Below are 72,089 nucleotides of genomic sequence, written 5' to 3' on the forward strand. Positions count from 1 at the left end.
CAAAATATCCCAAACTGCCACATAACTGACATGCAAACGAGGCATGACCCAGTCAGTCATTTTTCCTTGCTCACCAACAGCTGCCAGCAAAGAGTTTCCTACCCTATGAAGCCCCTGTCTATCTGGAGTTCTCAAGCTGTTTTGGGCTGCTCTTCTCTCTGTTCACCAACAGGTGTCTATAGTGATCTCCCTTCTCTCTGGGGTTTCAGGCCAGGGGCCTTACATGTCTATTTCTTGTAATTATAATCTAGGATATGTGGTGAGATTGTTTGGAAGAGAGAATAAACTAAAGGGTCCAGTACTGCTCCCATTTAATGATACTTTTGCCACTGGCTTCTGTGTGAGCAGGATTTGGCCCTGATCTTGCAAACACTAAGTATGTGCATAACTTTGCTCACACAAATAAAGCCATGCATGTGCTTAAGTGTTTGCAGGATCAGGGACAAAGATAAGAGTTTGAGTAGCTCAATTCATAATTGGAAACAATGGCCCTGATGTTCAGGTGTACAAGGGCTACTTTGCATTATTCCAACAGTCCAAAGCCATCCTAGAGCTGCTGCCTAACTGACAGCAGCAGCATCACCCTAAGGGAGAATTATCCTCTGTTGGCGTGGAATCAGTGTGACAGTTTCTACCCCAACCCAACCCATGCTGGGCTAAGGGCATGGCTAAGAAGAGGGCATGGATGGATCTTCCTTTCTTCAGTGCACGTTACAGTGACAATGAATCACCTATTTTGACAGCCACAAGAGGCAAAGTTTTCAGTCTGAGAAGCAGCTGTTGAGTCAGAGGTTCCCAGACTCTATCCACAGACCATTCACTGGTGGGCCATGGAGAAGCTCCCTATTCACCTGATGCTGTCTTCTCCTCCTCAATCCCAGCTGCAAATCTGCATTAAAATGTAGATAAAAATACCTCCAATCCTTTCCTTAACATTGGTTAGGAAAGTGAAAAAGTCTGGTGACCACTTGACTTGATTACACGTTTTCATGTGTAGGCGCCCTAAGGAAAACATTAACTCTTATTCAGACTTCAAAGACCTCTGTAGCCCTTTTAGGCTATAATACAGTCAAGAGACAGAGATAACTCCCCACTAGCAGGCAGCTAGCAGACACATTGTCCTTTAGATTCTGAGATAGGATAAAGTAGCATAGACTGTTAGCAGAGAGCCTGGACTTACTTACCGGAAAGTCAGTGGCAAAATTCCTGTTGAAATCATTGGGACAGAGTGAATCAGAGTCTGAAAAATATTGGTGTGAAGTGCCTGAATAATAGGAATATCAGCAGAAATCCCCCAGTTGTGTGCAACCAAGATGTTATGAATATAGCTGATCGCTTCTGGTGGCAGAGATTGGTTTCCCCAAGCTGGCATATGGTTTGTTCTGCATCCATATGCAATTAGTTTGCAGAATGGGCCCTCGGGGCCTGTCAGCTGTTATTACAAACTAATGCTCAATTAGCATCTTTATTCAGTTCTAAGAATTAGGGAAAAAATCAAGCTAAAATAACCACTAAATGGAAAAACAAGTTCATTTTAATTCAAATTTCATGGCATTTGGGGAGGACCTTAAACTGAGGGTGAAATTCAATAGCAATTTATTTTATTTGGAAACATCTGAAAGGCAATTAAATGCTCTGATTTCTATTGTGTCCTCACCGAAACATACTGAAGTCAAGGCCTGGTGTATATGATACCTGATGGATCAGAAAGCCAAGTTCATTTAATTGTACTTCTATTTTGCAAAAATGTAAAATTATTATTAGTAGTAGTAATGTGCTCTCATTATTAATAATGTGGATTTTTAATGCTCTGATAGTTAAAGCACGGTTAAATTTTCGGAGGAATACTTTATTTGCTAAAAATGCAATTTCAGTTAATCTGAAAATATTTGAAAATTTGACATGAATTCACTGAATAGATTTAGCCTTTTTTTAAAAAAAATAAATAAATTCAGATTAAATCTCCTGTCCCTGCTTTTTCTGACTCTAGCCCTTTAAAAATACCCAGAAAGAAAATGTTTCAGATCAAACTAAATATTTTACTTGACCCAAAATGGATTCCATTGAATCGCTGAAATTTTCAGCACTTTTTGGTTTGGACCAAACTTTTTTTGTCATTTTTTTGGAACTGCCAGTGAACCAAAGACTGCCCAGCTGTACCAATAATAGCTCAAACTGAGCTGTAGCTTGTGACAGAGCTATCTGCATTTCTAGCCCTATATTTTAGTCCTATATTTCACAATATTGGTGTTTTCTCAGAATATTTGCATCTGTTAGATGTTGTATGTACGCTGCCTGAAAGTGTGAGGGAAATTTGAGATTTCCTTGCTAGCCTGAAGAAATTTGGGGTTGATTCTGCTTTTTTTGTTCTCTCTCCAAATGAACCTGGACATACCTGTGTCTAGAGACTTGAAGAAGTTTGTTGTGATGTATTAGGAGTAGATACTGGGTGAGGAAATAAGGAACAGGAAGCAATTGACTCTTGACTGGTCCTTCACCATCTTGCCTGGCCTCACACTTACTCAGGCTGGTGCAGAGTTCCTGATAAGGGATTAAGAGACGTCACAAGAATGAGATTTAGCCTCTCTGTGTCTCAGTTTCCCATCTGTAAAACAGGGATAATAATACTTCTTTTGTCCTTTTGTCAGCCTTGTATATTTAGACTGTAGCTCTTTGAGGTCTGATCCTCACTGTCTGTATGCACAATGCCTAATGCAATGAATGGATCTTCTAGATACTACAGTAAAAATAACAAATAATAATCAGAACAGTACTTAGCAATTATATCTTGGTGACGATTTTATAGTTTGTCTCTAAGAGGGAGATGGGTCTCCATTCTGTGAGATTATTTAACTCTTTGACAACGTGGGTGTTTAGCAGCTTGGATATAGCTGGTTTGAAATTAACATTTCTGTAAATGCTCCCTGAAGGAGATTCTAATAGGGTCTGTATGCTTTTGTAAATCACAGGTGTTTTAATAACTGAACTGCACCACAGATGCAGCAGCAGTACAGAGCGGAAGGACAGTCTTCTGGATAAGATAGCATCTTGAGGCAGGCAATCAAGTCAGAGCTCTGCCACAGATTTCCTTCATAGCAAGTCACTTTAGCCTATTACATTTTAAAGGAATTGTCTACATTCCTCACTCAGGTGTCGATGAAACAAGTGCAATGTTATTGAAGCCAATAGAGGTTCACCTTTTTATGCCAGTGGGGAATTTGTCTCAGGAGTCTTTAGATCAGTCGTGAAGTCTGCCATGTTTTTCAGCCCGTCCCTTGAAGGGATGGGGCCAACTCAACTACCGCCTATTTCAATACATTGATTTTCATATCTTTATCTCTTTGGGAGTTATATACAGCAGAGAAGACATTTATGATAAGCAATAAACTCCTAAAAAAGGTTTCCCACAATTCAATAGACTTCTACATAAAAATGGTATAAATTAGAATAAACAACCCTTCAGTTCTATAGCTGTATAATATGATTTATGAACATAACCATATGTGTTGAAATCTTTCATTACAAGCACCAACTCCTGATGTGAGAGCTCTGGCATGTTGCTATAGAGTAGTGATGCAGGCTGCCGTTTGCTGATCTTTTCAATAATTAGTTTTTGAAGGTTAATACCATTAGGCATTTCCAACATTTAGTGTGGCGCCTAATGAATTTTCGACTTCAGAACATTACATGGTGGATACAATAGACGGAGATAATATATTCTAAAAAGTTTGAACACCCTTTATTTCCCCTTGTTTTTTCCTCCCCCCCCCCCCGACGTTCTGGTTAAACTTGGATTTATGCTGGAAGTGGCCCACCTTGATTGTCATGCACATTGTGGGGAGAGTGGTCAGTTTGGATGAGCTATTGCCAGCAGGAGAGTGAGTTTGTGTGTGTGTGGGGGGGGGGGGGGGGGAGAAAACCTGGATTTGTGCTGGAAATGGCCCACCTTGATTTTCATGCACGTTGTAAGGAGAGTCGTCACTTTGGATAGGCTATTACCAGCAGGAGAGTGAGTTTGTGTGTGTATGGGGGTGGGGGGGTGAGAAAACCTGTATTTGTGCTGGAAATGGCCCACCTTGATTTTCATGCACGTTGTAAGGAAAGTTTGCGTGTGTGGTTTTTGGAGGGGGGTGAGGGGGTGAGAGAACCTGGATTCCTGCAGGAAATGGCCCACCTTGATTATCATACACATTGTGAAGAGAGTGGTCACTTTGGATGGGCTGTTACCAGCAAGAGAGTGAGTTTGTCTGTGGGGGGGCAGAGGGTGAGAAAACCTGGAATTGTGCTGGAAATGGCCCATCTTGATGATCACTTTAGATAAGCTATTACCAGCAGGAGAGTGGGGTGGGAGGAGGTATTGTTTCATCGTGTCTGTGTATATAATAATGTATTCTGCAATTTCCACAGTATGCATCCGATGAAGTGAGCTGTAGCTCACGAAAGCTCATGCTCAAATAAATTGGTTAGTCTCTAAGGTGCCACAAGTCCTCCTTTTCTTTATTGTTATGATTTGTGTTGCTATGGCACCTACAAGCCCCAGTCAGGGAGCAGAGCCCTATTGTTCTAGGCACTGTACATATACATAATGAAAAGAGCACACAAGCTAAGTAAACTGAACTTCAGTTTAAAACAATGGGTGAGGAGAGTGCTTAGCACCTTGAAGGATGACAATTTTGGTGCCTATGGGAATTGTGGCCTAATGGCTCATGCATTTACACAGGACTTAGGAGACTCAGGTTCTAGTCTCAGCTATACCACTCACCTGTTTTGTGAACTAGGGTAAGTTATGCTTCCTCTCTGTGCCTTCATTTCTCCATCTATAAAATGGGGATAATGTTACTGACCTTCATTAAGTACTTTGGGGTCTACTAATGTAAAGCTCTAGCTTAGAGAGACAAGATGGGTAAGGTAATATCTTTTATTGGACCCACTTCTGCTGGTGAGAGAGACAAGCTGAAGAAGAGCTCTGTGTCAGCTTGGAAGCTTGTCTCTCCCACCAACAGAAGTGGGTCCAATAAAAGATATTACCTCACCCACCATGTCTCTCTAATATCCTGGGACTGACACGGCTTCAGCTGCAACAACACTGCATGCATAGAAAAGAGCTTGGCATTATTATAAATACAAAAGCATCCCTTGGAGAGAGGGTGTATGTATTGTGCATAGTGTTTTAAATGTAGGAGAAAACTTCATTGTGCAGTGAAAGGTCTGGTTTAAGCATGGTGCTTAGTCATAGAATCATAGAACTGGAAGGGACCTCGAGAGGTCATCTAGTCCAGTCCCCTGCATTCGTGGCAGGACTAAGTATTATTTAGACCATTCCTGACAGGTGTTTGTCTAACCTGCTCTTAAAAATCTCCAGTGATGGAAATTTTGCAACCTCCCTAGGCATTTTATTCCAATGATTAACACCCTGACAGTTAGGAAGCTTTTCCTAATATCAAACCTAAACCTCCCTTGCTGCAATTTAAGCCCATTGCTTCTTATCCTGTTCTCAGAGGTTAAGAAGAACAATTCTTCTCCCTCCTCCTTGTAACAACTTTTTATGTACTTGAAAACTGTTCTCATGTCCCCTCTCAGTCTTCCTTTCTCCAGACTAAACAAACCCAATTTTTTTCAATCTTCCCTCATAGGTCATGTTTTCTAGACCTTTAATCATTTTTGTTGCTCTTCTCTGGACTTTCTCCAATTTGTCAACATCCTTCCTGAAATGGGGCACCCAGAACTGGACACAATACTCCATCTGAGGCCTAATCAGTGCAGAGTAGAGCAGAACAATTACTTCTCGTGTCTTGCTTACAATGCTCCTGCTAATACATCCCAGAATGATGTTTGCTTTTTTTGCAACAGTGTTACACTGTTGACTCATATTTAGCTTGTGGTCCACTATGACCCCCAGATCCCTTTCCACAGTACTACTTCCTAGGCAGTCATTTCCCATTTTGTATGTGTGCAACTGATTGTTTCTTCCTAAATGGAGTACTTTGCATTTGTCCTAATTTAATTTCATCCTATTTACTTCAGACAATTTCTCTAGTTTTTCCAGATCATTTTGAATTTTTATCCTATCCTCCAAAGCACTTGCAACCCCTCTCACCTTGGTATCGTCCATAAACTTTATAAGTGTACACTCTACACCATTAATTAAATCATTGATGATCACGTACCTAACTGTAAGCAGATGCATCGTCCCAGTGACATCAGCGTGGTTAAAGTTAGGCATGTGCTTCTGTATCTCAATGAATTGGAACCTATATTTACAAATTTCCAAGAAAATTTGCAAGAACATCCATTTCCACACACAAGCACCTGCTCAGTGAAAGCTGACATGGCTTTTCTGGGGCTCAGAGGCATGCGATTAGTGCTAATGACACAGCCTGTGGAGAAAATACCTGGGATGCCAAGGGTCTAGAGTCACAGAGTTTGTGTATTTATTTGTTCCCCTCTGCGTATTTTTGTACAGGTGGAGAGCACATGGGTCACTACTTTTCAGAAAGGGCTGTCCCAGGAGCCAGTACAAATTAATTTTTTTTTTAAAGGAATAAGAAAAGAAGCCTGAAAGAGATTTGCTAAAAGCTTAGGTGAAAAGTATACAGGCCTCAGTTCAGTAGGATTTTACCATTTGAAATGTGTTTCTGGATTTACATTAACATTTAACCATTTACTACTGAAGTCAGTGTAGCTACACTGATTTACACTGACTGAGGATCCGGCCCAAGTTCTCTCTTCTCTACCCAATTTAAGTGTCAAGTTTCAGCCCCAGATCCAGTCATCTCATTAAATTAGAAGTTTCTTGTAAGCAGCCTGTGGCAGTCAATTCTACCATAAGAGAGGACTAGTCAGTCAAGTACCCTCAGCCTGGCAAGATCAGACACACAAATCCAGAGAGACTATCAGGGCTGTAGCTCTCAAGTGTGAGAAAATTAAAGCTATATTCCCTGTGCTGAACTTCAGCATGGCTGTGTGAAGTAAAAATTACAAAGTCTCTGGGGAATACTGTGAAAGCTATGTATCTCTGGGGTCTTCCCTGTGAGGAGGACATGTTGGGAATATTACAGCACCTGCTCTGCTTGGCCTGCCTCACACTGGGCTGGATTCTGCAAGGTGTTGAGCCATCTGAATTCCCACTATCAGGGGGTGTTGAGGGTACTTAGCACCTCATAGAAACATACCGAAGATATAAGGAGATTAAAATGACAAATTAATTTGAGCCTAAGCAGACAGAAAATGTGCAAATAACTGATTTTTTTTGGTTCACTGGCTAATTTAAAAAATCAGGTCAATTTTAAATAAAAAATTTCAGTGAATTGAAAAGGGGGGGGGTGGGAAACGTGTTTCAGGTCTATATTAATTTTCTGGAAAATAGACTTACTGGTCTTTGCACAGCGGTAATTTTATCCCCCAAAATATTGTGAACCTGAGTCCAGTTTCAGGCAAATATAAGGTGACCTTCTGCTACTGTCATATCCACATCTTCCATACAGCGCACCATGTTTGTGAATTTGTGCCTGTCCTAGTCTGCCATGACCTCTCTCTTTCTTCCTTCAAATCCCTCATTAAAATTCTCCCTTTTTTTTCGGCCTATAAAATCAAGACCTCCCCTCTAGAAAAGGTTAATTAAATTAGATAGGTTTCAGAGTAACAGCCGTGTTAGTCTGTATTCGTAAAAAGAAAAAAGAAAAGGAGTACTTGTGGCACCTTAGAGACTAACCAGTTTATTTGAGCATGAGCTTTCGTGAGCTACAGCTCACTTCATCGGATGCATAGCATATTGTGGAAACTGCAGAAGACATTATATACACACAGAGACCATGAAACAAAACTTCCTTCCACCCCACTGTCCTGCTCGTAACAGCTTATCTAAAGTGATCATCAAGGAGGGCCATTTCCAGCACAAATCCAGGTTTTCTCACCCTTCTTCCCCCCCCCCCCCACACAGACACACATACAAACTCACTCTCCTGCTGGTAATAGCCCATCCCTCTTTGAAACCTCTCTTTATAATGCGCATGATAATCAAGGTGGGTCATTTCCAGCACTAATCCAGGTTTTCTCACCACCACCCGCCCCCCCCCACACACCCCCCTCCAAAAACCACACACACAAACTCACTCTCCTGCTGGCAATAGCTCATCTTACAATGTGCACAGCAATAATCCAAGTTTAACCAGAACGTCTTGGGGGGGGGGGGTTGTAGGAAAAAAACAAGGGGAGATAGGCTACCTTGCATAATGACTTAGCCACTCCCAGTCTCTATTCAAGCCCAAATTAATAGTATCCAATTTGCAAATGAATTCCAATTCAGCAGTTTCTCGCTGGAGTCTGGATTTGAAGTTTTTTTGCTTTAAGATAGCGACCCTCATGTCTGTGATTGCGTGACCAGAGAGATTGAAGTGTTCTCCGACTGGTTTATGAATGTTATAATTCTTAACATCTGATTTGTGTCCATTTATTCTTTTACGTAGAGACTGTCCAGTTTGACCAATGTACATGGCAGAGGGGCATTGCTGGCACATGATGGCATATATCACATTGGTGGATGTGCAGGTGAACGAGCCTCTGATAGTGTGGCTGATGTTGTTAGGCCCTGTGATGGTGTTCCCTGAATAGATATGTGGGCACAGTTGGCAACGGGCTTTGTTGCAAGGATAGGTTCCTGGGTCAGTGGTTCTGTTGTGTGGTATGTGGTTGTTGGTGAGTATTCGCTTCAGGTTGGGGGGCTGTCTGTAGGCAAGGACTGGCCTTTCTCCCAAGATTTGTGAGAGTGTTGGGTCATCCTTCAGGATAGGTTGTAGATCCTTAATAATGCGTTGGAGGGGTTTTAGTTGGGGGCTGAAGGTGACGGCTAGTGGCGTTCTGTTATTTTCTTTGTTAGGCCTGTCCTGTAGTAGGTGACTTCTGGGAACTCTTCTGGCTCTATCAATCTGTTTCTTCACTTCCGCAGGTGGGTATTGTAGTTGTAAGAATGCTTGATAGAGATCTTGTAGGTGTTTGTCTCTGTCTGAGGGGTTGGAGCAAATGCGGTTGTATCGCAGAGCTTGGCTGTAGACGATGGATCGTGTGGTGTGGTCAGGGTGAAAGCTGGAGGCATGTAGGTAGGAATAGCGGTCAGTAGGTTTCCGGTATAGGGTGGTGTTGATGTGACCATCGTTTATTAGCACTGTAGTGTCCAGGAAGTGGATCTCTTGTGTGGACTGGACCAGGCTGAGGTTGATGGTGGGATGGAAATTGTTGAAATCATGGTGGAATTCCTCAAGGGCTTCTTTTCCATGGGTCCAGATGATGAAGATGTCATCAATATAGCGCAAGTAAAGTAGGGGCGTTAGGGGACGAGAGCTGAGGAAGCGTTGTTCTAAATCAGCCATAAAAATGTTGGCATACTGTGGGGCCATGCGGGTACCCATAGCAGTGCCGCTGATCTGAAGGGATACATTGTCCCCAAATGTAAAATAGTTATGGGTAAGGACAAAGTCACAAAGTTCAGCCACCAGGTTAGCCATGACATTATCGGGGATAGTGTTCTTGATGGCTTGTAGTCCATCTTTGTGTGGAATGTTGGTGTAGAGGGCTTCTACATCCATAGTGGCCAGGATGGTGTTATCAGGAAGATCACCAATGGATTGTAGTTTCCTCAGGAAGTCAGTGGTGTCTCGAAGGTAGCTGGGAGTGCTGGTAGCATAGGGCCTGAGGAGTGAGTCTACATAGCCGGACAATCCTGCTGTCAGGGTGCCAATGCCTGAGATGATGGGGCGCCCAGGATTTCCAGGTTTATGGATCTTGGGTAGTAGATAGAATATCCCAGGTCGGGGTTCCAGGGGTGTGTCTGTGCGGATTTGATCTTGTGCTTTTTCAGGAAGTTTCTTGAGCAAATGCTGTAGATGCTTTTGGTAACTCTCAGTGGGATCAGAATAAATGGACACAAATCAGATGTTAAGAATTATAACATTCATAAACCAGTCGGAGAACACTTCAATCTCTCTGGTCACGCAATCACAGACATGAGGGTCGCTATCTTAAAGCAAAAAAACTTCAAATCCAGACTCCAGCGAGAAACTGCTGAATTGGAATTCATTTGCAAATTGGATACTATTAATTTGGGCTTGAATAGAGACTGGGAGTGGCTAAGTCATTATGCAAGGTAGCCTATCTCCCCTTGTTTTTTTCCTACAAACCCCCCCCCCCCCCCAAGACGTTCTGGTTAAACTTGGATTATTGCTGTGCACATTGTAAGATGAGCTATTGCCAGCAGGAGAGTGAGTTTGTGTGTGTGGTTTTTGGAGGGGGGTGTGTGGGGGGGGGGTGGTGGTGGTGAGAAAACCTGGATTAGTGCTGGAAATGACCCACCTTGATTATCATGCGCATTATAAAGAGAGGTTTCAAAGAGGGATGGGCTATTACCAGCAGGAGAGTGAGTTTGTATGTGTGTCTGTGGGGGGGGTGGGGGGGTGGGGGGGGGGAAGAAGGGTGAGAAAACCTGGATTTGTGCTGGAAATGGCCCTCCTTGATGATCACTTTAGATAAGCTGTTACGAGCAGGACAGTGGGGTGGAAGGAAGTTTTGTTTCATGGTCTCTGTGTGTATATAATGTCTTCTGCAGTTTCCACAATATGCTATGCATCCGATGAAGTGAGCTGTAGCTCACGAAAGCTCATGCTCAAATAAACTGGTTAGTCTCTAAGGTGCCACAAGTACTCCTTTTCTTTTTTCTTTTTAAATTAGATAATGACCATTTAGAAAAAGAAACACTGCACTGTCACATACTTCCTATGCATCCCAACCACCCCCAGGCTTTCTTTTAAAATTGCAGGTTTTTCAGGGCAGGGATATTGTCCTCACATTTGTAAACTGCCAAGCACACATTGGGTGCCATATTAATAGAGCTGGTTGAAACTAGGAATTTCCATTCTGTGGGAAATTCTGACATTTCAAAATTTGTTTTTGTTCCAGATCAGAATGAAAATGAAAAACATTGACATTTCCTGTGAAACGAAATTTTTGAAAATTGTTCATTTGGGGCTAGTCAATCTGTTCTCCATTGATCAAATCAAAACAATTTTGTTCCAACTTTGACTCTCTTTTTTATATCATATTCTAGTTTATAATACAATGTAAAAAAAATAAATATCAAACGGAAAAGTCCTTTTGAAGTGAAACAATCAGAAGGTTTCATTCTGGGAAGACTTTACTGAAACACTTCAAAAAAACTCTTGAAACAAAATGTCATTGAAAGCAACACATTTCCACGGATAGTTTCAGTTTTTATGAAACAGCATTTTCCATTGGGAAAATGTTCTGCCGGGAAGTTTTTGACCAGCTCTCCTTGTAAATAACTTTAATTCAACCTAGATCAAAGTTCTCTGTTCATGGGTTTGGGTAAAAATCAAGCAAAATTGGACATTTCTCTTGAGACTGAAGTGAAAGTAGAAGAGACTGGGGCGGAAATCCTGGCCCCACAGACATGCCCCAAGGGGAGCTTTGCTCTTGATTTCACTGGAGTCAGGATTTCACCCGAGGGAGGTTTTCTGTGAGTTTTGCTCTGAGATTTGGGCTTCATTTGAACCTGAAACACAAAGCAAAACTCAGGTCTGAATCCAAGAAGAAGAAAACCAAAGACAATGTTTGTGTGAGTCCCCATGCAGGCTAACTGCCAGCTTTTCCACAGTTCTAGTCCTGACACATATTTAAAATTCAACATGCTTAATACATCTTTATGCTTCACAGTTTTTTTAGAGGTATGAAAAGTGCACGGCAATTAAAACCAGTAAATCTTATTATAAATTACAGTATATAATACTTCTGCACTGTAGCTGCATTATTTTTATGAAGCTACATCATATTTTGAATGATTTTTTTTCTTGAATTTACTTTGAGGTGAAGGAGTCTAAAAAGAATAGGCCATGGTGTCTCTCATTTTGTTCGCTTTTAAAAAAAAAAAAATCTTAAATGAATTTAAAAGGTTTGATTCTTGAGCCAGTTACGTCTTGCAAGTGAAATTCTTGAGAGTTTTGCTCTTTAAACATTTCTTCAGTAAAGGAAATAAAGAAACAAAAAATTGTTCAAGTAATATCATGTAAGGACACTTGAAAACTCCCATCATTTAAGTCTATCTTTCACCCATAAGGTCTAAAGCAAAATTACCATCATAAAACCTTTAAGATACAATAGTGGAAATTCTCATATAACTGAGAATATGCTTTTATTGCTTGTTTAACAATCTTGTGTGTTCAGAATTAAAGACTAAGGTTAATATTTTCCTAAGCATCTATGTGATTTAGGAGCATAAGGGACTTTTACTGTGTTGTAGCAGTGTCCACATGGTAAGTTAGTGCACAATAAACTGGTGTTGTTAGATTCACACCCTGGCTTGCTCTGCAGTAACTCGCCATATAGATGAGCCCTAAATATCATTTTAAATGTGACTTAGGCATCAAAGCAGTGGTGAGCTGGAGCCAGTTCCCACCGGTTCGCTAGAACCGGTTGTTAAATTTAGAAGCCCTTTTAGAACCGGTTGTTCCGCAAGGGACAACTGGTTCTAAAAGGGCTTCTAAATTTAAGGTTTCAGAGTAACAGCCGTGTTAGTCTGTATTCGCAAAAAGAAAAGGAGTACTTGTGGCACCTTAGAGACTAACCAATTTATTTGAGCGTAAGCTTTCGAGAGCTACAGCTCACTTCATCGGATGCATACTGTGGAAAGTGTAGAAGATCTTTTTATACACACAAAGCATGAAAAAATACCTCCCCCCACCCCACTCTCCTGCTGGTAATAGCTTATCTAAAGTGATCACTCTCCTTACAATATGTATGATAATCAAGTTGGGCCATTTCCAGCACAAATCCAGGTTTTCTCCCCCCCCCACAAACCCAGCAGCAGGAGAGTGGGTTGGGGTGGGGGGGAAGAAAACCTGGATTTGTGCTGGAAATGGCCCAACTTGATTATCATACATATTGTAAGGAGAGTGATCACTTTAGATAAGCTATTACCAGCAGGAGAGTGGGGTGGGGGGAGGTATTTTTTCATGCTTTGTGTGTATAAAAAGATCTTTTACACTTTCCACAGTATGCATCCGATGAAGTGAGCTGTAGCTCACGAAAGCTTACGCTCAAATAAATTGGTTAGTCTCTAAGGTGCCGCAAGTACTCCTTTTCTTTTTTCTAAATTTAACCGGCCAAAAGTGGCACGTTAGGTGCCGACTCGATGGGTGCTCCAGGGCTGAAGCACCCAAGGGGAAAATTTGGTGGGTGCAGAGCACCCACAGGCAGCTCCCCTCCCCAACCCACCCCCGGCCCCGGCCCCAGCTCACCTCTGCTCCGCCTCCTCCCCTGAACGCGCCGGCCCCTTCTGCTTCTCCGCCCCCCAACCCAGGCGTCCCATGAATCAGCTGTTCGCGCGGGAAGCTGGGGTGGGCTGAGAAGCAAGTGGCGGCTTCCCGCTCAGGCACAGGGAGGCGGAGGTGAGCTTGGGTGAGGGGGGTGCGAGGAGGGCCACCCGCTCCGCAGCAGGTAACCCGGGGGCGGGGCGCAGGGGAACCGCTCCCCGCCCCAGCTCACCTCCGCCACCCTCAGCCTGAGTGTGAAGCCGTGGCCTGCTTCTCAGTCCTCGCCGGCTTCCCACCAAACAGCTGATTCACGGGAAGCCGGGGGAGAGGGCAGAGAAGCAGAGCAGGGCGGTGCATTCAGGGGAGGAGGCGTAGCGGAGGTGAGCTGGGGCTGGGTGTGGGGCGGGGAGCTGCCTGTGGGTGCTCTGCACCCACCAAATTCTCCCCATGGGTGCTCCAGCCCCGGAGCACCCAGGGAGTTGGCGCCTAAGGCGCCACTTTTGATGTGATCAGTGGGGGAGCAGCCGCTCTCCCTGTCCCCCCCAGCTATGCTCTCCCGCCCCTAGGAGCCAGAGGGACCTGCCAGATGCTTCCTGGGAGCTGCCCCAGGTAAGCACCTCCGGGACTCCCCACCTCATCCCCTGGCAGGTGCCTCTGGCTCTTAGGGGTGGGGTGGGCACCCACTATGGTGGCCCACGAGACCATCCTGCCCGGTTCTGGGGGCAGTCAGAGGACAGGGGAGGGGGGTGGATGGAGCTGGGGGGGGATAGCGTCAAGGAACGCGGGGGAGCTGGATGGGGCAGGAGTCCCGGGGGCCGGGGGTGGGCAACAACCCCCTTGTGGGGTGAGAAGGGAACCCACTGTTAAGATTTTGGCAGCTCATCACTGCATCTAGGGCTTACTGAAAGTCAGTGGGCCTTAGGCACTAATAAAAATATCTAGCTCTTTTCATCAGTAGATTTCAAAGCACTTTCGAAAGGAGGTAAGTATCTTTATCCCCATTTTACAGATGGAGAAACTGAGGCAAAAAGAGATGAAATGACTTGCTCAAGGACAGTGGCAGAGCTAGGAATACAATCGTCTCTTAAGTCCCAGTCCAATTCTCTATCAACAAAACAGGATGTAGGCTTCTAAGTCACCTAGGCACTTATGAAAATTTTACCCCAGGTGTTCGATTCTCCTTTACAACAGAGTCTCTTTACACCACTCATTGTACAGAGGCCTTAAAGTGGGAGCAATACATTTACATTTATAAATGGACATACATTTACACTATATCCATTTCAAGGCCCCTTTATGCTGTCAGAACAGTGTAAAGCAGCATTAGGGTAACTGTGAATCAGGCCCTAAATATTAATTATGTGCCCATTTGTCATACAACCCAAAGCCACAGGGTAAATATGTCTTGTTTTATGTGTTGGCTCTCAAGTGGCTGAATTAAATAAATAAAATGCCTCTTTTATTTGCAGATGTATATAAATGCAGTTTATTAGCAGATGCGGACCTATAGAAGCTTAGACTATCAAAGCAAATCATCTTCCTATCAAACAAAACTCATCTTTATTGAAATGAGACTCCAGCTCTTGGCAGGGAGCCAGGACTAGCTCAAGCACTTCTGCCCTATGAAGACTAAGCCTTGCTATAGCCCGAAATGCATCTTGAAAATGAAAACAAGTGTTTTGAGCTGGCAGCTGCAGCTTTCAAAGAATAGCAGTAACAGAAGAGAAAGCACTTGAGCCTGCTTGGTGGTAGAGAAAGGCTATAGGCATGTCTGCTTAAGACTGAATATCACAGCAACACCCCTTTTGCTGTCAAATCGCTCTTTAGACCCTTGATTCTGATTTAAACTTAGACCACTTTGCACCATTCCAGCCATGTCAAGTGGCCTTAAAGTGAGTATAAATGTAAGATACTCCCACTTCAAGATGCTTTCACTTGATTACAGTGCGGAGGTGTAGTGGACAGAGACAGGCCTGAGTCTCAGGATAGATGGGCTCTATTCCTAGCTTTGAATTGGTCTGCTGGGTGACCTTGGGCAATTGACTTCCACTCTCTGTGCCTCCGCTTCCCCATCTGTAAAATGGGAATCATGATACTGACTCTCCTTTGTAAAAGGGTTTCAAATCTACAGAAGAAAAACATGATATAAGAGCTGGGTATTTTTACTGAAGTACCCTTAGTGTAACTGAGGGCCTATATTTATAGACAACAGCATGACTTGATCTCTATCATAGAATCGTAGAACTGAAAGGGACCTCGAGAGGTCATCTAGTCCCATCCCCTGCACTCAAGGCAGGACTAAGTATTATCTAGACCATCCCTGACAGGTGTTTGTCCAACCTGCTCTTAAAAATCCCCAATGATGGAGATTCCACAACCTCCCTAAGCAATTTATTCCAGTGCTTAACCACCCTGACAGTTAGGAAGTTTTTCCTAATGTCCAACTTAAACCTCCCTTGCTGCCCATTGCTTCTTGTCCTGTCCTTATAGGTTAAGAAGAACAATTTTTCTCCCTCCTCCTTGTAACAACCTCTTATGTACTTGAAAGCTGTTCTCATGTCCCCTCTCAGTCTTCCCTTCTTCAGACTAAACAAATCCAATTTTTTTCAATCTTCCCTCATAGGTCATGTTTTCTAGACCTTTAATCATTTTTGTTGCTCTTTTCTGGATTTTCTCCAATTTGTCCTGAAATGTGGCACCCAGAACTGAACACAATACTCCAGCTGAAGCCTAATCAGTATGGAGTAGAGCAGAAGAATTATTTCTCCTGTCTTGCTTATAATACTCCTGCTAACACATCCCAGAATGATGTTTGCTTTTTTTGCAACAGCGTTTAGGGTGACCAGACAGTAAATGTGAACAATCAGGACAGGGGGTGGGAGGTAATAGGAGTCTATTCCAGAAAAAGACCCCAAAATTGGGTCATAAATATAAAGGGAAGGGTAACAACCTTCCTGTATACAGTACTATAAAATCTCTCCTGGCCAGAGGCACAAAATCCTTTTACCTGTAAAGGGTTAAGAAGCTCAGGTAACCTGGCTGGCACCTGACCAAAAGGACCAATAAGGGGACAAGATACTTTCAAATCTGGTGGGGGGGAAGGTTTTGGTCTGTCTGCTCTGTGTGCTTGCTGGATACAGATCAGAAGGAAGCAAGCAATCCAACTCCATTAAAATTAGTAAGTACTAGCAAGGGAATGCATTAATTTATTTTTGTTTTGGCTTGTGATGTTCTCTGTGCTGAGAGGAAGGTGTATTCCTGGTTTTCTTTTTGTAACTTTAAGGTTTGGCCCAGAGGGAAATCCTTTGTGTTTTTGAATCTGATTGCCCTGTAAGATTATCTTCCATTCTAATTTTACAGAGGTGCTTCTTTTACCTTTTTTCTTTCTAATAAAGTTCTGTTTCTTTTAGAATTGGATTGGTTTTTTTTTGTTAGTGTCCTAAAAAAACCCAAGACTGGTCTGTGCTCATCTTGTTTATTCTCAAGCCTCCCCAGGAAAGGGGATGAGGGGGTCTGGGGGGATATTAGGGGGGATGAACTCCAAGTGGTCCTTTCCCTGAGTTTGTCTAAATCACTTGGTAGTGGCAGTATTACCTAATCCAAGGTACAAGGGAGAATTTGTGCCTTGGGGAGTTTTTAACCTAAGCTGGTAGAAATAAGCTTAGGGGGTCTTTCATGCGGGTCCCCACGTCTGTACCCTAGAGGTCAGAGTGGGGAGGGAACCCTGACAGGAGCCTATATAAGAAAAAGACCCCAAAATTGGGACTGTCCTTATAAAATCAGGACATCTGGTCACCCTAACAGCTTTACACTGTTCTCTGTGTTATAAGGAAACCTCTTCCCCTTTCACTAGCTCTCACAGGAAGACAAATCAGGTATGATCCTGAGCGAAAAGGGTATTGTGATATTGTTAGCCTCACCAGGCTTTGCCTTCTGTTTCCGGGACTCCAACATCACAGTTGAGTGTCTTAACCACCAGGTTAGTAGTTATTTCAGAGTGCTCTGTCTTGCGCTCTGTCTCCAGAAATTCCATGCAAAACCTGAGAAACCTTCTCGACGAATTGGCATTTTCCAACCAAAAATGTTTTGTTGTAAAGTTCCCAACCAGCTCTACTCATGAGCACCTCAGACTATATACCAGGTGCGATGGACAGCATCCAAAAGGAAACAGTGGCAGAAGTGTGCTGCCAAAGGTAAAGAGAGTGACACGCCTCTCATTGCTAATTCATTTAGTATTGAGACTATAGGATGGATTCACTCCTCATACCATTTGAGAGACACTAGGGAACTGGGTGTGTTTAAAAAATTAAAAACCTGCTTAAAAACGTTGCTTGCCTACGGGGTGTTTCGGCTGCTTGCTTTGCTCCATTTCTTGGTATTCCCCTTTTGATAGTTCATTTAGCTATTATGATACAGTGGAAAACTTCCTAGAAAATACATTCCAAAAATGTTGATTTGAAAGGGGCTGAATGGGTGTTACTGGGATAACAGTGACACATGATTTGCTGGGTAGTGCCTAATGCTTTTAGATTCTATTAGTTGTAAGATTATATTCAATTGTAAGCTCTGGGACCCACCTTTTGTTCTGTGTTTCAACAGCACTTAACGCAGTGTGGTCCTGGTTCATGACTTGGATTCCTAGGCACTACTCCAATACAACCAATAAGTAATTACATGCATTTTATTGTTTTGCAGCTGCAGGATCCCTCTATTCAAAGGGAATAAAACTGGCCATTTAAACTGGCCTCAAGTCTGCTCTGCTGAAGCAAACAAAACTTCACATGGTCAAGCATCTGGCCCAATATTTATCATATTAAAATGAAAAATACCTTGGGCGGAGCAGCCTGTGCTGCTGTGTGGGAATGAGGTTTTACTAATGTTCCCCTTTGGCAATCGAATTCTTATGAGTGCAGTGGCTCCTTTCGGCCTCCTGAAGCCAGACAGTTCCTTGCATTGCTCTTAAACTGATACTATGGTGATGGAACTGGTGTAAGAACCTGAACAGAACAGTCAGTTTCAATAGTGAAACAACCCAGTGCCAACTCTGTCTGCATATCTATTCAAGGGACACCATCATAGGACCTGACCACATCAGCCACACCATCAGGGGCTCGTTCACCTGCACATCTACCAATGTGATATATGCCGCCATGTGCCAGCAATGCCCCTCTGCCATGTACATTGGCCAAACCAGAGTCTCTACCCAAAAGAATAAATGGACACAAATCTGACATCAAGAATTATAACATTCAAAAACCAGTAGGAGAACAACACTTCAGTCTCCCTGGACACTCAATAACAGACTTAAAAGTGGCAATTCTTCAACAAAACAACTTCAAAAACAGACTCCAACGAAAAACTGCACAACTGGAATTAATTTGCAAACTGGACACCATCAAATTAGGCCTGAATAAAGACTGGGAGTGGATGGGTCACTACAAAAACTAATACTGCTGATACTCGGACCTTCTTGTCAACTGTTTGAAATGAGCGACTTTGATTACATTGAACTCATTAGCACTACAAAAGTCAACTGTTGAGAATAGCCCACTTTCACCTTAATTGAATTGGCTCGTTAGCACTGACCCCCCACTTGGTAAGGCAACTCCCATCTTTTCATGTGCTGTGTATTAAAACCTGTCTCCGTATTTTCCATTCCATGCATCTGATGAAGTGGGTTTTAGCCCATGAAAGCTTATGCCCAAATAAATTTGTTAGTCTCTAAGGTGCCACAAGGACTCCTTGTTGGTTTTACTGACACAGACAAACATAGCTACCACTCAGAAACCTGTCAAATGGAGAGATTGGCACCCGGCTGTTTTCCATCTCAGTGGTACTCTAGATCCTCTTATTATTATAGTTAGTCTAACAGGGAATTTTGACCAGAAAAAAAATTCAAAACTGTTTCCTTTTTTCATTAAAAAGAAAAGGAGTACTTGTGGCACCTTAGAGACTGAATGCATCCGATGAAGTGGGCTGTAGCTCATGAAAGCTTATGCTCAAATAAATTTGTTAGTCTCTAAGGTGCCACAAGTCCTCCTTTTCTTTTTGCGAATACAGACTAACATGGCTGCTACTCTGAAACCTTTTTTCATTGACATTCAAAATGTTGATTAAAAATTTCTATCAGCTGCCTAGCTGGTCAAAAATCACCAGGGAAAAGGATGTGAAATTTTCACAATTTTCCTCTTTTTGTCAACATTTTGATGAAAATATGACATCGAAGTTTACAAATTTTTCATCCTGACACATTTCTTACTTTCAGTGCAGCTACTACCCCTCACCCTTATCATTTCTGTATCCTGCTGCATTGCTAAAGAAATAACTAAATGAGAAAGAAAGACAGAAACATCTGCAGTTGGTCTCTTTTTTTGCTCTGAAAGAGGAATCTTTTGTCTCCATATCATTTTAGCCCTGTTCCCTAGATCAGTGTTTCCCAAACTTGGGACACCGCTTGTTCAGGGAAAGCCCCTGGCGGGCCAGGCCGGTTTGTTTACCTGATGCGTCCGCAGGTTCGGCTGATTGCGGCTCCCACTGGCCGCGGTTTGCTGTGCCCGGCCAATGGGGGCTGCGGGAAGCGGTGTCCAGTACGTCCCTCGGCCCGTGCCGCTTCCCGCAGCCCCTATGGGCTGGGCACAGCGAACCACAGCCAGTGGGAGCCGCGATCGGCCAAACTTGCGGATGCGGCAGGTAAACAAACCGGCCCGGCCCGGCCCGGCCCACCAGGGGCTTTCCCTGAAAAAACGGCGTCCCAAGTTTGGGAAACACTGCCCTAGATGATGGACGGAGCACCCAAATTCTGGCCTCCCATAGCATCATGGCTACCTGAGTGTCATAGCTAACACCCAGAGGTGGATTAGGTGATGATCAGTAATCTGTCATACTTTCAGACTTTAAACACTGCTTGCCTAACAGAAACAGTCATAGTCTTTGTTCTTGTTATGTTCACTGTTAATGGACCGGGACCCCTTTAAGAGAACATGGCATTGTTGGTAAAAGTTAGGGGAAGTCAGGAACTTACTATGCATATGATTCAGAGGATCATGCTGCTTGTGGTCTGTGACTCTGTGCTTCCCCGCAATGTAACACACCATATGGCCACATTTAATAACGTTTGTAACGATAGCTTCATTTCCATCAGCAGTTGGTCTCCTCTGCGATTCTGCAGAAAGGTCCTTTTATTTCACTTCTCTCCTGTATTTTATTAGTTAGGCAGCTTGCCACTGTTCTTATGTCCTTTCTTTTTTTATTCTTCCCCTTCCTATATTCACAGTGTGTGATAACACAGTAGAAAGCTGAGCTCTAAAATTTGTGCCTCGCTCTCAGCATAAATTGGTGCTTCAGGTGCCACTATCTCTGACCTTCCTTGTGCCTCTTTAATTACTACCTTTCCCCTAGTGCACCCCTATTATTTGAAATTACTAAGCATGAGTAATTATATACAACATAAAATAACTACCCCAGCCCAGAATAACAAATTGCATGCTATGCTTGAAAAATGGAAGTTTTGTCCAGTGCTAGAAGCATGGACGGCAGCTCGAGTGAAATTTGTGTTTTTACAAGATGTTTTTTCAAGGAATAAAGGCTTGAAGGCTAAATATGGGGTAAGTCTTTCACAGCTCTGGCACGAAAAGCACCAAGAAAAGAACTCAGCGATGGAAACTATTATAGCTCAGGGAAAATATAATGAGATATGGAGCCTTGCACTTCTACGGAAGAATTTTACCCCAAGATCAAATCAAACCTATATCAGATATGATTGAAAGCTCTTACCGGATTATGATATTTGGTGACTCATTTGGTAAAATGAGCTTGGTAGTTCTTAGTCCAATTCACAGTGGATAAACATCTGCATCCTATAAGCATCACTTGGTAACATTAACTGGAAATTTGGGTAGTCTCAGTAGAGAGGCTAAGGACTGAAGTGGGCAGAGACTGAACTAGAAATTCAGTCCCGAAAGGTAATGGAGGTAATGGTAAAGAGGCACACTGTGACCAGCATGAGGAAGCCTGTACTGCCTGTTATGTGATTACATAGACATTTCAGGCTTCAGGGCTGCTGTTCTGACACTTTTCAAGTGCCATAGTTAACACCTACTGTGAGGAGATTATATACAAGCTTCATGTTGGATCTCAGGCACCAGCACTGTTACGAGATAGGTGTGAGAGAGAAGGGCATGCTGGGTATAAGCATACAAAGGAGCACAATAGCCATCCCACTTAAATTCAGAACACCTACCTGCCATACCACCCTACAGGGCAGCTTTTTACTCCGGGATACTGTGCTACCACAAGGTATTGACTGGCCTTCAAGAAAAAAAACATTGTTGACATTTTTATTGCTTGCATCCTAAGGCTTTGTGCTACTGTACACGATGTAGTGCTTTAGATATTCGCAGCGGGCACTGTGAATGAAGGACGTGCATGTCTCGTCTGAGCAGGCAGAGGATTTTGTTTATTGTGTTCTCATTTTTTCCCAGCAGTTTTTGAAAACAGTGTGAGTCAATATTCATAGGAAGATTGGCACTAGTGGAAACAAATGAAATTCCATGTCACGTCTCTTCTTCACGTGGGGAAATACGGTTACAGCTTGTGGAAGATTTTAACACCATTGAAGTTGAAGCATCCTTTGCTGTCAGCTGTGTTTCCCATTACTCCTGAGGCCTCCACCCTTGCTTTCTTGGTGGGCTGCGTCTCTTCATCTCCTCCTCCTAAGCCTGCTGCCCATTCCTCAAAGTGCAGCAGGAGACTCCAGCTTTCTGCCCTGCTCTCAGACTCTCTGGCTTCCCAGAAGGTATCAATGGTTTTTCTTGGCTTACCATCAAGATTTATTTCCTTTTCACCTCCTGCCTGCCAGACACTGCTCTCAACTACAGCTGACATGTGGGTGGGTAGAGAGATTAAAGATGCCCAACCTCCTCCCTTTCCCCGGCCGATTGGTCACCAGTCTGTCTTCGCAGGTCCTCACCCTTGACCACCATTCTCCATGTTGAGAGACACAGCAGGAGCTGGAAAAGGAGCTGTGAGGAGGGGGCTCTGTCTCCCACAGTGGGGAGCGGTTGGAGAAGGGAGGGAGTCAGAGGACCCAAGGGCTTTGGCAGGAATGTAATCTTTGATGCCTCTCCCATGTAGAGAGAAATCTGCACGGAGGAGTAGCCGCAGGTGAAATGAAAGTGGGGGCACAGGAACAGGTGGGGAGCAAGGTCAGAGACTCAGCAATGACTAAACTCCCAAAGTCCTGCCCACCCTGCACTGGACTTAGATAAAAATCCGAGAGCGGTTCTTTCAGAGGTGGTCTCTTCTCCAGTGGTTTGATAGTCCTGTTCTAGAATCATCCCCTATCCCAGGGTCATGCAGCCAAAACGAAAATAGCCTCCTGGGGTCTCATCTTTGCTTTTGTGCTTCTTTAAATTTCAGCATCATCTTATACGGTGAGGAGCTAGAAGGTTTTAAATTTGATTTTCAAACATTGCTCTGTAGTTGATTCAAATCTTCCTTTGCTCAGTGGATGCAATCTGTAATCTTAAAGAATTTATTTTCTGGCTCAGCCCTGATATAGCTCCTCGAGATCCAGTTTTCTTTCCATTTAATGCTTCTGCTGGCTGATATCATCCGTATAGGCTCAACTGTCATAAGTGTGCAGATGGTAGTCAGATTTATCTGCCAGTTCCTTCCAAGCCTACAGAAGTGATAGCTAATCTTGCTGCTTGATATTCAATCTGCATTTGGGGTTTTTTTGGGTTTTTTGGAAAAATAGAGTAGTTTTCCTGGCTCTTCATTACCAACTGGATGGCTCCTTTTCTGGTCCTGATCCCTTCAACAGCAATATTGTCACTCAACAAACCTGTGCTGATTCAAATCCATCTTTAAAAAGCACTTCTGCCATAAGCACTTTGAGTCTTAATCCTTCAAAGAGAGACATTTACATTAAGTAATAAAAAGAGCTGAATTCTTCATAACTAAGCTAGAGGTGTGAAGTACACAATGGGACCAATTCATCTCTAGCATATCATTATTTATTTGTTGATGGTAGCATGCACAATGTGCTGGACACTTCACTTCTGTTAATTTCAGGGGAGTTCCATAATGGGTGAATTATTAGTACTAGAATAGCGCGGAGAGGCCTCAGCTGAGGTCTCATTGTGGTAGGCACTGTTTATACAAGTACTAAGAGAAAGCTCCTGCCCCAGAGCTCTCACTGTTTAAATATACCTAGACACAAGAGTGGGAGAAAGGAAGTATTATTATCCCCATTTTCACAGCTGGGGAACTAAAGCAAAGGGACAGTAAGTGACTTGCCCACTATCATAGAGAGAATCTATAGCAGATCTGGGAATTAAACCCAGATCACTGGAGTCCTGCTCCAGCATCCTAACCACAAGACCATCCTTCCTTCCTGGTTGGGCCACAGTGTACAATGTACTCGCCACGAGAAATGTCTGCTTGCCCAAGACCAACATTTCCCTCGTATTGTGTTCACATACACATACATTTACACTTTTCCACCCACTGTGGCATGGTCTGTCATTGTTTTGTGTTTGTAATTTAAGGTATACTGTTAGCTCCGTGCGACAGTGCCCTTACGCTCAGTTCTGATCTTCCAGAATAAAATAGGTCTAAACCTGTTGTGAGATTGGGATCAGGTCCATTGTTTCATACCTTCACATGGCTATGGCTAGGGTACCTGATATCCATTGGAAAAGCAGAATGGATTATATCCTACCTTTGAATGATGAGAGACTAAGTGATCAGATAGTTTTTTTTTTTCTGTCTCGAAATAAAGAAACATTGAAATTGCCATAATAATGAGACCACCCTTCTCTGTAATTAAATATCTTGTCTCAAAGACAATGGCCAACAGGAGATATTTTAGTGAAAGGTGCTGGATCTTCCACAGGGGACAATTATGAAATAATATGCCAAAAGTGAAATTTCTTCCTACCCTCCATGATCAACGGTTGGCTTATGCCCTGAAGCTTGAGGATTTATAGCCCCTATACATTTTATCCTCTGTAACGTAACTGTGGCTGTAGCTTTCCATATACATGTCTAATTCTTTTTCCTATTAAGATCTTGGACCATGATATCTTGTGCGGGTGAGTTCCATAGGTTATTATCACACAGTCTGTAAAAGGGGATTTACCTTCTATTAGTTTTAAAAGTGTTGCCTTTCATTGGTTTTGGGTAAATAGAAGCATTCTCATATTTTTGCCTGTGGGACACTTTGTGTCTTATGATCTGTATTCTCCCAGTGAGATGTAGATATTCCAGTTCATCCTTCTATTTCAACCAGTTGAAATTATTGTGATTCTTTGTCTAGTCTCTGAAGTTGACCTCTTAATACCTATCACCTGCATTTTAGTGCAGGATTAATTGTGGAATTATATCTGACTCTAATCTTTTCCACCCATTATTCTCACAACCCTCAAACCCTTGAAAAAAATTGGCTTACTTGACAATTAAACTGTGCACTGAATTCCAAATTATTATGTGGCTTTCAATGGCCTTCATCACAGTTACAAATTCTGTGGCTGGACTAAAATATTCATTGGATAATGCTAAGACTATTAAACACTCTCTGTGCAAGGTAATATAAGCCAGATAATCAAACCTTTTGTATCAGGGTGGGAACTGCATGCTGGGCTGTTATGCATTCCATACCTGCCCGATTGATTGGGTGCGTTATGTATGAGCAAGGTTTTTCTCTTCCTCTGCAGCATTGGTTACTGCTGGAGACAGATTAGTGGATCAAGGGCCTGGTCCTGAATTTCCTGTGCACCCAAAACACCGACTGAAATCAATGAAAGTTTGGGGTGCATAAGGAAAGCAGAATGGGGCCCTGTATGGACAAACCGTTTGTTCATGAATCCCATATACCTTTCGGTTGCTTGTAATCCTAGGTGCCAAGGATAGAGCATTCTGACTAAAAAAGTCCCTTGTTGGCAATTCAGATCCAGACCTTGGACCAGATTCTGTAGCCTGCCCTGTCTTCTTTTGTCCTAATCTCCTGTTGGAGATAGCCTCAACAAGTAAAGATACATTGCAGCCAACACCAATTCCACCTGCCTTGCATCCCCCGTGTAGGGGTATAGCAGGGCAGTAAGACGAGGGTTGAGACAGGGAAGGATGGGCAGAGTGCATTTTGCTCCAACCATGCTATCACATTGGGATCATTGCCAATTAGTGCAAGTTAGAGTAGCTGATAGATTTTTCTATACCCACGCTGTTATATTTGGACCCAGCAGAGAAGGACATAGACATGGACACAGAGGACACTGACAGAAATACAGGTGTCAGCTGTGGTGGTAGCTTGTTTTTTCAGGCAGTAAAACTGAAACCACCATGAGAGTGAGGCTTTTCACTGGGGAGAAGGGAGTGCTCAAAAATATAAGGAGACAGGACATCATATTCTCCACGCTACTTTAACAAACTTTTAAAAAATTAGTCACTGGTCCCAGTACAGATTCCTGGGGAACACTGCTATTTATCTCTCTCCCTTCTGAAAACTGACCATTTATTCCTACTTTTTGTTTCCTGCCTTTAAACACTTACTGAGCCATGAAAAGACCTTCCCTCTTATCCCATGACTGCTTAGTTTGCTTAACAGCCTTTGGTGAGGGACCTTGTGAAACACTGTCTGAAAGTCCATGTACACTATATCCACTGTATCACCCGTATCCACATGTTTGTTGAACCCATCAGAGAATTCTAATAGATTGGTGAGGCATGATTTCCTTTACAAAAGCCATGTTGACTCTTTCCCAACAAATTGTTTTCATCTATGTGTCTGATAATTCTGTTCTTAACTATAGTTTCAACCAATTTTCCTGGTACTGAAGTTAGATTTACTAGCTTGTAATTGCCAGGAACACCTCTGGAGGCTTTTTTAAAAATTGGCATCACATTAGCTATCCTCCAGTCATCTGGTACAGAAGCTGATTTAAGTGATAGATCACATCACGAAAGCTTATGCTCAAATAAATTGGTTAGTCTCTAAGGTGCCACTAATACTCCTTTTCTTTTTGCGTATACCACAGTTAGTAGTTCTGCAATTTCATATTTGAGTTCCTTCAGAACTCTTGGGTGACTACCATCTGGTCCTGGTGACTTATTACTGTTTAATTTATCAGTTTGTTCCAAAACCTCCTCTATTGACACCACAATCTGGGACAGTTCCTTAGATTTGTCACCTAAAAAGAATGGCTCGGGTGTGGTAATCTCTCTCACATCCTCTGCAGTGAAGACCAATGCAAAGAATTAATTTAGTTTCTCCGCAGTGGCCTTGCCTTCTTGAGTGCTCCTTTACCATATTGATCATCCAGTGGCCCCACTGATTTTTTGGCAGGCTTCCTGCTTCTGATGTACTTACTTTATTTATTTATGATTATTATTTTTTGCTATTAGTTTTTTACTCTTTTATTAGTTGATCTTCATATTCTTTTTTGGCCTGCTTCATTATACTTTTACACTTGACATGCCAGAATTTATGCTCCTTTCTATTTTCTTCAGTAGAATTTGACTTCCAATTTTTAAAGGACGCCTTTTTAGTTCTAATCAATTCTTTTACTCTGCTGTTTAGCCAGGGTGGAATTTTTTTGGTCCTCTTACTATTCTTTTTAATTTGGGGTATACATTTAATTTGATTCTCTGTTGTGGTATTTTTAAAAACTTTCCTTGCAGGCATTTCACTCCGGTGACTGTTCCTTTTAATTTCCATTTAACTAGCTTCCTCATTTTTGTGTAGTTCCCCTTTCTGAAGTTAAATGCTACTGGGGTGGACTTCTTTGGCATTCCCCCTCCCCCAGAAAGGATGTTAAATTTAATTATATTATGGTCAGTGGTTCAGCTATATTCACCTCTCGGACCAGATCCTGTGCTCCATTTAGGACTAAATCAAGAATTGCCTCTCCCTTTGTGGGTTCGAGGACTAGCTGCGCCAAGAAGCTGTCATTAATGGTGTCTAGAATCAGGAAGTCTTGATCAGGTCCTTCTTCTGTTGAGAGTCTGGCACAGAGATTTTCAGCACTGGGTTATTTTGCTACTTTGCTTTCTCATGAGATTGTAAAGAGCTATGGGATGCTTTGCAGAAAGGACCCTATATACCAGTATATGCAAGCAGTAAATTGACTTCTTGAATATACTGTAGTTTTTTGTAAAGCAATGTATTTACATTATTTTAATAAGAAAATGATGTGAAATAAAATCAAAATAAAATGTGTAGGAATCTCAGTCTAATCCTACGCTGTCTTTGTGTACAAGAAACAGAGGAGATTTCTGGAATTTCAGTTTGCTTGCGTGTGAATGTTACTTGCATGTGAATTGATACCAATATCCCTTTACCAGATTGGATTCCTGTTTAGAAATCAAGAACACAGATTGTTAAATTAAAAAAGAATAAATCATTCCACAGCAGCAGAGAAGGTCACCGAGTTTAAATCTGACCCTGGGTAGAGATGACAAAGAGAAATGGCCATATCATGTGGAATGCCATGCACCATGAATGCATTACTCCAAAGAGAGCTGTTGCTATTTTTTTCCTCTTTATTGATCCATAAAAAATGTAGCCATGCTTCTAGCACTGAAAACTGTAATGATAAAAAAAAAATAAGGATGTTAGCAAGAGAAGTGGCTGCTAATAATAATAATGCCATCTGGGCATATTTTAGCCAATATGGGGAAGGGTCACAGCCCAGTCTCCAGAAGTGGCAATAATAATATGCATACAGAGTAGGCCTAAGACCAAACCTTATACACACAGCCCTTTCATATGTCCTGGGCAGACTTAGCTTACAGAATACCAGGGGTGGCCAAACGTACTGACCCGCCAAGCCGCATATGACAATCTTCAGAAGTTCAAGAACCAGGCAGCGCCTGCTGGGGCTCAGGGTTTCAGCCCCGCAGGAGGCACCTGCCAGGCTTGGGGCATCAGCCCTGCTCCTGCTCAAGCCCGGAGCCCTGGCAGGCGAGCCCCGTGGGACTGAAGCCCTGAGACCCCCCTCCTCACTTGGCAGAAGCCCCTACCCCACCACCCCGCTGCAAGGCAGATGTCCCAAGCTCCCCCGCAGTCTGGTAGGTGGAGAATGAGGGTGGGGGGCATGTGAAGCTCCATGAGCCGCACTTTAACTATAAAAGAGCCGCACGTGGCTTGCGAGCTACAGTTTGGCCACCCCTGCAATATACAGACAACCATTAAAATCCAAATCCTCTAAGACTTAAGTTCTTCCAATTTTGTAATATTACAGACTCAGCCTGCAAACTCTTAATACTCCAGTGGGTATTTGGCTCTCAAACCAATGGGACTAGTCATGGCAATGAGCAGTATGCTCAGTAGTAATTGTTTGCCCTGATCTTGCAATGAGTTCCAGGTTGGCAGCAGCTCGAGCTCCTGCAGAGCCCTGTTGACTACTGCGTGCAGAGGTCTGCCCACAAGGAGTTCATTCCAGGCTCAGGGCCATACTGTGAATCACCGTCATGCTATTGACCTGGTCTTACAGACCGTTACTAATGAGGATAACAATCACTACATGAGACATCCCAAAGCCTAAATTAGCGGTCACAGTTTTAAGTGAAATGCCAGTTTGAGACAGGACAGGTGAAAAGTTCCAGAATGATCAGCTGCAACAGAATATCCCTGGGAATGTTGGTCTAACAAAAGAACAAACCTGTTACCAAAACCAGCGCGTCTAGCAAGTGAGACAGAATTTAAATGTTAAATGCATGTGTATATATATCTTATATGTAAAATATTTTGAATGTATAAATAATGTACCTTTGAATTTTGTTTTATGCATTACAGATTCACCAGGGTTAACTTTGTAAATGGGGCATGGGAGTTATGCGCATAAATCATACTAGCTTATAACCGAATTTGTGTCTGCAACTCCCACGCACCAAACATTTACCTCAAACATTTTAACTAGGTTTCCCTTCCCAAACTCTTCTCCAAGTCTAATTTATTACTCCATGTAATGTTGCAGAGATTGACTGACATATGGGGCTGAGATGAGGTGCAGTGCTTTTCCACTCTGCCTTATGTCACCATTTCTCAGCCAGCCCAAGCTGGTAGAGTCTGAGGACCAATTTTTCATAATTGTATATGCACAGTTGTGCAAATGGCAATAATTTTAATGCATGCAATTGAACATATTCAGTTAGAGCATTTTTCCCCTGAAAGATTTTACTGTGTTATGGATATCCAAGTTAGTATGTAAAATGAGCTTGCTGCTCTCAAACCAGTTCCTAGTGGAGAAGTGAACACAGTACAAAAACGCCAAGTAACTTCAACTAACTCAAACAGCTGTTTCTATTTCTTTCCCACAGCTAAAGTCCAACAATACTGTCCACATGCCAGCAAGTTAAAGAAGTATGGTCTGGATGAATGGACTATAAGGTGGATAGAAAGCTGGCTAGATTGTCGGGCTCAACAGGTAGTGATCAATGGCTCCATGTCTAGTTGGCAGCCGGTATCAAGTGGAGTACTCCAAGGGTCAGTCCTGGGGCCGGTTTTGTTCAATATCTTCATTAATGATCTGGAGGATGGTGTGGATTGCACCCTCAGCAAGTTTGCAGATGACATTAAACTGGGAGGAGAGGTAGATACGCTGGAGGGTAGGTATAGGATACAGAGGGACCTAAACAAATTAGAGGATTGGGCCAAAAGAAATCTGATGAGGTTCAGCAAGGACAAGTGCAGAGTCCTGCACTTAGGACAGAAGAATCCAATGCACCGCTACAGACTAGGGACCGAATGGCTCGGCAGCAGTTCTGCAGAAAAGGACCTAGGGGTTACAGTGGACGAGCAGCTGGATATGAGTCAACAGTGTGCCCTTGTTGCCAAGAAGGTCAATGTCATTTTGGGCTGTATAAGTAGGGGCATTCCCAGCAGATCGAGGGACGTGATCGTTCCCCTCTATTCGACATTGGTGAGGCCTCATCTGGAGTACTATGTCCAGTTTTGGGCCCCACACTACAAGAAGGATGTGAAAAAATTGGAAAACGTCCAGCGGAGGGCAACAAAAATGATTAGGGGACTGGAACACATGACTTATGAAGAGAGGCTGGGGGAACTGGGATTGTTTAGTCTGCAGAAGAGAAGAATGAGGGGGGATTTGATAGCTGCTTTCAACTACCTGAAAGGGGGTTCCAAAGAGGATGGATCTAGACTGTTCTCAGTGGTAGCAGATGACAGAACGAGGAGTAATGGTCTCAAGTTGCAGTGGGGGAGGTTTAGGTTGGATATTAGGAAAAAAATTTTCACTAAGAGGGTGGTGAAGCACTGGCATGTGTTACCTAGGGAGGTGGTGGAATCTCCTTCCTTTGAAGTTTTTAAGGTCAGGCTTGACAAAGCCCTGGCTGGGATGATTTAATTGGGGATGGTCCTGCTTTGAGCAGGGGGTTGGACTAGATGACCTCCTTAGGTCCCTTCCAACCCTGAGATTCTATTCTATGATTCTATGTGGAATTGTGAATTCATACACTGTCCTCCCAGTGATGAATGGGGGATTGCCACAATAGTGCTAATTTGAGGTAAGTCTGGAATACTCATTGGGCCTAATTCTCATGTACCAAGTTCCTTTTATATAGTAAGGTAAGGGGGCCTTAGTGTAACTGAGAATCTGACCCATTATGGTGGTAAGAGAGACAAGCTTTCGAGCCACATAGAATCTTTCTTCAGGTCTGGGGAAGGTACACCCAGCCTCACAGCAATAGAAGGTGGAACAGATTTTTTAGCAAAAGTAGTTAGCACATATTGTAAGGGACCATTCAAGGACCATTCTGCAATCATAGACAAAAAGGGGGGATTAGTGGTTACAGATTGTTGTAATAAACCATAAATCCAGTGTTTCTCTTTAGTCCATGATTTTTAGTGTCTAGCAGACTAATGAATTTAAAATCCCAGGCTTGTCTTTTCAAAGTGTTGTGCAGGTGTCCTTTGAGGATGAGGAGTGATAGGTCAGATATAGAGTGATCGCTTTGTGAAAAGTCGTCACCCACAGGTGATAGGTGTTTTTGTCTTTTATCATTTTCCTGTGTAAGTTCATTCGAGAGTGATGGTCTGGTTTACCCAGGTATTTGTTAGTGCATGGCTGAGGTATACCACATATTGTGATAGGCATGTGTAGGATCCATGGATCTTGAAAGATGAGTTCTGGGGGAGTACTGATCATTATAGCAGTGAACATATGTCTGCAGCTTTTGCATTTGATGTTCTGGCAGAGTCTGGTGCTGCTTTGAGTTGGCGTGTCCTGGTCTGTGAAGAGCTTGCTTCTGATGATAAACTTGAAGAGGTTGGGGGGTTGTCTTAAGGCCAGAAGTGGGAGTTCAGGAAAGATTTCTTTCTGTATGGGGTCCCCATGAGTATGAGTTGTACTTGTTTGATGATACCCCATATGGGTTCTAGTCAGAGGTGGTAGGTGACAATGAGGGGCATGCAGTCAGAGGGGGCTTTATTTCTGTATTGAAGAAGGTTCTCTCAGGATATTTGAGTGGCCCATTCCATGATGCAATCTACTTCTCTGGTGGAATGTCCTTATTTGGTGAAGGCAGTTTTAAATGTGTGAAGATGTATATCCTGGACTTTCTCCTCGGATCATATTCTGCACTATCTGAGTGCCCGGCTGTAGATAACAGATTTCTTGGTGTGTTTGGGGTGGTTACTGGATCTATGAAGGCTTGTGTGGTGATCCATGGGTTTCTTGTATATACTTATCTATAGATTTCCATTGCTGTAGCTGATTGTGGGGTGTCCAGAAAGTTGGTTCTCGTGTTGGAGTGCGCCAGAGAGTTTAATGGATGGACGGTTGTTGTTGAAGTTGTGGTGGAAATCTATGAAGACGTTTAAGCCGACCGTCCAGAGGATGAAAATATCATGAACGTATGTCAGGTGTATCCTTGGTTTTGTGGTGCATTTATTCTTGTGCTCACAGGCATCAGTAAAGATCACTCTCCTCTGGCCTGTGACACTCTCTTTCAAGGGAACATTAAAACCATTTTTGAGTTATTATTATGAAGCCACATTTTGGGGGCCAGTTAAGACACCATGTCAGTTATTATGGGGTAAGCTTGCAGAAAGGCTGAATGCCGCATATCTACTTGACAGAGCAATTCACACCTGCCAGCTGTGTCCAGTTTTCACACCCACATAATGAATTATAAGAGAAATTCTGAGCACTTGCGCCTCTAACTAGCTGATTTGTGCTCTCAGGCTATGGCTACCCTAGAGAACTCACAACGGAGCAGTTGTACTGCATAAGCTCTCTAGTGTAGCCACATTAAGCTGAGGGGAAAGAACTCTCCCATTGACTTAATTAATCCACCCCCAACAGGTGCTATGTCGGTGGGAAGCTCTCCTGCCAACATAGCACTGTCCACACCGGCACTTAGGTCGGTGTAAATTATGTCGCTCGGGAGGGTGGCTTATTCACACCCCTGAGCAACATAAGTTATACTGACATAAGTGGTAGTGGAGACATAGCCAGTCAAGCAATTAGAGGCCCACCACTAGAGATCTGTGCCAGCAATTCAACTGCAAATGAAAAAACTGTAGCCACAAATTATGCCTGCCAATGGGAGATCACTGCAAATGAAATCTAAATCTCCAAACCTCCAGCAATATTAGAAACCTGCTCTGAATATGACATTGAATTTGGAGAACCCAGATTACAAATGCATATTCTTGCTAGCTGTGCTCTCTCTCCACTAATTGCAAGGTTCGTCACTTACACGCAAGATTTGATTTTTAAACCAGTTAGGCATAATTATGTCTTAGGGCCTTATCCAAAACCCACTGAACTACATGGGAAAACTCCCATTGTCTTTAGTGGGCTTTAGATCAGACCCCTAATCTGCATACACATTTATCAAAATTTTGACCACAAATCATGAGAGAGGCTGATTGTGGTCCATTAGATGTGCAGTTATCCGATATACATATGCAACTGAATAACGGAATGTGAAAATCACCCATGCAATTGCAGGTATATTGTGCAGCTGCATAGCTCACCTGTTTAAAAAATCCGGTCCTGTGAAGCAGTTCAGTAAGAATTATCAACGTTGTCAATTACTTTGAGGTCCAAACAGTAGCTCTGCCAGTGTTTTTGTCACTATACCATGCTTAGGAGGTGTACTAAATTAGTTCCCTTTCTAATGATAACAGAAATTTTTTACCAACATTCGCTGATTAATTTCATTACTTGCATTCAAGTAGCTCCCAGAGGTCCAAAGAAAGTTCAAAGCCCCATTATGCTAGGTGCTGCACATGCACGTGGTAAAAGATAATCCCTGACCAGAAGAGCTCAAGAGATCATTTTAGCTTAGACTGATTCCCAGCCCTTCCTTACAGTTTTACACACCATGTTGCCTCCTTCAAGTTGCACTCTCATAGGCAATGCCCTTCTGTCATTTCTGGTTCTCCTGGTCTGGTTTTGATTTCTTACAGCTGCACCTGAGCTTGAAAAGTTTGTGCTTTAATTCAATTCAATAGCCTCAGGCTCAATGGACTTTGGATCAGGACCTTAAATTCACTTTGATTAATGGAACTGTGAACCCCATGGCCTGGTCCAGTCAATGTTTCTTAACCTTTAAATGAACTTTCTCATAAACTCCCTTTTTGACTTCTCATTTTCCTGGAGATCCAGACCCAAGTGAGGGTGTGCTATGAGTTTTAAAAGCAATGCTAAGATCATGTTTTAAGGGAAGCTTCTCAGTATTTACATTTTTCTTGGCCCTACATAAAAAGAGATCTTCTTTGGATAACATTTCAAAGTATTCTCTGAATGGAATCAAATTTCAAGTCAACCATTATTTGAGAATTATATTAGACTAGAAAGGGTCTTTGAGCAGTTCCACAAGATGTTTGATTGTGCTTTGCAGAAATCTCAAATCTGAAGTGGGTGACATCTTTTGTTATGCTAATACAGTAACTCCTCACTTAACGTTGTAATTATGTTCCTGAAAAATGCTACTTTAAGCGAAATGATGTTAAGTGAATCCAATTTCCCCATAAGAATTAATGTAATTGGGGGGGGTTAGGTTCCAGGGAAATTTTTTTCGCCAGGCGAAAGTCTATATTTTATATAGTATATATGTATAAGTTTTAAACACAGTATAAGTTTTAAAAAATTAAATACTGTACAGAGCAATGATGATTGTGAAGCTTGGTTGAGGTGGTGAAGTCAGAGGGTAGAAAAGGGTGGGATATTTCCCAGGGAATGCCTTACTGCTAAATGATGAACTAGCATTCGGCTGAGCCCTTAAGGGTTAACAAATTGCTGTTAATGTACCCTCACACTCTACAAGGAAGCATGAATGGAGGGAGGGGAAAAAGCATGGCACAGAGAGAGGCAGAGACACACACTGTGTGTGTGAGAGAGACGAGCATTGCCCCTTTAAGTACGCTGACCCCACTCTAAGTACATTGCCTTTTTAAGTAGATCAGCAAGTTGAGACAGCAGCTGCTGCCAGCAAGCTCCCTCCGTCCTGAGCCCTGTTGTGTCGTCCCCTCCCCACCCTGCTCTGTGGAGATAGGGTACAGGAGTGGGGGGCAGTAGTGGGGGGAGGGGGACACCCTGACATTAGCACCCCTCTTCCCCTCCTCCTGCACAGCAAGCAGGAGGCTCCTGGGAGCAGCTCCAAGGCAGAGGGCAGAAGCAGCACACGGCAGTGGGGGGGAGGGACAGCTGAACTGCTGGCAATTGCTAGCCTGCTGGATGGCTGCCGCACAGAGAACTTAGGGGAGCTGTTGGGGGGTTGATAGGGGGGCTGTCGGCCCACCCTGGTTCCAAGCTCCCCCCAGCTAGCTGCAACGGCCTGCTCTTCCTGCAAGCGGTGAACAAAGCAGGCAGCTGCCAAACACCATTATGAGGGAGCATGGCGCAACTTTAAACGAGCATGTTCCCTAATTGATCAGCAACGTAACAACGAAACAATGTTAACCGGGACGACTTGAAATGAGGAGTTCCTGTACATGACAATTACAGTGCGCTTGATGTTCCCATTTATGCTGCCATCAAACAGCGATACCTACTTACCAGAACAACTGAGCTGTTTTCCTGTGGGTACTGCAGTAATCACCTCACTAAATGGTTTTGTATAGTACATGGGTATTCACCAACAGAGTGGCACTAGAGTGAAACTGTGGCCATTTTGCTATTGAATTCAATGGAGCCAAGATTTCACCCCTGCCTTTTGACACCCACCAGGGACGACAGATTCTTCCTAAAAGTGGGGGGGCATGAGGCTCTGCCCCCTACGTGTCCCCACCCCTGCCCCTGCTCTTGACCCTGAGGACCCTCCCGGCCAAACCAGAACCTGGAGCCTGGGCGGGGAGCCGGGACCCCTCCACCTGCCTGGGGTGGGGGGGTCCAAGAGCAGCCCCTGACCCATGTCCCTGCCCCTGGGCTCCCCATCCAGGGCAGGTGGAGAGTCCGCGGCTCCCCACAGTGGCTTGCACAGCTCTTACCCTGACCCCGCTCTGGCTTCCAGCCTGGCCTGGGGGTGGGGCCTCGAGAGCTAAAGAGCCACAGCCAGGCCATGGCAAGAGCCACCTGGGCAGCTGTGGGGAGCCGCGGACCTGCCATCTGCCCTGGGTGGGGGATCCAGGGGGCGGGGACATGGGCCAGGGGCTGTTCTTGGGACCCCCCACCCTGGGCAGGTGGGGGGTCTGTGACTCCCCACAGCTGCCCTGGCTCTCCAGGATGCTCATACGTGGGCCAGCCTTGGGAGTGGGACCTCAGGGGGAAAGAGGAGGGACAGGAGCTCAGGCCCATGGCAAAAAGTGGATGGGCCCAGGCCCGTCCACTTTCAAAATTGGGCAGGCCATATCCCCCTCCCCAGTTCTGCCACCCCTGACGTCTAAGTAACAAACATGATTTCTAGGCACAGATCTATAATCATAGACTATCAGGGTTGGAAGGAACCTCAGGAGGCCATCTAATCCACCCACCCACTTAAAGCAGGACCAATCCCCAATTTTTGGCCCAGATCCCTATATGGCCCCCTCAAGGATTGAACTCACAATGCTGGGTTTAGCAGGCCAATGCTTAAACCACTGAGCTATTCCTCCCCCCTTATATATGCTCTGTCACAGTGTGGACTGGGCCCTTAAAGCAGGAACTGTTCTAGCCCACCTGGGCCTCATTAATAGTCTTGTGATGGGGCCTGATAGAGAACAACTGGAATTTATAAAGAGCCAGTCTCTAAAAAGAGAGGGGGAGAAGAAGCTGTGGTGGAAACTGTAGAACAGCTGCAGTGAGCAGGAGGCTCCTGCAGGAGATCTTTGCCCAGGAGAAGGAGAAGGGGGCGTGGGCCTGCTAAAAGCAGGGAATTGAGCTGACCTTTGTAGATTTGATTTTGGGACTTTGAGTTTTGTTTTGAACTTTCATGTTAAGAAACTCAGGCCCTCAAGAGGGGTGTATGAACAGCGAGAAGCCTGTGAGTGTGGCGTTTGAGGATCCTGCAGATGGGGGAAACTGGGTCAGAGTGCTGCAGAGCCACCCCAGGCCACAAGGGGGCATGTGTGAGGTGGCTGCCTTGTTACAGCTTCATTTGTTTGTTTGATGAATAAAACAACTGTCCACAGCAATTTCTTAATTTTTTTAAACATTCCTCTTGGTGACTTGATTAAAGGAGCAGTAGTTTAACTTCAGTGTCAATGGAGCTTCTTCTGAGCACAAGGAGCTACCCACGCAAAGCTCACTGGTGGAATGGGGTGTAACTGATTAAACAGTGATTGGAACATATAAAAGTCTACATACGTGTGTCATGGGATCCACCCCCCTCTAGGGCACCTCCTCATGGTTGCTCTGGGGATTGGGGGGAGGGATAGCTCATTGGTTTAAGCATTGGCCTGCTAAACCCAGGGTTGTAAGTTCAATCCTTGAGGGGACCATTTAGGGATCTGGGGCAAAAATTGGGGATTGGTCCTGCTTTGAGCAGGGGGTTGGACTAGATGACCTTCTGAGGTCCCTTCCAGCCCTGAGATTCTATGATTAGCTCTTCACAGGTCCAAAGACCCCTTCTGTCAGTTCCTGTCCATACGGTCTCTCTCTTTCTTTGGGACACAGTGTGCTCCTTCACAGTTCAGGCCTTCAGCCAGGTCACTATAGTCTGTTAACATCCCTCCAACCATAGCAGGGAAAAGAAGCAGGGGCAACGACAGCTGCAGGGTTGTTTGTGGGTTATTGTAATAAGCCATAACTCCAGTGTCTCTATTCAGTCCATGATTTTTAGTATTTAGCAAAGTTGTGAATTAAAGCTCCCCGGCTCGTCTTTTCAAAGTGTTGTACAGGTTTCCTTTGAGGATGAGGACTGATAGGCCAGATATAGAGTGATCGTTTTGTGAAAAGTGTTCACCCAGAGGTGATAGTGTTTTTTTTTTACTTTTATCATTTTCCTGTGTGAGTTTATTTGAGAGCATAGTCATTGTCCGGTTTCATCCACATAGTTGTTATTGGGGCATTTAGAGCACTCGATAAGGTACACAACATATTATGATAGGCATGTGTAGGACCCATGGATCTTGAAAGGTGTGTTGATCATTGTAGCCATGAAGATATGTCTGCAGGTTTTGCATCTGTTGTTCTGGCAGGAGTTGGTGGTCCTTTCAGTTGATGTGTAACTGTCTGTGGGGAGTTTGCTTCTGATGATGAGCTTGGAGAGGTTGGCGAGTTGTTTGAAGGCCAGAAGAGAGGGTTCAGGAAAGATCTCTTTCAGGATGTGATCCCCATTGAATATGGGTTGTAGTTGTTTGATGATACCCCATATAGGTTCCAGTGTGGGGTGGTATGTGACAGTTAGGGGGTATGTGGTCAGAGGGGGTTTTATTTCTGTATTGAAGCAGGTTGTCTCTGGGTATTTGGGTGGCCCATTCCATGATGCAATCGATGTCTCTGGTGGAGTATCTTTGTTTGGTGAAGGCGGTTTTGAATATGTTAACATTATATATCCCAGACTTTCTCCTCGGAGCATATTTTGTGGTATCTGAATGCCTAGATGTAGATAACAGATTTCTTGGTGTGTTTGGGGTGCATCAACATCCTGGATACCACAATCAGCTTCAACAATGGTACCCTATAGACAACTATATACAAGAAATCCACAGATCACCACACATACCTTCATAGATCCAGTAACCACCCATTTCCTCCCTCTCTTTTCTTTCCTGCTATGACTGGAGGGATGTTAACAGGCTTCTCCACCTTGAATTGTCCCTTGAAATATGGGACAACTTATGCTAAACAATCTGTTCCACCTTGCATTTAGCTGTGACTCTCTGAGTACATTTCTTAGACCTGAAGAAGAGCTCTATGTGGCTTGAAAGCCTTTGTCTAGGTCTACACTACAAACTTACAGTGGTATAACTACAGCGATTAGGGGTGTGAAAAATCTGTGTGCCTGAGCGACACAGTTCTACCGACCTAACCCCCAGTGTAGACAGGACTATGTCAACGGGAGAGCTTCTCCCGTCAACATAGCTACCGCCTCTAGCAGAGGTGAATTAACTACACCAATGGGAGAAGCTCTCCTGTCTGCATAGTAGAGTCTTCATTAAAGCGCTACAGAGGTACAGCCGTGCCGCTGCAGCATTGTACATGTAGACAAGCCCTTACTTTCTTACCATCAGAAGTTGGACCAAGAGAAGACATATCCTCCCCCACCTCGTCCCTTCAGATGAGAACTATCAAGTTAAAGTGCCCTAGAGTCATTACTGCTGCAGGGGAGGTGCAGGATTCAGGTGGGGATGTGATTCGTTATGCAGGGGGATTACGTTTTTGTAGGAACCTACAAAACCTTTCAGTTTGGTGGACTGACCTCTCGTGCTCAGAAATATTGCTGGTTTGTTACTGCTCAATACCATTGTTTGTATCTTTGTTGGACTGCATTTTAAAAGCTAGATTCTGCTACTCGTACTCATGTTGACCAGTATCTTACTCTCCACAAAGAAGGTATTACTCAGCTGAATAAAGGCAGCAGAATGTGGCATGTAATAATTTGTCGGGGGTACCTACCACCTGGGGTAGGAAATTCTTTATGACCAATACGGCAAAATCATCAGAAATTAGGTACATAACTATAAACTCCAGGAACTGACAACCAGAGTGGCGCAGCAAATCTCAAACAAGCCAGTGAAGAGAATCCACCAACCAGTATCAATAGTTAACCAGGTCCCAGACCATTTGAAGGCTTAGACTGTAAGAACACCTTCATCTTTATCTGGAAGTGATCAGACAGGCAAGATAAAAAAAAATGGAGCCCTGGTATGATATGCTCATGGTGCCCATCCCACTCAGGGTCAGCTATTGCACTTGTAAGAACTGTTTAGGCCAATCCAACTGGCCATAAATAGGACTAATGGGACAGGACTGAGCAGAGGGACATTTAAATATGCATATTAGAAAGCAGTTCTTTACCCTGGGGCAACCTCTGAAAGAAGGAATGGGAAGCCCCTTCAGTTTGGTAATTTAAAACCAAGGCAGAGAGGGATGGAATAACTCAAGGCAATGGTGATGGGGGCCTAGAAATAAATGTCCACCTCTATATCACTGGCTGAAGCCCAGTCTAGACCCATAGTGACCTGCTACCACAGGAAAGCTCATGACATACAGTAGATGAAGTGTTGGTATCAGTCCCACTTTTAGTGAAGAGATATCAACATTAGAAAACCACCACCACAATTAGCACAAGCTAGGAGTCTCAGAATACAAATGATTAGATAATGGCGTGAACAGGAAGCACTACTCACGCTGCACCATGGCTCCCTCCAGGTCAACTAAGGTGCACAGAAGGTCAGTATGGGAAAGCTTGTACTGCCCCTCCTATGCTGTACATCTTGTGTGGCCAGAGCTCCCCGCAGCTGTCAATTTGGTAAAATTCTCAAGTAAGATGGGCTTTTAGAATTGTGTCCATACCTGTGTGCGCAGCTGCTCTGCTTCCATATTTTATCACAGCAACTGGATGAGCTAATTATGCACACACATTTTATACATGCCATTCTTAACATTTCCATTCCCAAATATTGAAAAAGATCAAGACTAGATTGGAGCAGAATCTGGTAATAATCTGAAAGGCATTTCCCTGCTTTGGGCAGGGTGCAGAAGATGACTCAAGGTCTCTTTCATCTGTAATTTAAGTGATTTTTTTCTAGCTATTAAAAGTAATTTTGTAACCCTCCTGCCAGGTGGCACCGACAGCAGCCAGGGCCAGGTTCAATATCTAGGGGTTCCCTTTCAACAATACAACACAGAACCAGCTTGAGCCCCCACCCAGTAGCCTGGGAAAATTACATACCACACCTGGGTGCCCCTGAATGGCAATACTTCCGCACTTGCAAGCACAGAGTCTGACTGTAGAAAAGAAACTTTTAATGAAAGGAGGGAAGTCATCCAGCATTAATTAGGGAAAATGCCACAAGCAGGATTCATAATCGTAAAACTGTGAGCAGGACACCCACCCTAGAGTGTGTGGGCAGTGCCTTCCGCCTCATGTTCCTGAGCTCTACAACCAAAAGTTCCTTCACCATGCCCCTCTCAGCTCCCTCACCATACCCCACTCACAGTGGTTGTTCTTGGTCAGTGAGGACCCAGGGTTCAAAGGTGCATCTGTGTGAGTTCACCTCCCACAGGGGGAAGAAGACATCTTGCATTGCTCCGCCATCTGAGCACTTGCTCTGGCTTGCCACCCTGCCAGCCACGGTTCCTTTCCGCTAGCCACCTCTCATTCCGCTCGCTGTCTCGCCAGCTATCTGCTCACCAGTCACCTTCTGTCACCTGCCTCTCTATTGTGACCTCTGCAGGTCAGTCTCTTGAGAGTCCACCCAACTCTTAGTGATTATCAGCTCTTAGTGAAGCAAGCTGTGTGGAAATGCTGTCCCCCCACAAGTATTTTCAGCTCTACGAAGCACTTAACATAACAAAAGACTCTCCTAGTAGAGCCTATTTAACTCTATATTTGAACAGTGAGGAGGAACAGGTTAAACCACACCAGAGACCTTAGAGAGATGCTTCATCTCCTGGCTGGGACACCTGGCTCTACCCCTCTTACTTTCACAGGGGTCTGGCATGAGAGCCCCTGGCTTAGGGAATTCCTTTCAGCTGAGGGTGACCCCCTCATACAGGACAGATTAATCACAGTTCTGCTCCCTTTTACTCACACAAGAAAGATAACAACATTGATAACATTTCACTACCCCTGCATTCAATACACTAAAGTGATTTGTAGCCCAACACCAACCAAAGTTGATCACTTTGAGCAACACAGCTCCTGTCTGCTGGATACCTATGTATCATGTAAATTCAGTTTGCTCCTGAAGTCTCTCCCCCTCCCCAATGAGTTGTCAGAGGAGAGCTCATTCAGATTCTGCTTACAATTTATATTGATGTGCTTTACCCTATCCAGTTGTTTTTACATGATTCACACTATACGCCAGTGGCTTTCAAGCTTTCCAGACTACTGTATCCCTTTCAGGAGTCTGATTTGTCTTGCGTACCCCCACGTTTTACCTCACTTAAAAACTGCTTGCTTAGGAAATCAGACATAAAACTACAAAATTGTCACAGCACACAACACTATTACTGAAAAATTGCTGACTTTCTCATTTTTACCTTACAGTTATAAAATAAATCAATTGGAATAAATATATTGAACTTACATTTCAGTACACAGTATATAGAGCCGTATAAACAAGTCATTGTATGAAATTTTAGTTTGTGCTGACATTGCTAGTGCTTTTTATGTAGCCTTTTGTAAAACTAGGCAAATATCTAGATGAGTTGATGCACCCCCTGGAAGACCTCCAGCAGTATGCGAACCCCTGGTTGAGAACCACAGCTGTACACTGTTGTGTCTGGCTTGCTATAATTACTATGGATAGATCATTATCGCAAAATTAAAGAGTAAAGAAATTCAAGTGGAGAAAAAAGAGGATATAAGTCAGAGTTGCATACATATGTTGCAGACTCCAAATATATAACATCATGTCACAGTTGTATATTGCGGCCTCATTTTATTCCTGATCTAGATAAACTCAATGTAATGACAATCCCATTTATGATGTAGGAAAATCCTCATGCAAATGTCTCTCTTCTATAGGTTTATTATGCAATTAGGTCTAGACCCAAATGACCCATTGGCCACTTTACCTCTGTATGAATTGGGCATATTTTCATTACAGCATTTAAAGAGAAGTGCAATATGACTACCACCCACACATTTTCTTTCCCACTCTTGGCGATTGAGGGCGTAGGGTCACAGGCAATACGGTGGGAAGCTTTGCAACCCAGCGGTCACACCGCAGTCCTGCTTCTCAGGTCGGGAGGACAGAACACTTTGAATATCTTTGGCTCTGCACTTTGTCTTTTTAACAGCACCCAACAAACCAAAACACAAATGAAGAATTGAGGCATCACATTTACCTTGTGCAAAACAGCTCATCCTGCTGATTAAATATTAGCTTGTTAGGAGGCAGCATTTATTTTGTGGCAGAGTTTGTTGCCCTTTAATAAGCAGAAGGACAGCAGCGTTTTTCCATTAGTGACTTAAACCTTATTTTTCACATTTCCATCTTATTTAATTTTGTTGTTAAATGGCATGGATCCCCCTAGGAAATACAATCTGCATTTATGCATGAGCTCTGCAATCTCTATACAGTATTGATCCAAAATATGGTGAAGTCTAGGGCTAAATTGTGGCTTTAAACCACAGCCTTGTGGCTGGGACTATTCAGGAATGCTCTTGGGGGCTTTATTCCTTAGGCAGACACAGTGCCTGCAGAATGGGAAGCCCAGCACTGCTATGCCTTTTGCTGCAGACAAACACACAAGTACTAAGTAAAATACACACACATAGGGAGCTGGGACTACAAACCTAGCCCTTCATTTAAAACCCCCCCCACAGATGTCTATCACATGAGCCAACAGAAAATGCTCTGAGCCAGCCGTAGTAGTGCACCCTTTATCCAGTCTGTGGGCCATCTGCTAGAGGGCACTGTCACCCACTCACACTTAGGGCTTGTCTACACTACCGCACGGGGTCGATCTAAGATACGCAACTTCAGCTACGTGATTAGTGTAGCTGAAGTTGATGTACTTAGATCTACTTACCACGGGTGTCTTCACTGCAGTAAGTCAACAGCTGATGCTCTCCTGTCAGCTCCACTTGCGCTCCTCATTCTGGTGGAGTAGTGGAGTGGGAGAGCGCTCAGCGGTCGATTTATCACATCTAGACTAGATAAATTGACACACACACACACCCCCAGATCTCTGCCTGCCGATCCGGCGGGAAGTGTAGACAAGCCCTTTGAAAAAGAAAGTAACTTACAGCTAGCACTGTCCACAGCCAGGTTGGCCACAGGCTCTCTTTAATCCCTTTTCTCCCAACTGTCATGGAAATCTCCTATAGTTGACCTAAAATAGCTCAGCACATTTTGCACACTTCATGCTATTAAAATCTTATGATTCCCACTTCCCCTCAGAAATACCAAATAACTCCTCTATTAACAGACAAAAAGCTATGTTTGCAGTTAAGATTAAGAGGACATATTGGTGATTTAGGGTTAAAATCACCCCAAGAAGTTTTGTATCTATATAGTCCATGCCAGAGCTGAGATCATTGGTGACTAAAGAAGCTCTGATCCCCTGGTACTAAATGTCTTAAAAGACTTGTAAATAATCAGAAAATTCAGTCTGTGCCAAAAGAGTAAATGGTGTAATCTTGGGAGGATCCCCTGTATTTTTCATATATAACAAAAAATCCCAGTTTTCAGTGCAAACTTTATCTATGGAGCAGTGACCAGTGCCTCCAGAACAGTGCATATATGTGTTGCTAGACTGTATATAGAGTACACATAGGGCATCATATAAAATAGGGAGAGCCAAATCCTTAGCTCATGTCAGTCCTGATAGCTCCATTGGAATCAGTGGAGCTCTCTTGATCTATACTAGCTAAGGATCATGGTTTCCATGTAAGGCCTGATCTGGCCAGATGTTGAGCACACTCTGTGTGTCTTCCTAGAAAGATCTGGCCCGTGTTTATACATTCTCTTGCAGACATGTAAATATGATGTTTACATTGAAATTAGTGCTGGATTTTGACTGAAATTTTTTTGACAAAATAATGCATTTGACACTTTTTGGCATCGAAACGTTTCATGAATATGTTAGTTTTGCCACCTTCTTTGTTTAAAAAAATGCCTCGGAAACTCCAAACAGTTCATTTCCATACTTTCAAAATGAAACATTTTTGTTTTTGCTGTTTTGGTTCAAAGGGACTTTTTGTTTAGACATTTCCCTTAACTTTATATTTCAAAAAACTTGAAGAATGCTGAAATCGAACAGAAAGGTTTCATTTGAACCAAAAAAAGCCTTTGTTTCCAAAAAAAAAATAATGTTCAGCTTTTTGAAAATTTCGAAAATGTTTGTGTTCAGTTCAACCTGAAAGATGTAGTTTGGGTTTTGGTTTTTTGTTTGTTTTTAATTGCCAGCAAACTGAAAAATCCATTATTTGCACAGCTCTAATTAGACTATGTTTAAAAATATTGTCTTCGTATGTTAAGCATCAAGAAAAATTAACGATACTAAATATATTTGACATATCACCATATAGCTCTATATCTTAAAGAGAAATGCAAGTTCATTTTATTATTTATTCAACACAGAGGACCAGAATACCATTCCTCACATCAGGCAGAACATCCCTTTTGCAATCAGTGAGTCTACTCATGAAGTAAGATAGCACTTTATTTGAGTAAAGACATCAGAATTTAGCCCATAATACACATATGAAAAATATATATTTGTCCACAGAAGAAAGCCATAAAAATCCCATACAGCACGCATCCTTTTTTAGATTAAAAGAAAAAGAAAACTTCATTAGCAAATGCATGCAGAACTACTCAAAGTAATGTACAACCCAGGACAGGACATTGTAGAAATATCCCTGTATATATGTATTGATGCTGTGATTGAGGTAATAGCATTACATAATGCAGAAGTGAATTGGAAAAGTAACAACTGTTGTATCAAGATGTTTAGCTTAACTACAGAGCAAGCTGAAGAGAAATGCTCTCAATGGGTCTAATTCTGCACATACTTACTTCCAGGCCTAGTTAGTAAATGTGTACAGGGACCTAATCTTCCCAAAGAACTCCATCCCCAACAGGATAGCCAGTGATAATGCACTCAACCAAGGAATCACAAGACACAAGAATGAGGTCACCAGGTAAAACTCTCTTTGGCTGAGTGGTGATCCTGAGAGGAGGACACTGCTACTCAGTCTTCTGAGTGCTGTCTAACACTTTCATGAAAGTCAGATGCAGTATGGTGTAAAGTATGAGCTGAGTGATGGGTCCCCCAACACACACACTTTCCAGCCATGCAAAACTCAATAACCTGAATTGCCCACGTGGCTCAGATCAAACTCCACACTCCACCAAAATACATGCTTTGTTATTTAGATTTCAGCAGCACCTACCAGTACCTGCTGAGGGCATGGCCCCATCATGTAAGGCATGGTACTTACACGGAATAAGAAACAGTCCCTGTCCCAAGAACTTGCAGTCTAAATAGACAAGGCAGAGCAGTGATGGGGGAATAGATGTGTTATCATCTCCATTTTATAGATGGGGAATTGAGGCACAAAGAGATGAAATGACTTGCCAATGGTAGAACAGGGAATTGAACCCAGCCCTTCTGAGTCCTAATGTAGAGGCTTAATTGCAATTCTAGCCTGGGGCTGGGCTAGCAGACCCATCTCTGTGCCCGCTGTAGGCGGAAAAGAACCTGAGGATCCAAGTAAAGATAGCTCTTCTGACCCCTTCGCACCCTTCTCATCCCAAGTACCGATGCCCCCCACCATGGGCTCTGTTCTACACATAAACATGCACACCCCCTACAGATCCTGTCTCCTGACATCCAGAACCACATTGGTTCCACTGCCAGGGGGTATTCCACACCTGCAGAAATAAAAGTTATATTTCCCCCTTAGCAGTGTATGGACAGTGCTGTCAGAACCACAGAAAGTTCCTCATTCCTGCGTCTAAACACCATGACAATTGAAAATCTGATCTTTTGTATTCAGAAAGGTGAGATCAAGTAACCCCAACAGGCAATAGCTTCTAGCCTTGGAATTAAATGCACTCCAGGTAGTTGTAACATGACCCATGTCTACACTACAAACTTCGGTCAATGAAAGTTACGCCAGCGTACAGCTCACCAAGTTGGTATATTCCTCTAGCATGTGCCGACGTGGCTGCTTACATCATCACTACCTGTACTCACAAGGAGTGCTTGTTTCAATGTCAAGTGCAGTGTACCACAGCTAGGCATCCCAATGTACCACGCACTGCTGTCCAGCACAATATCTTTGGGGAAATTGTCACAATGTGTTGTGGGATTGTAATGACTAACCCAGGGATCTCTAAGAGCTAGGGATCTAGTTCCCAGCATGCAACTTTCTCCATCGCATGATGTCATCCCTATCCCATAATTTTTGTGCCTTTATGTAAAAATCCCATACACCCGCTCAGCACTTTTTCGTGTCTGCCATCTGTGACAGAAGCATGGAGCCCATCAAGCTTTGCACTATCCCTATTTTGGCACCACCCCACCTTGCCACAGAGTACATCACCAGAAAGGGCAGCTTTTCTATGGTTATGCAAGCCTTGGTGGATCCTCGGGAATGCTTCACTGATATCAGTGTGGGCTGGTCAGGAAAGGGGCATGACACCTGCATCTGTGAAAACAAAGGACTGTTCATAGAGCTGCAAGCAGGGAAATTCTTTCCTGACCAGTGGATTACCACTGGTGATACTGAAATGTCAATAATGATTCTGTGAGACAGAGTCTTCTACTCCTTGCTCCCCTGACTTATTGAATCTGGACACTGGACACCTCAGCAGCACGAAGGAAAGATTCAGCTATCAGCTCAGCAGGTGCCGCATGACTGTGCTTTTGGTAGACTGAAGGGATTCTGGCCAGGTTTATTCACTATATTACCAGAACATAAGAACAGCCATACCAGGTCAGACCAATGGTCCATCTAGCCCAGCATCCTGTTTCTGAAACTGGCCATTCAGGGGAAATGAACAGAACAGGGCAATTTATCAGGTGATCCATTCCGTCATCCGGTCCCAGCTTCTAGGAGTCAGAGGTTTAGGTTCACCAGAAGCATAGAGTTGAATCCCTGACTGTCTTGGCTAATAGCGATTGATGGACCAATCCTCCATGAACTTACCTAATTCTTTTTTGAACCCACTTATAGCTTTTTGAGATCCCTTTGAAACTCTTCACAGTCACCTTTGGACTTAACTATCTTAATTTTGTATTGTCTGCAAAATTTGTCACCTCACTGTTCACCCCTCTGTAGGTCAACCAGGGTCTGCAGCATTTGGGTTTACGGCCTGAGAAGATCCATTATGTCCTGGTGCATTTCCCGCTCCTTGTCCTACTGGGATTCCTGGGTCTTTTTCCTATCCTCTGTCTTTCTCCATGCTGTTGGTCATATTAGCCCTCCAAGCCCTTTGTTCATGGTCCAATGCAGCACTGGATTGCAGGATCTCACAAAACATGTCCTCCCTAGTCCTCTTCTTTCTCCTCCTCCTCAAGTCAGGCATTCTGTGGGCATGGAGGGAGAACCCCTCAGGACCACCACGCCAGACGCTGCTGATAAAAATAGACAGATGTACCACTGGATTTACAGTCACCAGGGAAAGGGAAAGATAGGTTTCAAAACTCTCTTCCCTTATTCCCGTAAGCCTTTTTAATAAGAAATGCCTATTGACACTTAAGCTTTGGAGCACCTCAGCACATCTAGTAATAAACCAAAACCATTGTCAGAGTTCTTTTTTGTTCCTAATATATTTAAAAAACTCCTTCTTATTGTCCTTATTAGCGCTGGCCATCGATTTTTCCTTGTGTCCCTTGGCTTACTTTATAAATTGTCTACAATTCCTAACTTCTAATTTATATTCATTACTATTAATTTCCACTTACTTCCATTTGTGATATATTATTTATTTATTACAGCTGCCTTCAATTCCCCTCTAAACCAGGTCTTTTTTTTCACCAGTACAGCCTTCTTCCTTGATTGTGGACTGTGGCTTTTTGGGCAGCTAGTAAGGAGTTCTTAAATGAATCCCAGTTATCATCCACATTTTTCTGATTAAATTCTTCCTGTCATCTGATTTGGCTCATAATTGTTTTAAGCTGTGTGATGTTGGCCCTTTTAAAGCACCAAGTATATATATTACTGGTCTGGACTTTATTCTGCTTGCGCCTTATACATGTGATCAAGTCATGATCACTTGTATCTAAGCTACTTCTAAACCTTAGTTATGTGATCAGTTCCTGTTTATCTGTTAGGACAAGGTCTAATATAGAATTCCCCCCACATTGGCTGCAACACTTTTTGAGTTAGGAAATTGTCATCTATAATGTTCAGCAATTGCAAGGATGTTTCAGTACCTCCAGCATACGTCATTCAGACTGAAGTACTCCATGATCACACAACTTTTTTCCTACGCAGTCTAGGTAGGTGCATAAGGAGGTGGTCATCCTGTTCACTTGTGTGATTTGGTGGTCTGCAGCAGACACCAGCTAGTACCCCATCTTGTGGTTTATCTTTTAGGACATTGATCCATATGCGTTCAAGATCATTTTCTTCTGAGTTGTCAGTGAGTCAGAAACAGGGAATGCCATTTTTGACATAGAATGCCATTCCCCCTCCCCCCACTCAATCTTTCCTAAACAGGTTATAACCATTGTTATAATGGTTATATTGATCTGTTGTTGAGCTCTCTGGCTTTGTGTATTCCAAGCAAAGCTCCTTCGCTTTCATGCAGCACTGCTGTTGATCCATGTAGTACACCTTTGCCTGCATCACCCCTGCAATCTGCTCACAGATGTCTACATTTCTACAGCTTGTCCATAGCTATGCTTGAACAGCCTCTTCTCCCCACAGGCCCGGGAATACTTCTTGTTTATTCCAGACAGAAGCATGTCTAGTACATCTGTGTGTGTGTGTGGAGCCAGCATAGCCAGTTGGCCAGTTGCACACAACAAAGGTGAACTGCTGGGTGTCCATGCCGTGGGCAATCAGAAAAATACATTTCAAAAGCATGCAGCAGGATCAAAAGGAGGACCGGATGGCTTCTGGTTGCTCTGACCCCTGGGCAGTGGAGTTTTAAATTGTGACTGGAGCGGTCACTGTTGCAGAAATGGGGCATTGTAGAACAGTTGCTGAGTTAGGATTGACAAAAGTCATGCAGTATCTACACTCGTATTGCGTTGACCTCGGAAGGCCAGCCATGGCTCTAAGCCATGCAGGGAGGTTGTTTTATTGTGTTGCTATTATGTTGGCCAGAGACCAGTTTGAGTGTAAACACAGGCACAAAAAAGTTGATACAAGGCGACTTACGTCAACCTAACTTTATAGTGTAGACCAGGCCATAGTTGTTTTGTAGGTAATATCAGTGGCCAGATCTACACTAGGAGAGCTTTGCTGGTGTACTGTACCAGCAAAAAACTCCCACCATGGTTGTAGCTTATACTGACAAAGCTCAGCTTTTGCCAGCATAGCTTATTGCAACCCCACCCAAACAACCCAAAGCACAGGGTTAGCTGTATCTACACTAGGGACTTTTAATGCCACAGCTGTGTTCGTCAGGGATCACACCTCTTCATTTCCCTGACTGAGGTAGCTAGTGTGGGTTCTCTTTCTGGACCATGGTGAGAAATACAGGTGTAGTTGGCCTGAAATGTGACAGCTGTCTCTTTAGTTTGTGCTGTAGTGGCTCGAGTCTTTCGTTCCGGAGGTTCTTGATACAGTCCCTACTGTTAGCCAAGATGGTGGTTGTCATTTGTGTGCACATAAAAAAAGTCTATTTCAAATGTATGGCCTTCTGTGTTGGTTGTGCATGCTAGTCACTGGTAACATTAATATGGTTTACTGATGTATATTTGTGCCAGTGTAGGGCTATTTTATGCATATGCCTGGAATTTACAAAATTCTGCTTCCCCTCCTGCCAAGGGCATCTGACTTTGCTTTTCTCTTGGTGTTTAAAATAGCAGTAGGTTATAAACCAGGTTGTTCCTAGGCATTTCTCTTCCAGGTAAAGGGGAGGTAGATTTTGTGCGTAGGCTGCTAAACTTTCAAGAAAAATTTTCAAGATTTTAATAATCACTAAAAATCTATAATCTTACAATTGATATTTTGACTACATTGTTTAATTAAGTCCTTTCAAAAATCTGTTGTGAAAATAAATTTGAGCCACAAAGGGCACTTCCAAACCAAGCTAATAATAAAATTTGAGCCACCTTTTCTGATGTCCCTTTTTCAAAAATAAATTCCCACAAGCTGAACAGTGACAAATCTGCCCATTCTGAATTTATCTTTCCCATACCTGCACACTCATGATCATTCTGGAGACTGAACAGAGTTAAATTAAGTGTGAATATTTTTAAATACGAGCTACTAAATAACTGATTTTTATCTACAGAACATAATGTTCTACCTACAAAATTCTCCTCCTTATCCCACTCCCCCCCTCCATTGCCAAAAAAAATATTATTTTGCCATTCAGATAACGCTAATGAAATGGGGTGGTATATTTCCATTTTTCTGATAGGGGAAAAAAAATTCTTCAGTAAGGGGATTATACAATCTCCGGACTTTGTTCGGTGCACGTACTGCTAGAATGAAAACCGCTCCGGGGCTTATGGCTCATATCCAAAATTAAGGGATGGGCTAGAAATTGAGTACAATAATATTTCCATTTTCTCCCCTTCTCCGCACTCTCCCGACCACCACCACCTTGTTTGTCAGAAAGAACAGATGGTTAAGTAATCAACTATGTGTAAAAATATGCAGCAACATTGTTTCACACATCTGATAACAGCGAAAGCCCTGTTAGAAATATCTCTTGGAAGAGAAGGAAGATGATACTTTTTAATTGGATTGATTTTATTAGGAAATACTTCAGGTTTGTATGCATAAGTAATTGGAAATGACCTAAATTATTAATTATTTGTTTCATTAGAGTGTCCAAGGTCAAGGATCTCACTGTGTTAGGAGCTATATGAACACATAGAGACATGCCTGTCTTAAAGAGTTTACAATCTAAATAGACAAAGGAAGTATAATTATCCCCATTTTACAGACAAGGAACTGAAGGGCAGAGACATTAAGGGCCAGACTTTTATTGGTATTTAGGCCCCTAGCTCCCATTGATTTAGGCACTTCAGTACCTTTACAAATCTGGCCCTAAGTGACTTGCCTAAGTTCACACAGGAAGTCTAGGGCACAGATGGGAACAGAAGCCAGATCTCCTAACTGCCAGTCCATTGTCTTATCAATAAGATCACACTTCTCATTCGTCCTCTCCACTAAAACAAGTAGAAAGATCACTTTGAAGCTTAGTAACTTGGGTGCAAATCCTGCCCCTGAAACATGGAAAGCCCAGCATATGTTATCGCCCTGGACCTGGTCATCACTGGGGTTTGAATCGGGGATAGGGTTTCCACCTTTTTAATGGCAGGTAACTGGACTCTGAGTTCCTGCCCCCTGCTCCCCCTCTTCCTCCCAAGGCCCTGCTCCTACTCTGCCTCCTTCCCCAAAGGCCCTGCCTCCTTCTCCACCTCTTCCCCGCAAGGCCCTGCCCCTGCTCTACCTGTTCCCCACGCCCCCCCCACCCCAGTTTAAAAAAATGGACATCAGGGCTTATCAAATGGCACCCAGACTCACAAGCTGAAACCTAGACTGTCTGGGTAAAAAACAGATGGGTGGCAACCCTAATCGGGGCCCGTCACTACCACAGCACAGAACTCTATCATTTGAACTAAAGGAACACTTGACTAACGCTTGCATGGTTGGTAAGGGTAACAGTCTGAAGTATGTGGGGCAGCCCCCAGAGGGGGTGCAACACACATAGTGCAAGCATAGTTAGAGATGCATTCGGTTGGACTGTTGTGGACCTGCTGCTTGAAAGGCTGGGGGCTGAACGCCATGGACCCATCCAAGGGGGGCATGCTGTACAGTGTAGCTGCACAGCGGCTATTTCTGCCCCACTGTAGAGGAGGGATTTTGAGCTGGGGAAGAGGGTGAACTGGGGTGCGTTTGGCTTTTCACACACTCACCCACCATGGAGAGGGCATGCCCCTCAGTCTTGAGGCTCCGTTACCAACCTCTGCTGCCACTCTCGGCTTGGAAGGTGACTAGTCCCTGACCCCAGCTGCCTCCTCACTACTTGCAGCCCCCTCCCACCTTCTCTGACATGCCCAATGGTACTTAGGGCACCATCTAGCCCACGGTTTTTGCTCAGTCCGTCCTCAGAGAAAACCACAAGTGATTTGAATAAGGACTGACGGATCTGGCCCCTCATGGCCAGGTGAGGTCGAAGGATTTGTGTGCCACAAAATAAGATATATGCTGCATCAGTTCATACAGCTCAAGGGAGTCACAGCAGGTATTAATGGCAGACAGCTAGCTGTCTATGGTTTTGTGTAGGACACCCTTTCCATTACAAAGACTGCATTTAGTCCTGCACTCCAAGCTCTAATTTATGGTGATTTCAATCACAGTGAATTCATTTCTTTGCCATAACCAGCCAGCCAACCTATTCAGGAAATTATGTGAGGTTTCCTTTGGGAAACAAAAGGCCAGCCAAGCTTCTTTGTCAAGTAATGAACAGCTAATTGATAATCCCCAAGTTATTTTAAAACAGGCGTCGTTTTTGCATCCAGCCAGAAGAGTTTGTGGGGAGTAGGGATGGAGGGATGAGGAAGAGCGGAAGGGTACATGGGCAATTTTCTTTGCTTCTCTGTGTCTCAGTTTCCCCATCTGTAGAATGAGGATAATGATGCTGACCTCCTTTGTAAAGCTCTCTATATTCTATAGATGAGTTTGGCATTTGGAATTAGCAGAAAACTATAACCTCAATATACATTTTATGATCTATTCTATAGAAATTAATAGAAAATTATGCATTTTACCCATAGACCTTTGGAGTCAATATAAAACCTCCCAGTTACTTCAACGGGTTTTTAATCAGCTCTAAATCCCTACTATAGAATTCTATTGGACAGTTTAAAAGTCTTATAGAAAGGATGTCATAGGAAATGCCACAGGTCTTTAGAGCAATTTCTATAGAGTCCTATTAAATGTCTATGTAACCCTTTTGGGTTCATTCCTATTAAATTCTTAAGGAATTTTGCCAGGTGGGTCTCTTTGTCCACTTTCTGATCTCAGATGCCCCAGTGAAAATTCAGTGTAACTCCATTATTCTGCATTTACAATGGGATAAATGAGTTGAGAATTGTGTCTTTTATCTTGTTTATAGCATTCAATTAGAGGGACCCACTTACTTGTTTTACTGTTAATTCATAGCTACCTATTTTCTCAATGATCTGGAATACTGAGTCAAATAGTGAGTAGCTAAACATTTAGCCCTAATATACTGGTTACAGAATCTTCTTAATTGCTTTAGAATTTGCCCTGAAACCTCATGACTCCTGCACATAAACCCATTCTCCATTTCAAATGCTATAAAAAACACCTCGAGACATACCCCATCAAACCAGAGCCAAGCATTTTTAAATTGCATAGCGGCAAAGTTCTCATTTCTTTCATTTTGTTAATGTTTTCCGGAAATGGTTTACTAAGGAGACTAGCTGGCTCAGGGGGTTGAGATATGACAGAGCCTTTGGCTTCTGTTTCCCATTCAAATCCAGCCCAGGTTGGTAGAGGCTTTAAGTTATTACTTGAGGGCCAAAATGCCCTTAGCCCTTGTACACGTTTAGAAGTGGGAGTAGAAAGAATGGTACAAGGAGCCTCACCTCTATTTGTGGGAGTGCATGATCTGCTCCCTGTGTGTAGCACTGGGGATAGACGTCACCCCAAAGTTGGTGGGGAGTAAGGTGGGTCATTCCATCCCTCTTTCCCCCCCCAACACACAGGCCAGCCACAAGGAAGGGGAGTATACTGCACCATCCTAAAGCCCCTTTATTGAAGGCAGAGTCTCACTGTCGAAAGCTGGCCACATGATGGCTGGTCAATGGCTGTGATGTAAAGTGAGTTTGTTGGTCTGGCTTCTGTTCCCCATGGACAGACATTCACATCACAACCGCCACTGCCACAAGTGGTACTAATTGATACACTGCTAACTGTCTCCACAGCAAAGACAATGAAGGAAAAGCCACGTGAGTTCCAGTCTCTCACTCTTCCCTTATGGAAAAGTCCTATAGAGGTTAATGTATTATTATAGGTGGGGCTGGTAGCACCAGCTATTATTAAGGTTACCTGATACAACGTACTCTAGGAGTCTGTTTTCAATTGCCTATAACTTTGCCAGATTTTAATGATTTGGGTTGAAATATTCCATGCTTGGTGTCTACCTCAGGTTGATATTAAAAAAAAAAAAAAAAGTGGGGGGGGAGAGAGAGATGAAGAAGACGCTTCAACCAAATTGGTCCAGCCATTTCTGAGAATGATGCTTAGGAAAAATGCAATGTTAAAAAAAATCTTAGGACTGTTGTTTTGAGATACTCTTGTTTCTCTCTTTGGAGCAGGGACTTGAAATTTGGGACAGGGTTGACTTTGTGTCAGGGAGTTGTCTTTTGCTGTTCCTGTGAAAATATGCTCATATTTGGACAAATTATAAACCTGGGGGAAATCTCAGTTTGCTCATGCTCAGTAAAGACTTCGTAAAGTTTAGCTGCTAAAATCTCTGAAGATTCCATCTTCACTGGGCATGCAACAGCCCTTCACAGCTCCTCATGATGACCAGACTGTGCATATGTCATCACCACAGAGCATATGAGCACACTCTAGCCCAGAGCTGCAGAGGTGACAGCAGACTTACCCTGTAATGGCCGCTCCCAGATGGGATGGGACAAGACACCAGAACTGAGAGCAGGGGAGCCTATCTCTCTTGTGCCCTCTAGGACACCCAGTGCTGGTATCCAGGCTGCATGGAGGAAGAAGCCACCTGAGCTGAATGCAGGAGAGATGCGGGGGAGATTAAGGAGCAGATTAGGGCCTGAAGCCTGGTGAGATTAGGTTGGAAGGGTAAAGAGTGAAACTGGGACCAGTGGGACTAGAAGAGGAGGTGAGGACTGGCTGGGCAAGGGGATGATCTGAGGGAAATGGAGGGGGGACTGGCAGCCAGTTGCAGAGGAGAACACTGAAATTGAATGATTAGTCAATGCGAGGGGGAGACTATAGGGCACCCTGGCATTGAACTTGAACTGCTAACCTGCATTAAAAGCTGAGTTGCTATGATTTAACTGCCTTTTTAACCCAAGTTAGCTAACGTGGATTAGCAAATTTAAGTTAAGAACACATCTTTTTGCTGTGTAAACATACCCATATGAAATGCTAAGTGCTATAGCGTGTTAAATTCTCTAACAAATCAGGTCCTCAAATTTGGCCCCCAAAATTAGTGGACATTTTTAACCTTAATCTCTCCATGCCTCAGCTCCCCCTCTGTAAAACGGGGATAATATCACCCACTCACTTTACGGGGTGTTGTGAAAATAAGTTAATTAACGTTTGTGCAGAACTCAGATGCTGTAGTGTTGAGTGCCACAGAATAGCCAATGAGGAAATTAATTCTGTCTTCAGAGCAGGGTTTGAATAGTGTGCAGTAAATAAGGCCTGAGGCCACACACTGAGCAATGAGGAGAAAACAAGTTATCTAATAGCTGCTCATTAATTGAGCACTGTCCATCCTGGGCACTGGATGTGACAGGGGTCCTGTGAAAAAATAGAACATGATAATGTAATTAAAGCCGGTATCATAATGCATGCACACAAAGGGGGCTGAATTAAGGTTCTGGCATTTCCTAAATTTTGAGGCCTTGACTTTGCAACCTTAATAATGCTCCCGTAAAGTAGTTTTTTTGTTCATCATTTATATTATGGTAGTGTCCCCCATGTAATAGGCATTAGCCAAACATATAGGGCATTCGTAAAAAGAAAAGGAGTACTTGTGGCACCTTAGAGACTAACCAGTTTATTTGAGCATGAGCTTTCGTGAGCTACAGCTCACTTCATCGGATGCATAGCATATTGTGGAAACTGCAGAAGACATTATATACACACAGAGACCATGAAACAAAACTTCCTCCCACCCCACTGTCCTGCTCGTAACAGCTTATCTAAAGTGATCATCAAGGAGGGCCATTTCCAGCACAAATCCAGGTTTTCTCACCCTTCCCCCTCCCCCCCCCCACAGACACACATACAAACTCACTCTCCTGCTGGTAATAGCCCATCCCTCTTTGAAACCTCTCTTTATAATGCGCATGATAATCAAGGTGGGTCATTTCCAGCACTAATCCAGGTTTTCTCACCACCACCCCCCTCCAAAAACCACACACACAAACTCACTCTCCTGCTGGCAATAGCTCATCTTACAATGTGCACAGCAATAATCCAAGTTTAACCAGAACGTCTTGGGGGGGGGGGGGGTTTGTAGGAAAAAAACAAGGGGAGATAGGCTACCTTGCATAATGACTTAGCCACTCCCAGTCTCTATTCAAGCCCAAATTAATAGTATCCAATTTGCAAATGAATTCCAATTCAGCAGTTTCTCGCTGGAGTCTGGATTTGAAGTTTTTTTGCTTTAAGATAGCGACCCTCATGTCTGTGATTGCGTGACCAGAGAGATTGAAGTGTTCTCCGACTGGTTTATGAATGTTATAATTCTTAACATCTGATTTGTGTCCATTTATTCTTTTACGTAGAGACTGTCCAGTTTGACCAATGTACATGGCAGAGGGGCATTGCTGGCACATGATGGCATATATCACATTGGTGGATGTGCAGGTGAACGAGCCTCTGATAGTGTGGCTGATGTTGTTAGGCCCTGTGATGGTGTTCCCTGAATAGATATGTGGGCACAGTTGGCAACGGGCTTTGTTGCAAGGATAGGTTCCTGGGTTAGTGGTTCTGTTGTGTGGTATGTGGTTGTTGGTGAGTATTCGCTTCAGGTTGGGGGGCTGTCTGTAGGCAAGGACTGGCCTTTCTCCCAAGATTTGTGAGAGTGTTGGGTCATCCTTCAGGATAGGTTGTAGATCCTTAATAATGCGTTGGAGGGGTTTTAGTTGGGGGCTGAAGGTGACGGCTAGTGGCGTTATATAGGGCATTGTACTCTATGGAATTGCAATAGAAACCTGTTACATTTCTGTAGAACCCTGTTGGTTTCATCCCTATATCATTCAATAGGACTTTTCTATAAGGGTTTGAGGTGGTTCGTTCAGATCAGGGTTGAGGCATATTAACAATTGCAGTGTAGGGGAGATCTTGCTCTGTCATTGACAGCTTTGCATTTCTTTATATAAACAGAGGGTGTCTTTATCCAGAGCTGTCAATCTACTGTCTTTCACTACCACTAAATTCACATACACACATATATATATATATACCGCGTTCAAGCTGAGAGTCAAAGCTTGGCAACTACTTTAGTCCCTTTGAATATGACACATGCCCTCTTCTTCTCTATCTTTCTCTGTTGACAGCTTTTCAATGGATTGTGCTGTCAAGAGAGAGATCATTTGCTTTGCTTGAGAGAAAAAATGTCAACATGATACAGGATAAAGCAGACAGCAGAGGGCAGAATAACAGCTGTGGAAGTTCAACACGCTCATGCACCCAAACACACAGGCCCTCATTGTTTTTCTGGGTCTTTATTTTCCTGGGGGATTTTATTTTAAATAGAATATTAGAATATTACAGCTCCAGGAAGAGAATAGGTGCAGTCGTACTTTGAAAGCAGGCAGGCAGTGATGGTGAAAGGCAACGCTCTGCTTTTTACTATGAAAGGAGAGTATTTTTACCCTATATTTGAAAGCGAAGAAGGCATAAGCAGGAGAGGGGACAGGGATAAACAAATCTATTGGGAGGGAATGTTTTCTAAGGGTTAGAGCAGGAGACAAACTCATAGATTCCAAGGCCAGAAGGGACCATTGTGACCATCTAGTCTGACCTCCTGTATAACACAGGCTATAGAACATCCCCAAAATAATTCCTAGAGCAGATCTTTTAGAAAAACATCCAATTTTGATTTTAAAATGGTCAGTGATGGAGCATCCACCATGACCCTCGGTAAATTGTTCCAATGGTTAATTACAGTCACTGTTAAAAATGTATGCCTTACTTCCAGTCTGAATTTGCCTACCTTCAATTCCCAGCCATTGGATTGTGTTATACCTTTCCCTGCTAGACTAAAGAGCCCTTTATTAAATGTTTGTTCCCCATGTAGATGCTTATAGACTGTAATCAAGTAACCCTTTAAACTTCTCTTTGTTAGGAGAGACGTATGAATCAAAGACTGATGTCTCTAACACCGACTCAATCTGTGACCTTGGGCAAGCCATTTAACCTCTTGGTTGTGAGACATAATTAATGTTTGCCCAGGTGTTTTCAGAGGTAAAGTGCTCTGTAAGAGTCAGCTACTTAATACATACAGTGTTTCCAACTCTCACAAGTCTCATGATATTTGATATTTTTCTTAAAGCTCCAGATTCTGGAGTCATGTGATTATGCGACAATCTCAGATTGTATTAGAAAGTAAATTTCTGATCCTCCTTGTTTGAGAAAAAAATCTTGTAAACTTGACCCCAAAGGCAGAAGCCACAGGAAAAGAACCCTCAACTTTTTAAGCCAAGTCTCAGATTTGGGGGAGTCTGTTTTATGATGTTTAAGCACTTGGGTTACTATCTTAATTCGTTTGAACAGCTTCTTTTATTTAAACAAATAGAAAGTTGCATTTGAACTTTACAACAAGGCAATAATACCACCAATCTACATCTGGTGGTCATAATTCATAATCAACAATTCTGTAAGAATTTAGGCCCCCTTTTTTTTCCTGTTCAGAAGTTATCCGTAAACAGATTGCAGATTTGTCTGCTTTATTCAGACAAGTGTCAGGGGATTGTGATGTCCCTCCTTTCCCCATATTTCTAAATAGAAATGGCTTCCCAGCTAGTACCAGACTAGAGGAGTGGAAGCTGAGAGTTCCCATGATGGAAAAGGGAGTCTTGGTATGGAAAGGGTTGAGATCCTCTGCCTTAGTGGATACAAAAATAACCCCCTAGAAATTAGCCAGTTCTCTGGATAAAATGATTTGGGAATTCAGGTTAGTATGGTTAGCTCTCTACCCCGTGCTGAATTTAAGATAATAGCTAAGAACATTGTAGTAGACAGGAATAGAATAATCTCTCTTTAAATAATTTGTGAGCCCTCTAGTGGCTCTCACTGTGTTCTAAGACTTAGAAGCCACCAAAACCAGTCAGAGTGGCAGTATGTGTGCAGCTAGGCTTGACATAGGTGTGTACAGTTAGTAAACATGGTTTATTTGCAACCCAGCGGTGCCCAGGTGGTTTCTTCATATAATGAAGAGTAAAGATCCATAGACACAAGAAACATGCTAACTTTAAACCAATTACATTTTACCAAATTGTTCCTTCAGGTTTCAAGCTGATCTTCCTTTTCTCCTGTGCTATTGAGCGAACATGCACATGACACGGCCACGGCGCAGACTCCATTAATAAGGTTATTTTGCACAAGTGCAGCTTCAACCGGAGCATGGCTTTTGCTCGGTGAGCTCAGATCACCATGTTTTTAACCTTCTTTTGTTCAGTAAAACTTTTAAGTTTTTTTTAAAAAAAACCATCCGCAGACATTTTTGCTGGAAAAAAATGCTTTATCAGCACTGATTTCCTCATGTATTGGCTTGGCCTTGCTCCAGGAGTTGGAAGGCAAGCACACAGGTCATAGGATTCTGTCCTCATGCGTGAATGTCACGCTCCCTCCCCGTTCCAAGTGCTGGCAGCTGAATTCCAACACTGGATGAGAAACCACCAGCCAGATGCACCTAACATACATTCGCAAGCAAAGGTGTAGAATGGTGTGGTATTCTTGCAAGTGTTTCTTGCCTACGATAAAACCCAGAGATGCTACAGAACGAAGAGCTAAAAAGCTGTTCCAGTTCTACTCAGATCGTAATTTTGCATCCAAACCCTACACACATTGTCACCTTTGCTTTAAAGGATGTCACTCCTAGGTGTTGGGTCTCTTTTTATTCCTTTGAAGCTACAGCATGCTAATTGTTGATGAGGTGGCGCAAGAGGGGGCATGTGAGAACACAAGATTATACAGTGTTTCCTGCAGGGATCGGCATGTAATGCTGAGGATAAAACAAACAATGCTTTCCAGCTCAGTCTCTAGTGTAGCACACAGCTGAGCATTGGAAACAAAAGCCAGGGTGCCTCACACCTGCTGTGTGGAACGGGGAAGAGTGAGAGCAAGATATACATTATTCTTATGGATAATAGAAGGCTGTATCTTCCCCCATCCCCCTTCTCAAGTGGTACTCAACCCTCCATGATGAAAACTATTTTAAAATAAAAACATAATGCAAATATTTTACTAGTACTTCTGTCTCAGCCCTTATGGTCTGCTCCCCTACCTTGTCCCCAACACAAGCTGTGGGCCAGATTCAGTCACACATACTCACAAGTAGTATCTTATTCCACGTGTCGTCATGTTTTCTCCAGTGGGACTACTCTGCACGTTTGGGGTTTCTCAACTTGTTAGCTGAATGGAAATGTTGCACCTGGAGGGAAATGATTCTGCACTTAGATTCAGGAGACGCGTTTATTTAATTTGGAGAGGCTGAAAATACAGTTGAAATATTTGCTGCTTTGACACCTTACTGTACCAACATGTTGATTAAGTGGGCGATTTGCAGTCCCCTCTGACATCTCATAACAAACAAATCAGAGATTTTCTGCTTCGGATGAATCCATCCCAGCCCTACTTTTTGCTTCCTCTGCATCATCCAAAGACACAAGATAAAGGAGAGGTTACTGCTGGCTAGGCCACTCGTGAATAACGGTCACTGGAACTCATAAAAATAAAACGTGGTGCTGCATACAACACTTCCCCTTGCCCTGGGGGCAGCACTCCTCTCTCTAATCAGCTTGTGCAACTTTGAACCCCAACTGCTGGTGGTTCACCCGACCCTTAAAACAAAGAGCAAAATTCTGCCCTAGGTCACATTCCAGGTGATCCCAGGGAGCCCAGTGGGGCTGGCAGGGCAGAACTCCCAGTTCAAGATTTACAGGCACAATGAAAACAGAATAAATCTAGCGAGCAATGGCTGGACCGTGGTGGCTTCTGCAGGAGCAATCTATAAAGAAAGAAGTACAGCAATAACTGAATGCAGTTGGCAGGGCTGACTTGATTTCCTGTCATCAGCTACAGGCCAGATTGTACCAATAAATCTGTGCTAATGCAGCCTCATTGCTCCCAGGGTAACTCAGGGAGGCACAATGCCCCTTGCAACTCCTGGGCAATGCAGCCACGGCACATCCCCAAGGAGAGTGCTGTACTTGTACCCCTCTCTGGCCAGCCAGCTCTGCTGAGTGGGGCAGAGTAGAGTGGGGCCATAAGCCTGCCTCCCTCTCCCTTTTGAGAGTGGTTTTTGTGCCCCGGGAGGACACTAGCCAACAGTGGTCCATGGGCTCAGGAGTGCAATGGTAGCTGGCCCCTGAATGAGGGGCACAAGTGCAAAAGGTTGCTTGCATCCTTCCCACCACTCAAGGGCCAGCCACGATTCACAGAGATGGGCTGAAGCCACAACGTTCGGCCCTGGATTCCGAGCATTCCCCAGCCCTAAGGTGCTCACCTCTGTGGTGACGGTTCATCCTCCCGCTGGCCTGCATCCTCCTCCCATATCCACATATGGAGTGATCCCTCCACTCACACACTTCCCATGCTCAGATGGAAGTAGGGATCAACCACCTTTATTGTACTGTCCCTTCCCCCAGACTCCTCAGAGAGTGCACCATGGGTGTAACAGCGATGCAGAGTGAGGGAGCAGAGGCTGAATGGGCATGGGAGAGAGATAGATAGGCCAGGGGTGCACCCAGGGAGAGAGACATTGTCCCCTTCTAGCCCTATGGAACTTAAGTGTAAAAGATGATAAAGCCTGGGCTTTATCTTTTCCATGGAGCCCCTGACCAGTTGGTGATCAGCTCTGCAGCTCATTTTTCACTGGCAAACACTGCTCAGATGTGACTGTTCTCAGGGTACCCAGGACTGTGAGCCACCTTGTTACCCCCCTACCTCCAGCAAGAGAGAGACTTGCTTATGCCTAGCTGGGAGACAGCCTGTTAGCCACCCAAACAACCTCCTCTGGGCTATGCCAGTCTTCACTTTGCCTTGCAGGTTAAGAGTAGATGCACCCCAGCCCCTGAACCCCTTTGAAGCATCCCCCTGTAGCATCCAGCCCCTTATCTATGGGACAGTCACAGAACTTACCAGGTAAGCTGTCTACAAAGGAACAGTGTAAACACACCAGTTTGTTTCATTCAACCGAGGATCAGCTCTAATTTAACATCACAGCACAGAGATATATTGATAGTGAAAACAATTAAGATTTAAAGATAGGAAGGAAGAAGGAAGACAAGTGGAAAATGGTTACATATAAAACAAAAAGTATAACACTCTACCTAGAATCTAAACTTAACATTAACAGGCTAAACCCTTGTCTAAAGTAGCTCGCCTCACCTAGCGCAATCTCCCAGTATTTCCAACCAACATGGCTGGGATCCTCCTTTTGTGCAAAAAGTGCTGTCCTTTTGGCTTCCTCGGTGAAGGATAAAGACGTGTCCCTTTGCCTTCTTCTGACATCCCCAAAGTTCATTGTTTTGTCCCCAGAGTCAGGCTAATCCCTCTGGTTTATTACCTGGTGTGCTGGCTCCGTGCTGCCTTCACATCCTCATGCTGAAGTCATAGGACTAAAGTTGCTAAGACTAAATGTAACAGGCTAACCTGTCCAAAGAAGTCTATCTCACACCAAATGTCCTGTGCCGTGTTTCAGCCAAGGTTGGTTGTGACCCCATTTTCAAGAATGTAAATGTGTTGCCTTTTACTGGGTGCAGGATAAGGGTGTGTCCTCTTTGCCTGCTCCTTAAATCACCCAAAGTTCATTGTCTCTACTCAGAGGCAATATCACCCCCCCACTCCATTGCTTGTTTTTTCCTTTGTGCTCTTCATTATTGCATTCACGTCTTTGTTGGCTTCGTACGTAGATGTGCACCCAGTGTGTTGACTTACAGTCCTCTCTGCCGACAGAGAGATAGGTGAATAAACATCCTCTGTCTGGCAGAAACCCTTTTTGTCAACTCTGCCTTATGCAGATTTTAAAATATATTTTCAGTATACAATATATATGCTTAACTCTCTATGTATATTCAGTATGATACAATATATACGCAGTACATATACAATATGATACAATATATATGCAATACAATATATATGCCTAACTCTCTATGTCATTCAGTATGACCTTACTATACTATGAGTCCGGACCAATATATGGTCTAGCTCCTTCCTCATCCAGCCATTGTTGGATATCCAGGTTTCCTGATAGATATCCAAGCACCTAAACCAACTGCCAGTGATGGTAATGTTGTGAGAAGCACAAAAGGAAAGCAATCTCACAGGGTTGTCATTTATTGTTCCAAAGCAAAGTGGCCCAAGAATAGTTTCAAACTGGGACAAGTTGCAGCATTCATATCTTCAAATATAGTAAGTTTGTTGAGCGGCAGAACAGATTGTGTCTGTTCTGCAAGCTGCTGATAGAAATAGTCTTTTTGAGCATCTGTAGCTTCCTCAGTGGGAGCATAAGCGACAGTGATGGACAGCTGCCCCTGGCGATACCTCAACCTGGCACACAGCAATTGATCAGAAATAGGGTGCCCCATTGTGAGTGATTTATTAAAAGGTGGATGGAGGACAAAGTTATAAGCAACTGAAAACAGTGTGTTATAATGGGAAGTGTCAGGCAACCTTAATTGGCAATTCTACCAGTATTTATAATGTGCAAAGTGACAAGGTTAGAGCAGCAGCCTGGTGTAGATTGTAGCCTGGAGCAGCTAATAATTATAGTCATTTGTTAGTGGTATTGACCAGCAGCACTCTACTGCCCTTGTGGAGCAAGAGCGCACAGGAAGGGAATCGTGCCTCACCAAGGCATGATTCCGTCTCTGTGCTGCTCTTGTGGCAGTGTGTAGACACCGAGCTTTTGGTAAATCTGGCCCTTTGTATTTAGTGGCAAAACTCTCACTGACTTCAGTGAGAGCAGGATTGGGCTCTAAATTTGCAATTCTGAGAGTTCTAAAAATATGATTTCACTGAGAGTTCTTGGAACTCACCCTGAGTTTTCATTCAGATGGAACCATTTCTTAGGTAGCTCAGGCTTCTATATCTTTCAGTGATATTCAGATTTTCTAGGGATTTTCACCTCTGGAATGGTAAAACCAAATTATGGTCTTAGTTACATGAGTGTAAATGCAGAGTGACTCCACCAATGTCAGTGGTGTAATGACCATATGCTGCTTATACTGGAGTCAAAGCAAATCTCTCATTGACTTAAAGGAACCAGGATTGGGTCCTTATTCTGGATGTCATCTGGTATAACTAAGATCAAAATCTGCTCATAAACTTCTAACTACTGAGTTTACTCTTAACAAAAACCCTGATATTAAGGAGAGTCGCCTCCTGTAGATTTTCAGATTTACAATAGAGACCCTGGACTGAACTCTGTTTTGCTGGTATCAGCTTACACCCATGTATCTCCCCTGAGGTTTCACAGAGATGGGCTTTTACTATGTGTGTGTCTGTGTGTTGTATAAATAGCTTCTTTATATCACACACATCGCTGCATCATGTATATTCGTGTAATCGAGAAGAACTGGCCCACCACTGTCCAAGATTTGGCTGATCCACAAAGATAAATATAAATACACTGAATTGAAATGGAGTTTTAGACGTGAAACAAACCAAGAGAAGTAAAAAATTAAAGTTCAGGCTTGATAACACTCCATCCTTAGCTCGTGCAGAATCTTTTTTCTCTAAGTGATGCGTTTCAATAAGATAGACGTCCTTCATCTCCATCAATATAGATTTGTTTTAAAAACTGAGTGAATAGCTCACGATTTTTCATAGCTTAGCAAAGAATAATTATATTGTAAAATGTGGATAATAATGTGCAGCAACATGTCCAGCGTGCTTTGAGATCTATGTAAGAAAAACTTGAAAAGTTCAGTCTTGATGATGATGCAGCAATAGCAACAGAAAAAAAAGGAAGAAAAGGCCATTTCATAAAATGTCCTCGTCACACTTTCCTACTTTTCCTACCCAAGGTATTCTCACTGTAGACCCTGAGCCAGCAAATCACTTAAGCACATACTCATCAAATTAAGTTTATGCATGTTCAGCAAGGCACTGAACCATATGCTTAACTTTAAGATGTGCTTAAAGTGCTTTGCTGAAATGGGACCGTAATACAGAGGGGCCAATAGCTGGTGAAAACTGGCATAGCCCCACTGACATCTTCTCTGGGGATCTGAGCCCATATCCTTTGGCATCCAGGCCACAGCGTTGTTTCCAAATGCTTTAAATGCCCTTACATTGTCTTCCTGAAATGGCAATTGCTTCTTTTTAAAGTTTCATCATTGAAAACTACAACTGTATAACTCAACAGAGTTAGCTAATACCTCTAAAATGATTACGATACTATGCAAGTTATGCTTCTGCCACACTTCATCAGTCCTTATTATGTGAAACATCAACGGCTGACTGAATGGTTTTATAATAGTCCCTCTTGTATGTAGTGTGTCTTTGGCTGGATAGAAACCATTGTAATATGAGTTTTACATCAAAACCCCTTGTTGAGTAGAAAAATATGAAAGGACGATACAGGAGTCTTCTCTTTTATTTCCAACAGTAAAAATGAACCTGTTTCATTTAATCATTCACCTCTTTTCTTTTCTTCATTGTTCTACCATTGATAGGTGTCACGTTCAGAAATGTAGGTGGAAATTGTTCTTTGAGCCTGATTCACCTTAATCATTCACAAATCTGTTTCCTTTTCATGTATATGTTTAACCCTTACTCATTTCAGTAGAAACAGCATGTGCTTGTTGCAGCAATAATGAATCTTTAGGGGAGCGTGCAAATCCTTGCAGTTGTCCTGCTGCGTTATTAGTTTGTAATTTTCACAGACTTTTTAGCATCTCAGGGACTCTTCACTTTTGGATAGTGGGACACCATGAAAAAAAAAAACAGATCATGTGTTACTTCTGTCCTAATAAATAGCTTTATGAGCCAAAAATACCCAGTCAAAATATAAGTACACATAGAAATACTGAGCTATTTGTGTTTTCCCACTCTCTGGTATATTCAAGTTGCTGCAAAGGAACACTCCAACAAGTCTGCCATTACATTTAACAAATATGGCCACCTTGCTCTAGGAATTATTTTTGGGAAGTTCTGTGGCCTGTGTTAGACACAAGATCAGACTAGATGATCACAGTGGTCCCTTCTGACTGTGGAATCTCTGAATGGTGCTTGTATAGTACCTGCTTTAAGGTTCACAAGTAGCAATTGTACCACCCTAGCCATCAAGTGGACTGCACATGCCACATATATCTGCTATTTTCCCTCTCAAGGTCTGGTCTTCTCATGATATTTGCAGTATGTAATAACTTTTTAACAATGATGTCTCTGTACTTTGAGCTGTCCATAAGGCATTGCTTACACAAAATGCAGCAGTTACACAATTCACTTTCAAGACAATTGGTTGTATCGTTTTGTCACTTTTCTGAAGAAGGGTAAATCATAATAATAATTAGCCCTTATCTTTTCATCAGTAGGTCTCAAAGTGCTTTACAAAGAAGAGAAGCATCATTATCCCAGTTTTACAGATGGAAAAATGGGGGCACAGGGAGGGGATGCGAGTTGCTCAAGGTCTCCCAGCAGGCCAGTTGCTGAGCCAGGAATAGAAGATAAGCCTCCTAAGTGCCAGTCTCAGTCTCTATCCACTAGGCCACACTGTCCCATCTCTGCTTTGCCTGAGTATAGGCTTAAGAGATGAACGTTTGGTTAAGAGATTCAAAGTCACCAAGGAGGTTTGGATACCTGGTTCACATTAATTTTGATAGAAATTAGATAACCAAATCTCTTGGGTAGCTTTGAAATTTTCAGCCTTTACATGTATGGAACACTTGGGATCAACAAAATTATCTTCAGACCTATCCTAATCAGATACCTAGTTGGAAGAACTGATCCTAATACTACTGAGCTACCAAATACAAACAGTACTTGCACATTTTCCTCTTTCCATAATTATTGTCAGCTGGAATATGTATTTTTAAGATAGTTATGCTGCTTAACCAAGCCATAGCACCAAAGGTTTGTTGGGTTTTTTTTTCACTATTTTGTCTTCTGCATTACACATTCCTGCTAAATTCACAATCTAATTTAAAGTACCTGTTGGGGTGGGGTGAATACTTGCTTTGTATACATTTGTACATAAATCCATTAATATTTTAGATATATTTGAAATCTCTCTGATAACACTGATAGTAAATAATAAGGTGATGTTCTGATTACACGACACGCCAAATCAGCCAATGCCCATGGTAGTATATCTCATTGTTTTGAGTGAAGTTCTGCTCTGCATCGTGACTATGGAAAAATGGAGGGTGAAATCTTGGCCCCATTGAAGTCAATGGCAAAGCTCCCACTGATTGCAATGGGCCAGAATTTCATCCAGAATATTATTACTCAACGGATCTGCTTCTGGCTTGTATTCAGTCATGTCTGCTGGCTTGAGTAATAAAAATGTTTTAATTTTTTTTTTACTCCTGTTAACCCTACAGAGCCCCTACACTCGGGGAGAGGATGTTGGATTCTATTCTTTCTTGCTCATCAAACACAACTGTAAACCAAGTTTTATCAGTTTCAGTGTATTTACACAATTGTAAGTAATGGAACGCACAAATATCACTCAAGATAAATCTGGAGACAATATGGCTGTACAGGCATAAATAAAGGTAGCATGAGCCAATGGAGAGGCCAAGGGAGTGGGAGTCAGGAAACCTGGATTCTGTGTGTGGCTCAGCTACAGGCATGCCGTGTAGTCTTCAGCAAGACAATTCACAGCACTTGCTTTTTCTGCTGAACGCAGGTAATGACCCTTTCCCTCTTTTATAAAGCACTTTGAGATGTACAGATAAAAAGCACTCTATAAACTTAATCCTGCAAAGGGCTGAGCATTCCAGCCCTGATCCAGCAAAGCTCCTAAGTGTAAATCCAGATAACTCCACTGAAGCCAACCGAGTTAGTCCAGATTTATATCCAGATAACTAAGAATACAATTTGTACATCCATCTTTGCACTGTGCTGAGCATGCCACTGGTGCTCAGTAAATTATTAACAACAAACAAATTATGTTTTGGTTGTTCAGCAAGTGCCTTTTTTTTTCACTCTTGCAGGCTATAAGGGAGAAGTAAGAACTTGTGTTTCCGGTCTCTAGTTATTCTTTAAAAATGCTGTCCCTCCGCAGACAATTATAATTTTTAAAAAGGCATTAGAAGCCAAAATTTCTGAGATGCTCTCAGATCTCACTTTCCTTATTCTCAAACCAGACTCCCAGCCTGCCGACCTCTTGTCAGAAAAGCCACACAAACTGACAAGCTAGCAAAGGCCTTTAAGAAGATTTCATGCTGTCTTCAACACCTACAGCCATGCAATACATCCGTGACTGCCTCTCGTCATCATGATGCCTCCGACACTGTATCTGAAATTCTCCTTGACTCTCCTCAACTTTGTGGATGAGATCTTACGAGTAGAAAAAAGTGTCACAGTTTTACAAGTAACTTTTCAACTTTTTAGTTTAATCACTGATAAAAGTGAGCGTACGTGATAGCAGCTAAAAACAAATTCCACATTATCAAAAGTGAGTCAATATCCCATGCTTTTCCTTATAAAGTGAAGAGCAGAGGTCCTACACTCTGAAGACTGATGCTGCTCTATAGAACAACCTCAGGCAGCAAAGGAATTTAGAAGATTTTATCTCATTGAAGAAGTTGTCTTTGATTCTTGGTTCTGTATTATTAATGATTTATTAATTATTATATAACCCTTCTGCCAGGTGGAGCCAGCAGAAACCAGGGCCGGTTCAATATCTAGGGGTTCCTTTCCATTGATACAGCACAGAACCAGCTCAAGCCTCCACCCAGTAACCTGGGAAAATTATACACCACTCCTAGGCTCCTCTGAGAGGCAATACTTCCCATCTTGCAAGCACAGAGTCTGAGTGTAGAAAAGAAACTTTTAATAAAAGGAGGGAAGTAACTCGGTGTTAATTTGGGAAAACACCGCAATCAGGTTCATAAACATAAACCATGAGTAAAAGACTCACCCCCAAATAGGTTGGGCAGTGTCCTTTTCTACTCAGGTTCTTAAGTCCATCAACCCAAAAGTCTCTTTAACATGCCCTCCTCTTCTCTGCACCCCACTCACAGTTGCTGTCCTTGGTCAATGCAGACCCAGAGCTCAGAGGCACATCTGCAGAGTTCACCTCCCACCCTGGGTGGGGTAAAGAGGTACCTTATTCGCTCCACTGCTCAGGCGCTCACTCACCCCCCCTCTCTGCCAGCCACCTGCTGGCTGCTTCCGCCGGCTGCCTGATCACCATTCTCGGTGCACCTCTGCACCAGCCACCCTGCTGGCCACCTGCTCCCTGCTCGCACCGCACCTCTTCACCAGCCGCCTGGCTGGCCTTTCATCGTGGTTCTCCATTGCCGCCCTGCTGGCCACCTGCTCACTGCTCTTGCCGCACCTCTCCACTAGCCATCCTGCTGGCCACTCATTGCGCCTCTCTGCCGCACCAGCCATTCATTCACCAGCTGACTGTAGTCACCTTCTGCTACCAGCTGCCCCTCTGATGTGACCTCTGCACATCAGTCTTTTGGTAGTTTTCAGCTCTTTGCAGGCTAGGCAGAAACACTGCCTCATCTCAAGTGATTTCAGCTCTCAGTGATTGTTAGCTCTTAGCAGGCTGGGCAGAAACACAGTCCTACTACAACTGATTTCAGCTCTGATTGGGCATTTAACATAACAAAGAGGCTCCTAATGAAGCCTATTTAGCGCTATTCTTTGAACACTGGGGAGGAACAGGTTAAACCAGTCTAGGGAGGACCCTTGATGAGAATACCTGTCCCCACCCCTCTTACTTTCACAGGGCTCAGACATTCGAGCCCCTGGCTTAACAAGAAAAAAGAAAAGGAGTACTTGTGGCACCTTAGAGACTAACCAGTTTATTTGAGCATGAGCTTTCGTGAGCTACAGCTCACTTCGTCGGATGCTATGCATCCGACGAAGTGAGCTGTAGCTCACGAAAGCTCATGCTCAAATAAACTGGTTAGTCTCTAAGGTGCCACAAGTACTCCTTTTCTTTTTTCTTTTTACGAATACAGACTAACACGGCTGTTACTCTGAAACCTGGCTTAACAAGGTTTTTTTCAGCTGAGGGTGGCCCCCTCATTTGGGACAGGTTAAGCACAGTCCTGCTTTCCTGTATTCCTACAATGATTACAACATCGGTAACCATATTTCACTACCCGTGCATTCAGTACTAAGGTGATTTGTACCCAACACCAGCCAAAGTTGATCACTTTGACACCACTGTATCTGATGAATATGTTAGCAGAGCAGGAGCAAACTGTATTTACATAAACACACCCAAGTCATTCTCCCTCCCAGATCGCTGTCAGGGAAGCATTCATTCAGACCCTGCTTACAATTATTATTAATTATTATTATTATTCCTAAGAGCCCCAGTCATGGACTAGAACCCCATTGTGCTAAGTGCTGTATAAACACAAAACAGTCTATGGCCCAAAGAGCTTACAATTAAAATCTGAGACAAGAGACAACATGTGAACACAGACAGGAGGATAAAAAGAAACAATGAGCCAATATTGGTCAGTATAACAGGCAGAGGTCTCAGCACACCAGCCGCCTAACCATTGTCGAGCTTTTTGTAGGCATCATGGCAAAGGCACATTTAAGGAGGGATTTGAAAGAGGATAATGCATTCATTTTGCAGCTGTTTATAGGGAGCTCCTCCCAAGTCTGAGGGGCAGCATGGGAGAAAGTATGAAGGTGCTTGTGAGAAAATGTAACAAGTGGACAATGGAAGCTGGCATCATGTGCCGGTTGGAGATGGGAGTCAGCATTTTGATAGTGAGTGAGAGATGATAAGTATGGTGGGAATAGATGGTGGAGAACCTTGAAAGTGAAGTCAAGTAGCTTATGCTTGATGCAATAGTTCTTTGCTCTTGATTTTTGTGGGTGCAATCCCTGAACATTTTGGATAAATATTGGTCTTAAGCCTGGTCTACATTACAGAATTAGGTGGACATAAGGCATCTTACATTGACCTAATTATGTCTGTGTCTACACTTCCGGGTCCCTCCCACTGAAGTAACTCACCTGCTACGTTGACTTAATTACTCCACCTCCACAAGAAGCGTAATGCTTAAGTTGATGTAGTTACGTTGACATTGTGGCAATATAAACACTGAGTTGCTTATGTCAGTTTAAATGTCCCACAATGTTCCACTGTGACCGCTCTGATCACCGTTCTCAACTCTTCTGCTCAGCAGCCAGGTACGCTGTTAAAGGACCGTGAACTTTTGAATTTCCATATCCTGTTTGCTCAGTGTGGAGAGCTCACCTGCCCTGCTGAGCATGCGGGCTCCACTCTCCAAATGCGCTCCAGCCAGGAGTACACAGGAGGTGGTGGATCTCCTGGGCCTGTGGGGAGAAGAGGCTGAGAACAGCTCAGATCAAGCCATAGAAATCCGGACATCTATGAGAAGATTTCTCGGGGCACAGTGGAAAAAGGTTACCAGAGGGACCTGC

The sequence above is a fragment of the Natator depressus genome, chromosome 1, assembly GCF_965152275.1.
Source record: "Natator depressus isolate rNatDep1 chromosome 1, rNatDep2.hap1, whole genome shotgun sequence".
NCBI lineage: Eukaryota > Metazoa > Chordata > Testudines > Cheloniidae > Natator > Natator depressus.